General features: G+C 46.9%; 1 protein-coding gene across 1 annotated transcript; it reads left to right on the forward strand.

Annotated features, from left to right (window-relative positions):
- Window positions 1-25610: 25610 nt before the first annotated feature.
- On the forward strand, window positions 25611-42920 carry LOC138262333 (olfactory receptor 1468-like). The gene is made up of 2 exons (XM_069212232.1): window positions 25611-26189; window positions 41952-42920. Exons 1-2 carry the CDS (start codon window positions 25611-25613, stop codon window positions 42918-42920), a joined length of 1548 nt encoding a protein of 515 aa, XP_069068333.1.
- The last annotated feature ends 29169 nt before the right edge of the window (window positions 42921-72089 follow it).

A 72089-nucleotide genomic window follows, 5' to 3' on the forward strand; every position in this document is an offset into this window, starting at 1 on the left:
TTTTAAAAATCCTAAACTTTTTAGTTATTTTATCAAGTATTATATTTTCTCTCACTGAGTACTCCTACCAATCCATACTCCTCTCCCTTTCCAATACCCCTTAGGCCCTTCTCCTGCACACTGTCTGCAGCATAATGCATTTGAACGTTATGTGCCAGTGTGATTGTTGAAAAATCCGAAGCTCAATCCCCACAATCTTACTGATCAAGCTACGCCCTTTCTAGTAGCATTTAATTTACAGGCCCTGAGCATATGTAGTATTACTTTGCTAATGACCTATGGGTAAAGTGAATATGCTAATTAGGGATAAGCCAATGTTACCATGTTTAAGGGATAAAGCACACATACCTTAGCAGTGGTCATCAGCAGTAAAGTGCATAGAGCCCTAATACCAGCAAAAACAGGGTCAGAAATGAGGTGGAGACTGTCAGAAAGTTGGGGGGAAGACCAACATAAGACTGTCAGGTCTAAAAATGTGTAACAGGATCCCTTACCCAACCAGGTCCTTGGCAAGTGCATGACACAAAGCAGGTTTAAGCATTCACACACACACACACACACACACACACAGGTTTTGTTTGATGGTTTTGCAATACAGTCCAAAAGGTTTGAGGGCAGATACTTACAATTGTGAGTGTGTGGCATGGGTTAGGACTCTACACCTTGCAGGAGATGTTTCTGCTACTAAACAAAAAAAAGTTAATGTAACATTTTGTCTTATGTGCCATAATTTTAGTTTGACAGATGGCCTAGTCCATTCCAAATTTGGCAGATCTCCTGTCCACTATATTACAAGTACAGTAGAGTAAGCCTGGGGTACTTACATTTGCGACAGAGTATTCCTACTGTCAAAAAATAAAGGTGATCTGCAGTGTTTTGGGTCCAGAAATCTGTGCTTGAATTGGCAATGTTAGCTTGAAATCAAACAAGTGAATTTACAATAAAGTGGTTATTGTGAGTTTGGCCATCCCCGGACCACCAAGCTGGCAGTGGCGGTCACGGTTGCTCCGCCGCCAGACCGGTGGAGAAGACCGTCATATTCTGACCATAGCGGTGATCAGAATGGAACACAAACAATTCACAACCAGTGCAGATGGACCGCCGCGGACGGCAGTAGGCATTGGCAGTCTATGGGGACCATGTTTCTGCTCAACATATTAGGAGGTTGCACACTGCCAGAATTTCTGGGGCAGTCACACCTCCACTAAAAGCCTTGGGGAAAACAAACAATAGAAAAGGAGACAGTTACCTGCAGGAACACAGACAAGTCCACAGCAACCATGGAACATGAACTTGAAGTCTTCCCACTGCTCCTGCTGGCCATACAGCACCAGAACCAGTGATAGCAATGAAGAAAACAACCGTAAAGACACACACCTAGCACACACTGGAGGGAAGGCCATTAGTACACACCCACACACAACACACACACCGGGCACGGATAGCGACGGCCACACACACGCGGAGACAACCATACTAACACACACACACCTACATACACACATGCACACACAAACTACACACAAGCACAACCAAACTACACACATCACTTCCAACATACATGTGCCACACACACACCACACCACACACACATACCACTGCCACTGTCAATCACATTCATACACAACACCATCCGGTCAAACAACGACATCGCCATCGTAACCACACAAACGCATTGGCATAAAGGCACACCGCACTCCTCCACATTACAACACATACTGCCTGCAACACATAACAACAGCACACAACACATCAAAACCAAAACACTGCCAAACAACATCTAAGGTCACATCCCACATCACCCCAACACACAAAGTACATCATAGATGCATCACTACACGCACGCATGTACACACCACTACCACACATTGCCACGAAACACAATTATAACGCATCACAAGAAGTTCATTGCACAAGTCACCTACACAACTCATGCTGCTACACAAATAGATCACATACACATAACACACACTCACCAAATCATACAAATACTCCACATACATGCGGAAGGAAAGGCAGGACACGTTTGTTACCCTCAACACCAACGCCTCCATGATGCAGATATATTAAACTTAAGAGATTCTGTGTGAAATAAACTATGTACAACATAGGCCTACTGGCCAGTCCAAAAGTCTATAGTGCCCCAGGAACACTGGGCAAAGTCTCTGGCCCCAACTTGACTCCAGACTGCAAAGTGGCCTCCACATGGCAGGGGCATCAATGGGGCAGGCAGACACATCAGGGGTGGGGGGCGGAGGTGGGGGCTTGGGTTTGGGAGGAGGGTCTTCTGGCTTGGGTTTTAGTTTGGGGGTTTGGGTTTTGTTTTAGGCTTTGGGGGAGGGTCCTTGGCTTTGGTTTGGGAGAGGTGACCTTGGGTTTGGGGGGGTGGTCTTTTTTGCACGGGGAGAGGCATGGGCAGTACCGAGAGGGCATGTAAGGACTTTGAGGTGGAAGGGCTGGGCTTGCGAAGGGAAACAGGGCACTTGGGGGAACCACGGGCTTTGACAGTGGGAGGGAACAGGGAAAACTGATAAAGGTACCTTTTTTAGGGGCACAAGTGTGGTCATGGGAAAAACGTTTAGCAGTGGAGGGAGAGGGAGCGGTTGAGAGGTGTGTCTTGGTAGGTGCCTTGTCTGCCAGTGCATGGGTGGAAGCTATGTGTGTGCTGGGTGTCTGTTGGATGGGTGAGTGGGGGCGTTTAGGTGTCTTGGGAGGAGGGGGAGGGAAATGAAGGGAGATGCCAGGGTGAATGTGTGAGTGTATGTTGGGGTGGTGTCTGAAGGTAAGGTGGATGTGCTGCTTTTGAGGGTCTTGGTAGTGATGGTGAGTGCGCAAGTGTAGTATGGGGTGGATGTCTGCCGGTCTGCTATTATGGTGAAGGTGGATATGAGGTGACTTGTGGCTGGATCTGGGAGTATTGATGCACTGATAGCAGGTTTGAGTGGTGTAGTTTCTGTGAGGGAGGAGGTGGCGGGGAGTCTGTGTAGGGAGTGGATGTTGTTGTGTTTGCATGTGTGTGTTGTCTGTGTGCATGCCAGTGGTGGGTCTAGTAGTGCCTGTGTTTGTCTTTGCGAACTGTGTCTGTTGAAGTGGATAAATGCTGGTCTGACTGTGTGCTCTGGATGGGTGTGGGGAGATGGGTGAGGTATTGGGCACAGGTAGCTGGAGAGGGGATGGAAGACGAAGGGACACTGGCTGCCAACAATGAGGATGTAAGAGCCTGAAAGGATCTCTGCAGGCCAGTGAGGGCACCGTGAATGCCTTCCAGGTAGGCATTTATTTGCTGCATCTGTGATGCCAGTCCCTGGATGACATTCACAATGGTTGACTGTCCCACAGAGATGGATCTCAGGAGGTCAAGAGCATCCTAATTGAGGGTAGCAGGGCTAACTGGGGCAGGGGCATAGGTGCCTGCAGCAAAGGAGATGCCCACCCTTCTGAGTGAGTGGGCACAGGCAACTGGGTAGGGAGCTACAGAGAGGGCAGTGCTGTTAAGGGTGTTGGCAGACATGGTGTTGATGCTGGGATGGTCCCAGATGGGTCTGCCATCGCCAGGCAGCGTCCATTGGAGGAAGAATGCGAAGAGGGTGTTGAACATCAGGTCTCCCCCATGGCACTCCCCTTGCCCTCCATCCCACTGGTCCCCTCGGCTCCGCTGCTCTCAGCCTCCTGGGTCCCATGGGCTGCTGCTTCCCCACTCACCGGTGCCCCTTTGCCTGATGATGCTGATGCACATAAAGACACAGGAGGAGAGGGAGGGAGGGTGGGAGAGAAAGACAGGGTAGAATGGGTCAATACCTACCCATCATTTACACAAAATAACAACTTATTACTGCTCTTATGCCATGGCAGGGCATGCCATTACATAGACATGCATACCTGTGGGAAGATATAGGGGAAACAAAAGCTATGCAGAAAAAACCTACTAATGTGAGACTATTGTCACTCATTGACTTGATGAAGGCTGTAACAATGCATAGTAGCATAGTAGTTAGCATATTCCCATGATCTTTACATATACATATCCTACAATCTTAATCCAGCTGACTTCTGCATGGTAAGGTAGCATGCCCACATATCCATTAACAATGTGGTCTTTCATTCCTTGGCCCCCTGCAGCCATCTACATATTCTGTAAATGGCAGTTGATCGAGAGCTTACACATTACCTCTGTCATAGTGGCAGACTAATACAGATGGCAATGCCCTAACACCTCTGGTACACTGATGGAAGGAGCTGAGCTCTCAAAATATGTGAACGGTGTCCAGACAAACCCAAACATAGAGTGAGTCACCTCATAAGTCACTGTCAGAATGGCATTTGCACACATAATCAATGTAAATCCTGCCAGGGTGGCTGATAACCATGGTCGATGTGCATCTACTAATGAAATACACTACTTCTTCCCACTAGTAGCCTACCCAAACCCATACAAGGCCCAACTTTAGTGAAGTTAGAGTCTGTACTTACCCCCTTGTGTCTGCTGTGCTGCACTCAAATGCCCATCCACCTCAGGGTAGGCCACCGCAAAAATGCGGGCCATTGGGGGGGTCAGGGTCTGATGGGCACCCCTCCCTTATTGGGAGGAAGTCCCCTCCTGGGCCTCAGCAGTCTACAGGGCCCAGCGTCTCAGGTCCTCCTACCACTTTCTGTAGTGCGTGCTCCACTGGCTATGGACTCCCAGGGTCCACACTTGCTTGGGAATGGCACACCAGATCCCTTTCTTCTTATGGGCGCTGACCTGCATGGGACACACAGACAGAAGGACAGAGTTATGTAGAGAAGCATCACAGCTGCACCAGCGAAGTTTACACATCTGACACATCTTATGCCCATACTAGCATGTCTTAATGGCACTAACGCACTAACTCCTTTGCCCCCTGCATGCATCCACTCTGTGTGCAGCGTCACAACACCTTTCAGCCTCACCTGCTGCGTTGGTGCCCCATACAACTGTCCATACAGGGGTAGGACCCCATCCACAAGCTTCTCCAACTCCTACTGGGTAAAGGCAGGGGCCCTATATCCTGCAGGACATGGCATGATGGCTCCCAGAGACAGTACACAGCAGCTCACACAGTGGAGGTCTTGCTTGCACGAGTGTCAGGAGTCAGGCGAGCTATGCAGCAGAAAATAGCGGTCACAGCTCCCGCATACATGACCGTCACCGCCGCCGGTGATTATCATTGGCCCCAGTCTCCTATAGGCAACAATGTTATCCAATGAGGAGTTGCACGGTGGTTGCGACTGCCTACCGCCATAACAACTAACCCCGGCAGAATGAGGTCACTTCCATCTGTCCTGTGCATGCAGGACAGGTGGCTGCCTTTTTACATGTAGTTAATGTATTGTAGGGGAACAAAAAGTGTGTCATGAATGATTTGTAGTGACATGTGTATAGATGAACTATGTTCTCCATCAAAGCTGGGTTCACACATGTGCCATACATGGACAGTGTAGTTAGATGTACTGATGACTATGACAGGACATGTGCAGTCACTTGCAGCCTCCTAGATGGCATAACCATATCTGTGTGTGAAAATGGTACATACACCTTATTACCTGGGGGAATAAGGTGTTGTTAAATGAATGTCTCACATGTTTCATGTGTGGCAAGCTGTTTGTCTGGGACGAAACAGGCAGCTAAAATGGCATACACATTTAACCTACGTGCCTCAGATGGTTTGTGTATACTTCAGCTTTGTGTCCACGGTACTATTGTGTGCTATAAGTATGGTTTTAGGTGGCATGTGAACAGTGGACATCAACTTGTGGCTTTTTCTCTCTCCTATTCCTAGATACCACGCAATGGGGAGAATGTGACATGCACCGGTGTACTGGCCCCCCCATTCAACTTGCTACCCTGGAAGAGAGACACTTAATCCAGACCTATCATCTGAACTGTCAGTCCATCATGAACTGTGTACCCAGTTGGAGCCAGATCTATTTCCTGCCATATGTAATCCCTATGCCATCCCTCCCACAGTACAGTTCTTATCAGTGCTACACTTCCTTGCCTCAGGCTCCTTTCAGATTACAGTGGGCTTGGCCGCAGGGATGTCACAGCCCATGTTCTGTCTTGTGTTGAAGGATGTACTGTGTGCTTTTCTGAAAACCTGGACAGCCAATCAGGTTCCCCCAACGTGCGTATTTGCCCACTGTTAAGGCTGGCTTCTATGATATGGGACACATCCCTCATGTGATAGGGGCCAAAGATGGCACCCACATTGCTTTGGTTCCATCCAGGGCCAATTAGCGATTGTACAGGAACAAGAAAAACTTTGACTCCATCAATGTCCAGGTGGTGTGTATCGCTAAACAGTATATTTACCAAGTGACGGCCAAGATACCTGGATCTGTGCATGACTCCTATTTTCTGAGGAACAGCAATGTCCTACACATGATGGCACAACTACAGAGAGAGAGGACCTGGCTAATTGGTATGTTTTCCATTGTATATGTGCAACTGTGATGTCATCTCTCTTCCCAATCTGCCATGTGTCTCTACCGATATTGTGACAGGTCCAACTTTTGTGCACACAGGTGACTTTGGCTATCCTAACCTTCCCTGGCTGCTGACACCGGTGAGATGGGGGAAAATCGTTTAAATGAGGCCCACGGCAGAATGAGGCATGTCATCGAGAGGACCTTTAGCCTACTGAAGGCCAGATTCAGGTGTCTGCACATCTCTGAATGTGCCCTGCTCTACACACAACAAAAGGTGTGCCAGATGGCTGCCTGCTACACAATCTGTCCCTGAGACGTCACCTACCATTAGGGTATGATGAGGAGGTGGCAGCTGGACCTGTGGCTGATGATGGTGACATATAAAGTGATGATGAGACAGATGATGATGATGCAGCTGACTCTACAACAGAGCTGATCCACCAATACTTCCAATGATATTCAGGTATGTGTTACCTATATTGTATGTTAACAGTACTCTTGTCCGCCTTGTGACATTGCTCCTCCTGGTGTGTCGTAACAGTGGAGGTGTTAAGTGCAGCTATCACTCTGTGTGGGTTTAAGGGGAAACATTAACCATCAGGGGAAGTGTTACTGTTCAAATGTCAGAGATATATTAACTAGGCAGTCGGCTAGCATCACATCTCCTAAGGATTTTGTGTGGTCTCAGTACTTCAAAGTGAACTGCAAAAGGACTACCAAACAGTTTATTTTTTTCAGTAGTACTCCTTATCCTCACTGTACACAATGGACTAATAATGACAGTGGAACTTGCCTTTTGCTGGGTAATGTCAGATGTGAGGTATCGACCATAGGGTATGTATGTTTTGAAAATGTGGAGCTGTCATGGTAATATGTGTTCAACTTACCAATTCACACTAGGGGGGATGACACTGTACTGTACTACATGTGTGTTGAGTTGCAAACACTGACTCCTATTGTGATGGTTGTCCATGTCTTGGTTTAATTGCAGGTCAGTTAGTTGGTGCTACTCAGGTTCCTGGCTTGTCTGGTGGCTCCCTTAACACAGGATTTCAGAACATGTCTATTGTACTTTCATACTTGCTGTACAACCCTCCCTATTCTGTCCATCTTACAGGCTTTTGATGGTCAATGGGTTAACTGAAATTACATTTTGTACTACAGAAATTGGTACTTGTTACAACAAAGACAGATAAGCAGTAGCTGTGCTCAATGGTGTTTATTGTGATTCTCAAGTGCAATGGGTGTTAAGTGGGGTCATGGTGGTTGAAATCATCAGAGTAGTTGGCCCAGCTGTAGGTAGTACAGGTCCAGTATTCAAGGGCCATGGGAAAATGGAGATTTGACAGTGGAGAGTCAACAGGGTTTTTAAGTGGCACAGAAGGGAGAATGTTCTGGAGAGAGTCACTCCCTGGCAGTGGTTTTGGTCTTGGCATCAGGTCCTGCAGGATGTCTGAATGGATGACCTTGTTTGCATGGGGGTTCCTTGGCTACAGAGGGAGGGGTGCTAGTGTCCTGTGGGTCCTCTGACAGGGTCTCCATACCACTAGCTGTGGCAGATGTTGAAGGCTCTGTTAGTATCTGGCTAGTGGAAGAGGCCTGCTGATGGGTGGAGGAAGATTGCAGGATGGTTGTTAGTTCCCTGAGCATCCCTGCAATGGAATCAATGGTGACATTGTGAGCCTGCCATTGCTTCATGGCCTCCTGGTGGTATTCCCTCTGCAGCCTCTGGTTCTCCTGCAAGATGTAGAGTATCCAGCCCATCTTGTCCTGGGATTGGTGGTATGCTCCCAGGACTTGGCAGATGGCCTTGTGGCCAGTCATTTCCCTTTGGGACCCCATCCCTTGGCCCACGGGTTCCCTCCCACTGCCCCTGGCCCCCTGTGCCTGTCCCCCTGGCACGGTGTGCCCACTCCAAGTTACACCAGGACCTTCATCCTCTTTGGTGTGAGGGGTAGACTCTGGTCCCTGTAATGTGAGGCACACTGCTGATTGGACAGTCCTTGGGATACAGGTCAGGAGACGAGGGTTTGGCTGTCCTGTTGTTTCGACAGGGGTGAGGGGCTTAGATGTGAGCAGGGTGAGGCTGGTGGTGGTGGTGGACTGACCAATTGTCCCAGGTGGGCCAGGTAAGTCGTCACTGTTCAGACATCCAGAGTTGTAGTCCTCACTGGGGCCTTCATCTTGGGAAGGGTTGGCTGTCTCTGGCATCCTCTCCACAGTGGCAGGGGCACCTGTGGATGGAGAGGGAGTGTGTTACATTGGAGGGTGTACTTGTTTGTATCATAGTCTGATGCATACAGTGGCTTGACCCATTGATGGCAATGACAGATACAGCATTGCAGACATTGTTTGTAGATGATGGATTGTGGCATGGGTTCCATGTTCCATTGAGGGTTGTGGAGAGTTGTCTGCATTACTGTCATTGTCATGTCGTAGTATGCAGTTGAAACATGCAGTTGGTGTAGCAGGTGCGATGGTTATAAATGCAAGTGTTCCACTGTGAAGTGGGATTAGCATCTTTTTATGTGTGGGGAGTAATGCATTGTGGGAGTTGTAGTGCTTGCCATTGTCAGTGCCAGTGATATCATGCACTAGGGAGGGACTGTGTGGGGATAGTGGCATTGGGGTGGTGTGCCATGCCAGGGAGGGGCATTAGGTGATTGGGGGGGAGAAGTGTAAGATAGGGTGACTTGGGGATTGATATGGTGGTGGGGATGCATGCTGTACAGGAATACTTGGTGCTAGGGGAGTGTTAGTGACTTAACAGAGTCAAGTCCTCCGGTTATTCCATTCAGGCCCTCAGGATGCAGGATGGCCAAGACCTTCACCTCCCACAATGTAAACTCTGGGGGAGGAGGTGGTGGCCCGTCGCCAGTCTTGTTGATGGCAATCCGGTGTCTGGATGGCATGGAACGCACCTTTACCCGTAGGTCATTGCACCTCTTCCTGATGTCCTCCCTTGTGCGTGGATGGTTATCAAGTGAGTTTACCCTGTCGATGATCCTCCGCCAAAACTCAATTTTTCTGTGTTCCAAATAGCTGTGGCTCTACCCTGATGATTTCATCGCCCATGACCCTCAACTCTTCGTCAGTGAATCGTGGGTGCTTTTGACGTGACATGGTAGTAGTGAAGTCGTTAGTGGGGGGTGTTGTGCAAAAGGGTGGGGTGTTTGGTGCTTGATGGGGTGTGTGGGGTGCTTAGTTGTGTGTGGTGGTGTGTTGTGGTGCTTGTGCACAGTAGTGATGTGTGTATGTTGCTGATGGTGGAGTTGTGTGGTGTGTGCAGAGTGTTGTGTATGAAATGCCAATGGTGTCCAACTGCAAGGTGTTTGGTCGTTGTGCTCCTTGGTTTCTGTGTTCGTAGTTGTGTGGGTGGTGTGGGGGGAGTTTTATAGTGGTGTGTGTAGGTGTGTGTGGTGTGTGTATGTGTGTCAGGTGTGGGGTATTCAGACTGTCCAATGTGGGGTTGTGTTATGGTGGAGGTGAATTTCTGACCGCTGCGGTTCACACAGCCAATGTTTTTCCACCATGCAATGACCACTGTGCTGATTTGTGGGTTGTAATCTGAAGGACGTAATGTTGTCAACATGACGGTGAGGGTGGTGAGGCCGCCTCTCTCCCTCCGTCGAGCGCCCTGGCGGTCTTGGATCTGTGGCTGTTTTTTGGCAGTCTTCAGTATGTGGCTCATAATACTGCAGTCGGATTACCGCCTCCATTGTGGTCTTTTGGCAGCCGCCAACACAGCGGTCTTCCGAAAAGACTCATAATGAGGGCCTAAGTGTCTTAGCTTCAGAATATTCACAATGAGTTGTTGTGCAAAAGACTCACAACATCTTCGTTATGTGTACATTTTGATGATTTCACTCTGTGCTGAGTGACTGATGCATGTCTGCTTTCCGTTCATTCTGGAGCAGATAAGGGAGATGCTGACCACACTTTGAGGGAACAGTATGAAGGCAACTGTGAGTCTGAAGGTAGAGCAATTGACGCAGATGGACCCAGTGGACTGAGGGGGCTGGCAGAATGCAACATCTCCATCTAACTCTGAGGCCACTTATTCTAGCCAGCCACTCCTGGTGGTAGCAGAAACATCTGAATCTGAGCCAAAAAACATCTGCTCCTGCAGCTGTCAGAACCACTGCACCTAGCATCGCACTCATTTCCTCCACCCTCTACCTGTAACCAAGCAACCACCCAGTTTGAAAACAGACTGGAGTCTCCTTTGCCTAACCGCCTCTTACCCTGCTCCCATCCCACCAACTCTGTGCCAGAGGTGACACTAGAGGTCCTTAAACCCTCACTGTGCCCAACGACCTTTAACCTCAGAACACCAACCTGCCCCTTCTGCAAAAATCCTTACACTCCCACCTGCCCAAAGAATAAGTGCTCTGATTCTCATCTGCTTTGAGAGGATGAGGAGCCCCATAAGCCAGAGTATACACAGAATGGAAGGGAAGGACAGTGGCTAGAGTCTATTCATAAATTTTGAACTGTGATAGGACACTACTCCCTTTCATGGACTTTTATTTTTTTCCTGGATATAACTTATACTGTACTCTATTTGCCAGATGATGAAGACTTGAGCTGTTATTTTTTTGTATTTTAAATAAAAAAAGCATTTCCAATGCAATGGGTCTCGCGTTTACTTGAGTTAAAGCCATTAGGTTGTAAACTCCTAACCAGACTTTTCTTTCCACATAAACTGAAAAGTAAAACAGTTTCACTTAAGTGAGCCAATGGCTGCCACGAGCAAAAATCAAACACACAAAAGGAAACAGAAGTTCGCTCACAGTGAAACGTTTCGGCAAAAGTCCAATTATCCATGTATCCGCAAAAGTGCAATTATCCATGTAACCGGCAAAAATGCAAAAATCCATGTAACAGAGTCAATGTCATGCAAAGCGCTCTACTACTGCCCAGCAAGATTGCACTGCCTACGAAATAGAGAGAGAAAATAGTGCAGAAACCATACGGAAAACATGGAGCCTTGTATGTTTTCAGTAGTTGGCCGGTGCGCTCGAGGCGGGCTAAACACTGGAAAAGGCATGACGTATGCATGCCTTTCACTAATTAAATCAAGCTATTTTCAAAAGGCAAGCCCACAAACCAACCAAATGAATGGGCTTGACATGGGTGTGGTTGAAAACCCAAAGAGAGATTACAACAGGGACGGAGCTTGTTGCGCCAAACCCTAACAATGCTAAATTGGATGGGTTGTACTGTTGCATTTTGATTGTTGTAGGTATTAGAGCGCATTACATGCACAAAAGTCTCAGCAGAGGTAATCCCTGCACTGGTAATCTCGGAGGTAGTAATCATAGTAGTGGTAACCTCAGCAGTGCCAACCCTTGCAGGGTTAATCTCAGAGGTAGTAATCACAGTAGTGGTTATAACAGCAGTAGTAATCTCAAAGTTGGTAATCACAGCAGTAGTAATATCAGTAGTGGTAATCACAGTGTTAATAATCACAGCAGTGGTAATTTCAGCAGTGGTAATTCCTACAATGGTAATCTCAGAGGTAGTGATCACAGTGAAGGTCATCTCAGCAGTGGTTATCCCTGCAGTGTTAATTTCAACAGTGGTAATCTCAGCAGAGGTAATCCCTGTACATGGTAATCTTGGAGGTAATAATCACAGTAGTGGTAACCTCAGCAGTGGTAACCCCTGTAGGGGTAATCTTAGAGGTAGTAATCACAGTAGTGATAATATCAGCAGTGGTAATCTCAGAGTTAATAATCACAGTAGAGGTAATCTCAGCAGTGGTAATCCCTGCAGTGGTAATCTCAGAGGTAGTAATCACACTAGTGGTAATATCAGTAGTGGTAACCTCAGTGGTAGTGTTGGAAAATGGGTTATTGGTAGGGCAGGTAGGTACCTACACCTAGCAACAAGCCACTAACCTCCACATAGGTACAGTTAGGTCTCAGTAAATTAATCCCAGCTCTACCCTTGGTAGCTTGGCATCGAGCGTCAAGGCTTAACTTAGGAGACAAAGTGTAAAGCATTCAAATATCACAAAACAGTAATTAAATAAAACACAGGAAACAGTTTAAAAATCCAAAACCAATTTATAAAAATAGCTTATATTTTTATCTTTAAAATGACACAAAAACGATTAAAATCGGTTCAGGGGAACCGGAGATATGAATTTTTAAAGTATTATTATTTTCTAGCGCTTAGAAACAAAAAGCGCCAATCGGGTCATCTGGTTGCACCAAGACCGGGGCAAAGTCAAACTTTCAGGCCGACCGCGATGGAGCCCTGCTCGGCTACAAGTCGCGGGAGGCCTCGGTTAAAATGTTACCTTCTGACTTAGTCTCTTTTTTGATGTTTTTCTTCCCCGGGACGAACCTGCCAGTTGGATCCGACCTCCTGGAGCCCTTGTCCGGATACGCGAAGTCGGTTTCCTCGGTGGTGATTTTTACCTTCGGACTTAGTCGTTTTTTCGAGATGAAAATCCTTCGACCGGGGTAAACCTGGATCTTGATCCGACGTCCGTGGAGCCCTTCTCGGATACGATGGCTGGAAGGTCCCGGTCAACTTTTTACGTTCGGACTTAGTCTCTTTTTCGGATGTTTTTCTTTACCGGGACGAACCACGAAGTCAGGCCGGGTCGCGGTTGAGGCAAGCCGGCTAGAATTTCCGCGTCGGGTCGGTCACTTTATGGAGCTTTTTTCCAAAATTTCTCCAATCTTTTCCAAACTTCTGGGGCTTCACCCAGATGTTCTTTTAAGGTTCTTTTGGGGTCCACAGCTCACCCCAAGGGTCCAGAAGTTCTGTGATGGTCCTTGGGAAGTGCGGACTTCAACTCCCAGAATACACCTGGCGCAAACTCCTTTTTGGCCACTGGACAGTGGTCAGCTGGTCACTTTTTCAGGAGTTGGTGCAGGGGACTCTGGATAGCAATTTTTCACCTGTAGCAAACAGGGAGTCCCTCCTTGAACCAGTGGAAGCCAGGCAAAGTCCTTCTTGTGGTGAAGCCCAAGTGTGCAGCTGGTGCAGTCTTTCTGAGTGCAGGGTCCAGGTGCAGGCCAGGGGTCCAGCAGGGCAGTCCTTCTTCTCCTTGTAGTTCTTTCTTCTTGAAATTTGGTGGGGATCTAAGGCGTGGGTGCAGGTTTGCCAGTTTTATCCTTGTTCCTGGGTGAAAAGCAGGGGGGCCCTGGTTCTCCAATCAGGGACAGGGTCGTCCCCCTGTGATGACCACTTCCTGGGAAGTGTGGCAAAAATCCATCCCAGAAGGCAACAGTCTCTAAAAATCCAAAATGGATGAATCTGATTTTTGGAGGAGAGATCTGGCTGAGCCCACCCACTGGTGTGGCTAAAAATCATAAACACACCCCTCTCCTGCCCTCTCCTAATCTAATCAAGGGGGCACCTAGCTGTCTGGGGTTGCAGGATGTGGGGGTGTTGCTGGGTGCTCCAGATGTCCTTCTCTGCCTTTGAAGACCAGTTTGGCAGCCCTCCCCCTTCCTGCCTCACCATCTGCTGAGGGGAGATTCTCTCCCCCAAGCACATTCCTTTGTGTGAAGTCAGGCCACTTCACACCTCATTAAAGTAGCCTGGCAGAAGCTGCTGCAGGCTGGCCAATCAGAGCACAGCAGCAAAAACAATGCAGAGCTGAAATTGGCAACTTTTTAGGTAAAGTCTAAACTTTTTACCTGCACTAGTTATATTAAATCCAACAACTGGAAGTTGTGGGATTTATTATAACAATCAATTTGATACCAAATTCTTGGTATGTAACATTTAAGGAGACTTTAAAATTTAAAATAAAGTCTGCCCATTCTAGCCTATGAAGGCCATTTACTTCAATGAGGTAAAAACAAATTTGGCTGTTTTTACCTCACCAGGGCTTATAAATCTATTTTTATAAAGTCCCTGCTTATAGTTACATGGCACCCAGCCCTAGGGGCACATAGGGCACACCTTAGGGGTGACTTATATGTAAAAATAAGGTAGTTTAAAACTTTGGAAGTACCTTTAATTCCAAAGTCGAATTTGCATATAACTTTAATTTAAAAGCAGCCAGCAAGGCAGGCTTGCTTTTAAAATGACACTGGGCACCTCAGCAATGCACCTAGGTGTGCACCACCTATGCTGTGATCCCTAAACCTACATGACCTACCATATACTAGGGACTTATAGGTAGGTTAACTTAGCCAATTATAATTAGCCTAATTTGCATATCCATTTTATACAGAGCACAGGCCCTGGGACTGGTTAGCAGTACCCAGGGCACCATCAGAGTCAGGAAAACACCAGCATAAAGTGGAAAATGGGGGCAAAAAGTTAGGGGGCCTCTGCAATCAGCCCCAGTTTCTCACAGGTATTAATCACAGCAGTGGTAATTTCAGCAGTGGTAATCCCTGCAGTGGTAATCTCAGAGGTAGTAATCCCAGTAGTGGTAATCTCAGCAGTGGTTATCCCTGCAGTGATAATTTCAACAGTGGTGATCTCAGCAGAGGTAATCCCTGCACTGGTAATCACGGAGGTAGTAATCACAGTAGTGGTAACTTCAGCAGTGGTAACCCATGCAGTGGTACTCTCAGAGGTAGCAATCACAATTGTTGTAATTCAGCAGTGGTAATCCCTGCAATGTTGATATCAGAGATAGTAATCACAGTAGTGGTAATCTCAGCAGTGGTAATCACTGCAGTGGTAATTTCAAAGGTGGTAATCTCAGCACAGGTAATCTTTGCACTGCTAATCTCAGAGGTAGTATTCACAGTAGTTGTAACCTCAGGAGTGGTAATCCCTCCTGTGGTAATCTCAGAGGGGCTCCTTTCAATCCAGTAGGTTCTATGTAGCGGTCTATGGACGACTTTGTGTTTTAGGTGGTGACATACAACCCTTCGTGCTCACGCACGGTGGGTGCTGGGCCCTCGGCCTGATGTGTTCATTGCATTTGTGTGTGAATAACGCCCACACATTTTCTGTTTATAACGCGCTTACCTGAAGAAAATGTTTAAACCACTTCGTCCTCAGCGAAAAAAAGGACCTCTGAACTGAGTACAGCACAGTGCCTTCCTGAGGGGCACCATCCTCATCTAAAGGTAAACATCTTCATTTGTTTAGTTTTTACTCAGCAGACTAGGGCTTTATAAAACAATGGGACTCGGATAGAATCTATTTCACAAGCATTTGTAATGCAATGGGTATCGCGTTTACTCGAGTTAAAGCTATTAGCGTTGTGAACTCCTAAACGGACTTTTCTTGCCACATAAACTGAAAAGTAAAACAGTTTCACTTAAGCGAGCCGATGACCGCCATGAGCGCAAAGCTAACACACAAAAGGAAACAGAAGTTCACTTGCAGTGAAACGTTTCGACAAAAGTCCAATTATCCATGTAACTGCAAAAGTGCAATTATCCATGTAACTGGCAAAAGTGCAAATATCAATGTAACAGGGTTGATGTCATGCAAAGTGCTTTACTACTGCCCAGCGAGATTGCGCGGCTTACGAAATAAAGAGGAAAAATAGTGCAGAAACCATACAGAAAACGTGGAGCCTCGTATGTTTTCAGTAGTTGGCCGGTGCGTATGCATGCCTTTCACTAATTAAATCAAGCTAACTTTAAAAGGCAAGCCCACAAACCAACCAAAGGGATGAGCTTGACGTGGACGTGGTTAAAAGCCCAAAGAGAGGATACAACAAGAATGGAGAGCGTTGCTCTCTACCCTAGAAATGTGAACTAAAAATGTTGTGTCTTTTTATTGAGCTCTTGGTTTTTGACAAAAATGTTAATATTTGTTTCCATATGTGATTGAATATGTAAAAAATGTTGCTTATGTTAACCAAGTTGTTCAAATATTTCCCAGGTGATGCATTGTTGGAGATATAGTTGATTCACATCCCATGTCCATTAATACAACTGGGAGTGGAGCCTTGAAGGGATGGTAGGTATGGCATACTGAGTGGAAAAGTGTATCCCATATATTTTATGCTGTTACCTGGGTAACAAAATGTTAGAATAACTTCTGGTGTTGGGAATCACATAAAGTCCATGCGGTATATCCAATGTGCATGCACCTAGGTAGCCTAAATTAGTGAAGTGTCTTGCATCTGATTGTGTATTCTGCTATTGATACAATGTCTAAGATTTAACAATGTAAAGAAACAGTGATGGGGTTTACGAACATCTTTTTGTTGTTTATGTTTTTTTTCATGTTTTTCTGTAGAGCGAGGCTAGGGCGAACATACGGTTCAAGGGTCGTCTTATATTAAGTGCGTTTTTAAATTAAACCATTTCTGTTTAGGGCCATTGCAAATCTATAGATACTTCAGTAAAAATATAAACAGGTTACTTTTAGGTGTTTGCATTAAATGTTTATTTTCCCATGTACATTTTCTAAAAAAATGTACATTCACTTACAGATTTGAGGTGGGATAGCTAAATTGGTTTACATGAGTATTTTATACGAGGAGGTGTGTGTGAAACTGCAAGGATACCCTGACACTCACGTGGGAGCAGACTGCAACTTCTCAACATCCTCCCTTGTGACAGCAGCGATGGATGGATCACACGGCAAACTGATTCAAAGTGTGGTCGAGGGCGGTTAGGGCTGGGTACTATTGATTTGATCCTGTAGAAGGCAGGAATGTGTTATATTTTTGTGGAGTAGTTTCAGCTTTATTTAAAAACGGCACAATCAAACTCACCGTTCCACTTCCTAGAGGTTACTTTGGCTTGGGGCAGAGACAGAGCATTCCAATTCCTTCCTGCGTCAGGTAGTGCGAAAAACTCAGGGAGTCAAATAATGATGGTTAAACTCACGCCTATTGGCCTGTCCAACATACATAAGTATTAATTCCCTTACCCAGAAGATCATCATTTCTGTACTTTCATGCAAGTTATTCAAAACAATGAAGTAATACATTTTCTTTCTACACACCTGGTAAACAACAGTACTAAAGAAACAAACAGCATCCTTATAAGAGTTTTTGAATTGCCTTTGCGATCTTTTGGCAAACCCCTCTTCTTCGCTTTATCATACACATTTTGTTCTGCTTTAATTTAAAAGTGTTCTTTGCGTCTTCTGAGGACGCTTTCTATATTGCAAGTCTTTTTACAAACTGTTCATCTCTAAAATTCTAGGTCCAACATCAACTCCCATACTCTCTCTTGATTCTGTGTTCCAGTTCATCACACAGATGATGATGATTTGTCAAAATATATCATTATAGTTTATTTATTTGTTACATGCCAAGGGGATTTAGACCGGATGTTTACACAGTGCTTCCAGAACTTGTTTTATAGCTTTTATTGTGTTTTAGAATATTTATTGATTCATAATATGTGTTTTTTGCATGCACTTTTATGGCAGTTGCCGAATAAAGTTCTTTGACTGACTGACTGATTTGTCAAAAACCCTTTCCTAAAACTCGTATTGACTGACCTTAGGATTTTTTGACTAAACAGCATTCTTTTTGGAATCTAGGATAATCACTAATGAACATCTCTTACCTTGCAAGACCTGTGGTAATATATCTCCGTTATTAGCTTCTATAAAACTCCTTCTCAATGTGAAGAGCTGCTGCTTCTTCCAAGGTTCTGCATTACCTGGTGGTTAGTCTTCTGCATGGCTTGCTTTTGTAGTCACCTCACCTGGCCATATCTAACTCCTGCTATACCAAACAGGATCTAAGCTGCCGTCCCAGTCCCAAATCAGGATGTTTTACTAGCTAGTTTTGGGAAATCTGATGTGTTTGAGGCAACAGAGTTTCCTGGCACAGCGCCACTTTGTGCCCTTTTGCACAATCACTACAACTGGATGAGAATGGGGCTAGGGAAGGGTCAGAAGTGGATACCCTCTCATCTGGTGCAGCAAACGTTGTAGAGCCATTGGCCCAGAAGAACCTACTGTGATGGGACCTCCATGCTGTCAGAAAAAGAGTTATTTGTCATAAGATATAATATGATATGGTGTATAGTTAAGCTCAATAACATTAGCAGTTAACATAGAGCACTTAACAAAAGTTTAAAAAGTTGTACTTGTTTTCTAATTTGGTTGTGTACAGGTTTTGGCTATTTATGCTCCCCCTGTGAGAGTTGTGGATGATGAACTGTAATGTTTATGTTGATGCAAAATAGTCTCTGATCATGGCAGGCAGGGTATTAACTTTCTATCAGTATGTCTGCCATGTTTAGGGTACACCACTAAGTCGATTTACAATGATTAGGGTACACCACTATTGATGAAGTAAGGCAAATGAGATGGAGATGGCAGATGGATGATGGACTTTTGTCTGTCAAACCACTTAAATCTAAATAGGAGGAACGGACCTCCCCTTGAGACAGGAGATTGAATAGCCAGGTTTTGACAACTCAACTACCTCCGCCAAGCTCTTGTTTAGGCTGTAAGTATGAAGGTAAACGTTTTGACAGGGTCGACCCACTGAGCTTAGTCAGCATTTGAGGCTTCACTTTTGGCCTCAACTTGCATCTAGGATGTGTTCTACCACAATCGTAGATGCTGTTCAATTTTTAAATGTTTTTAATCTTACAACCACAACACTCATTCCCCTTCTTAGATTTTAATAATTCTTATGTAATTTTTCAGTATTTTTGATTTTTAGAAATTGGCTGTGGGATTTGTATTGTGTTATTCTTTGACTTATTGTTTTTGTTCTGCTAAATAATTAACGCTTTTTCCAAAAGTTAAACATGCCTGCTTTATGCTATATGTACCGGGGGGATGAGCATAGGTTTATTTATTGCAACTGTATGTTAACCTGACAGGACTCGCATCATTCCCAACTAATAACTTGTTTTCTAACAATGTCAGATTCTGATTTTATGGAAAGAGATGCTGGATGCTGGTTTTGAGAAAGTGCCTCTTTTTTGCATGTGACCCCCATTTTTTGTAGTCTGATGAGGTTGGTTGGTGTCAGTTTTTTGACTAGCACCTAAAAGCTATTTTCACTGTAGCAAGGCTGGCTAGTCCATAGCGAAAACAGTGGGAAACAGGATGAAACATTAATTGAAGGACGTAGACTTTGACGTCTTCCGAGCGCAACTGTGAGTTTTGGTGCTAGAGGAGATCAGCGAGGAGGACGCAGAGGCCCGGTTCTCTGCTCCCCGTATCGGGCAGTTCCGGGCAGTGCCACACTGAGCCTCCAGGGGCAGCCGGGCCATGCAGTGTCAAATCAGGCAGTGCCACAGTAAGCCCTCAGCTGCACCTGCAAGCCGGACCGTGCAGTAACCGCAACCCATCACACATAGCTGAGCTCTTCCCGATTCTTGCTCGCTCAGCTGCAAGTGGGTCCAAAGTGGTCAGCGTGCGGCTTCTGCAACGGGACCAGGAGGCCCGCCGACTTGATCCGAGCTGAAGGAACTGCCTGCTACTTGTGGTGCTCGAAGCTGCACCACGGGGGCGGGTGGGTCAGCCACTGTCGGCACGGGCTCTTGTGAAGAGCCATGTGAGGAGAGGTGAGGTAAGGCTTCTCTGTGTCTGGCATTTGGAGGTGTTCTGCGTGGTGTAGCCCAGACATTGGAGCTGGGTGCTACAACGCTGGAGGCCAGAAGCTAGTAGAGGTGCTAAGGCACCGGACGCACCCTTGCTGGCAGGGAGGCTTCTGACAGGTAGACTCCAGCTTGGTTCCAGCTCAGAAGCAAGTTTTCCTAGTCGCCAGCACTAGCAGTAGATCGAGCCTCAACAGGTACAACCAGTGACAAAAGCTTGTGGCCAAGAGGCAGATAAAGATGAAGTACTCAAGTTAATGGACCTCAGGAGGTGAAAAAGGGGCTCCCTTCTGCAAAAATCCTGCAGTGGTTTACAATGGCCACAACAGGGATTTCAGCAGTGTTTGGGGAAAATCAGCTGGGTGAGATAGTTTTACCAAGGGTCAACGTGGGAGGTGACCTCTCCATCAGAGCTCAGAATCCAGCAGAACGCAGGGCAACTGCATGCTCGTACCCCTCCCCACCACCAGGGGACATCCAGAGTCACCCAGGGACACCCAGGGATACCCAGAGAGGAGAGGCGGCGCAGCTCCATTAGCACCATCCAGACGCAGAACTCAACACAAGTTGCACGCTTGTGCCCCACCCAGCCGGGGATATTCAGGGGGAGATGAGGCGGCACAACTTCCGCACAAAGATGAGCTCACTCAAGAGGCACGCAAGTCCACAAACCCGTCCTCAATCTGGTCCTAAGCCAGTTCAACAAAACCTTCACATTTCTGCACCCCCAAGGTCTCTCGAACCCTAGCCTGCCTAATCTTCAGATGCCCAGTATCTCACCAATAATATCCTCCATGCTCCAGGCCATGCCTGGCCGCATTCCCCTCCAACACTCTACCTGCACAGTGGTAGACCAGCTGGTCAGGAGGCGTTAGGGCGTGGCAGCGATTCGAACTGACTGGATACAGCGCCTGAGCCCCAGAGCCCGACGCCTGACGTTTAGTGCACAAACCACAGAGTAGACGGGAACAATAGCTCTCTAGCCGGCTCCCGAAATCCCAGCAGGAGATGCCAAAAAGGAAATACAACACACCATTCAAGGGAAGGAAGATTGCTCAACCACGCAACCTAAAAGCATGAGGGGAAACTCTTCTCCCCAATTGGCTGCTAGGTCGCTTGATGCAGCAGCAGAGTCCCCCCAGACCACACAGCAATGCAGGCTCGGCCAGAAGAAAAGGATTCCATAACCCGATTCCTCTTGAAACCAGCAGGAGAGGGTACAGCAGAGGGTTCAGAGGTGGGACAAGCCCTTGCAGGGTCAAAGGCACTCAAGGCTTCAGTCGTTCAACCCTACATCTGGGGACCGTACCTAGAACTCTGCACAGCCTCAGCAGAGACGCACACTTGCGGTCCTAAAGTGCAAAGCCCTATCACAAGCCTCGAGCTAACTGTCAGACATAATGAGCTCTACAACTTTTGTGACCCCTCCTACTCAAGCAGGGACCCTTCCACCCCTACCTTCGAACACAGAGCTTCACAGACCAGGAGCTGGGAGTACTATTCGATTAGTCCCCCAACAATATCGAGGAGAGGATTGACAGAACATTCAGCCGCACTGCAACAGCAATGATGCACTTGGGAGAGGAAGGGAGTGGATCAAATCCCCGGTGCATCACAGGCATACAAGAGCTGGCAGCGATCAGAGCATCAAAGGACACTATGACTAGGGCACTTCACTGGTAGTCAAACAAGATAGATTTGCACCTGGAACTGATCCAGTCCCTGGCTATGCACCTCATTGAAATCAGAGCAAACATTACGCACATGGAGAGCCACCTCATAGCAACTCAGAAGGGACCACAATGTCCCTACTCCCCACTGATCGACAAGCTAAGCTCCCTACCTCACATATTAAGGGCCTGATTTATTAAATGTTTGCACTGCGTTAGCATCATTTTCTTAAGTAAAAGCAGCACAAATTTACAAAATATAATTGTATTTTGTAAGCTTGTGCCGCTTTTGCGTCAAAAAATGACGCAAAGGTGGTGCAAACCTTTCATAAATCAGGCCCTAAATCATTTAGTTGGAGCAGTCAAGGTGACATCAAGAAGAGTCAAATCCACAGTAGTAACATCTTTCCCTCAAATATGCCAATTAGACCAATCAGCGCAAAGCCAAGGTTCAGATACAGTAAACCATTGGCAACATCAAGCAGCCCTTCACAAACAACTGCCATGACAAAGTGCTTAAACACAGACATTCCCCCCCTCCCAAGCAGGGACTCAAAGTCCCGTAAGTATGGAAAATTGGAACCACATGTCGAAGCAGTCACCACCCTTCAGGGCCACACAATACAATCATGTAACTCCTTCTTAACGATTCCTCAAGTGGCAACCATGGGCCTAGCTAGAAGAGCGAAGAAAAAACTAAAAAAACAAGCCCAGAAACAAAGAAATCAAATGAGACTGGACAAAAGGCACAAGATAAACTTCGCTCCCGAAGTACTGGAAGCACGTAGTACTGCAAAACTGTTTCCAATTTTTCAGACACACACAATACAAAAAGGCTTGCCAAGGACCAACTGGCAGAATTAATGTCAGCCCCCTCACAAAGGGAATGGGAACTTATACACAAAGCTCAAACACTGACACCTGGCACACTCAGGTTATCCCAATCAGAGGACCCTCAAAATGGCACACGAGCAACAAAGCTGGTACCCCACACAGAGCAGGATGCAGCAGAAACTACTGGCTCAGCCCATCAACACAAAAAGGAAAAAGAGGCCAATCAGATGACCCAGGGAGTCTGGGGGTCAGGAAACCCTCCCAGTTCACAGAACCCAAGATTCAAGGGCTTGACCAAAAACCAATCCAGTAAGGATGACACCAGCCCGTTCCCACATTGAGGGTGCAAGGGAGTACTCCAGCCCACACTGCAAACAGCGAAAACTTCCAGATCTGCAAAGTGGTACAAGGAAAGCACAACAATCACAGCTCACGGATATAGCCGGCACAACCACCTACCCGAGCAGCAGAGAGATGGCCCACTACCTGTCGGAAAACATATCTCATCAAGTCCCTTCTGACATGTACACACCTCACTGGGATAGAGACCCAAGCACTCAGCAGGGAGGCAGACTGACCCCGCTGCCCGCTGGATATGCTACATCAGAACCAACAGAACAGGACTCTATGAAACTCATATTTATCCCCCACTACACATCAAAAGGTCTCTTAGATACCTTAAACAGAAGGAACTTACTGCGGCTATTTTCTCAGGTGCCAGCACTCAGGCACATCACCTTGGAATACATAGACTGGGTTGGGTTCGAGCCACCCTTCCTTTACACAAGCTGGGAGGTCAAAAAAGCAACTTGGAAAAGCGGAGTTCAGAGGGCAGCAGTTTGGGACGCAAGAGACTCCTTCGCAGATCGGGGCATTGAACTATACATTTCTCCCCCTGACAAATACCTGTTCATCCTCCCAATCATTGACCCCTAACACATGTCGAAAACTGCCTTAAGGGGCTCAAGTGGGGGGAGGAATCACTGGACCCCTCAACAGAAGCTCAGTAGACTTCAACCATAGTCTGCGCGCAAAACAGAAGAGAGGTCCGCACGGTTACACATCTGCTCCAACAAAACCAGCAGAGGGACCGGGCAGAAATAATGATTAGGACCTAGCACTAAATGGAGCACAGAGCACAACCACTTGTGCTCACTCAAAACCCTGTCAATCCTGTCTTGGAACATGGCAGGTCTTCAGAGCACAACCAGATCCAGTGAAGCAAGGGCCTTTTTAAACTCTAATGACAAAGGCCCTCATTCTGACCTTGGCGGGCGGCGGAGGCCGACCGCCAAAGTCCCGCCGTCAGGTTACCGTTCCGCGGTCGAAAGACCGCGGCGGTAATTCTGACTTTCCCGCTGGGCTGGCGGGCGGTCGCCTTCAGACCGCCAGCCAGCCCAGCGGGAAAGAGGCTTCCACGATGAAGCCGGCTCGGAATCGAGCCGGCGGAGTGGAAGCTGTGCGACGGGTGCAGTTGCATCCGTCGCGTATTTCACTGTCTGCGCAGCAGACAGTGAAATACATTTAGGGGCCCTCTTACGGGGGCCCCTGCAATGCCCATGCCAGTGGCATGGGCACTGCAGGGGCCCCCAGGGGCCCTGCGACCCCCCCTACCGCCATCCGGATCTCGGCGGTCCGACCGCCGGGATCTGGATGGCGGTAGGGGGGGTCGGAATCCCCGCGGCGGTGCAGCAAGCTGCGCCGCCGCGGAGGATTCAATGGGGCCGCGGTACACTGGCAGGACACCGCCAGTGGTGCCGGTCCGACCGCGGCTTTACCGCCGCGGTCGGAATCCCCATTGGAGCACCGCCGGCCTGTCGGCGGTGCTCCCGCGGTCCTCCGCCCTGGCGGTCAAAGACCGCCAGGGTCAGAATGACCACCATAATCTGCATGCAAGAAACTTGGGAGTGTGCACCATCTCACTTGTCAGGCTATTATGAGATCTTTCAACCAGCCACTCGCCCAAGTATTTTTGGCCAGCCCTCTGGGGGGCCTATCGACCTTCATCAAGCACGCAGTTAGTTTGGCAGCCTCTGAGTTGACTATCAACAGCAAAATGGCCCAAGTAATCACCATTAGCAGTGCAAATATCGACAGAGAAAAGGTTGATCTGATACTAATCAACTGCTATATAAACGCCCCAAGGAAATCACAGACAGTGACAATCCTTGAACTCCTGGGGAACCTGGAAACTATTATCTTCAGTCACCTGGGCTACGAAATAGTCATGCTGGGAGACTGCAATGTAAGAGGGTTAGATGCACAATCACAGGAGTCCCCCGAGGATAGAGACCGCCAATTACTTCAAAACTTTTTTACAACTTTCAGACTCAGTTCAACCAGCCTGGGGCACATGAACAACCTGAAGGGGTGCCTCTTTCCCCATCCTTTAAAGGAGGCTCAACAATTGACTATGTGTGTCTCTGAGAAACTCATGCAAAGACTTAGGCACTTTCAAGTCACAGAGAAGGTGGAGAGCGATCACAATCCCTTGAAATGTATCATTATTCTACTCGCTCATGGAGCAGAGAAGTACACAGTGATAGGAGCTTCAACGGGCACAGAGAAATTACACTTGGCGAGAAGAGTCAGATGGAGACCAGAGCATGCATCTAAAATATCCTCATGGTTAAAATCTCAGCCTCAGGAGCCCAATCTGAGTATCGAATGGTGGGAGAAGTCAGTGGACGACCTGATGACCCTCCTGCACAGCAAGCACAGAGGTGCTGACCAACCTCGCCTTGCCCGGGGAAACACAACACTACAACTAGACAAAGACATTATCAAGGCAAGGCGGTCACTACGTAGTGTCCTACGTAAGCATAAACAACAGGGCACACAGGGCTCGGTGGCTCAGGTAAAAAAAACAGAAGATCCATTAAGAAGCAAATGTGGAAATTTAAGATGGAAAAAGATCAGAAATAATGGGAAACCATTTTCCAGCTGCTAAAGGATCCAAATCATGCTTGCTTCTGGGAGCATGTAAATAAGTTAAAGATTGGCCCTAAGACAAGGGACAACGGGGTATCAGAGACTACATGGGTCTCTCAAGTCTCCTTCTTGCACATGACCTCCATATCAAAATCAGACTTGACCATCACCAGGCTGGACAAGACTCAGCAACCTGCTCGACCATCACCAGGCTGGACAAGACTCAGCAACCTGCTCTACCTCACAGTACAGGGACCCCCCAATGGATGAAGAACAACAAGAAGACAAATCAGACCAGCCAATTGTACCTGAGGTGGCTCAGGGCATGGAGCTGAATCAGTTTTCCATTAGAAAGATAGAGTACGCAATAAAGAGTACCAGGAACGATGGTGTCCCAGGGCCAAATGGTCTTCCATCTTTTCTGTTCAAACGCTCTCCAGCAGACTGGACAGAGAAGCTATCTCACCTCTTTAATAGTGCATATCAGCTGACCATCATCCCAGACTCCTGGAGAGGGCCCACACTCTGTCCAGTTCACAAAAGAGGAGATCGCTCAGTAGCCTCAAACTATGGTCTAGTCGCTCTCCTGTATGTGAATGCAAAAATGTATGCTCAATCGCCATTGGGCCAACTAGAAGCCTGGGTACAGGAACATCAAATCCGAAGGTTTTTTCCTTCTGGCTTCAGATCTCGGGACTCAACAGTGGACAACATTGTGGTTCTCGCATACCTGCAGCGTCAAGCAGTTACCACTAATCATTTGCCACTATTTTGCTGCTTCGTGGACTACAGTGCGGCCTTTGAGAGGGTTGACCGCGATACCCTATGGAGGAAGCTGTCAGTATGGGGCATTCCCACACCACTCCCAAGGGCCATCATCTTCTTGTACACCCATACTTGGGTCCGTGCACTAACAGGTCCAAGAACACTATCACGGAAAATAGAAACCAACAGAGGCCTAAAGCAGGGCTGTGTTCTCTACTACTGTTTAATTTGTGCACTACATGCCTAGAGAAATATCTGAAGGCCAGCAGCCTAGTCCTACCAAAGATTGGCCCTACAAAGCTCCAAATCATCCAATACATTGATGACATTATGATAATGGACTGCACAAAAACTGACCTACAGTGGCGCTAAATGCCCGGAACACTTTTAACACGGATAACCATCTTCAAGTAAACCAGGCAAAAACAGAAGTCCTCAAATTTGGAAGATATAAGAACAAAAAGACCGCAACCTGGCATCTGGGAAGCCAGTCCATCAGTACACCCAGGAAAATAAAATTACCTTGGGGTGTGGTTCGCAGAGAACAACATTGCCGGGAAACAGAAAGGTGTGATCAGACAGAGAGCTGCAGCCATCACATAGGGAATCGCTCAATTGAATAATTAACTGAGAAGTGCTTCTGCAGCCCCAATATTGAGGGTAATAAAGGTGACTCTACTTCCTGCTCAGCAATATGGTTGCCTGACATTTCCTGGGTCCTTAGAATCCACCATAGAGCTAGCTCATTGCAGAGCATATCTAAACATCTTCCAACAACTGAGGTACACTTGTTGCTCTAGGCTCAGAATGGAATTAGGCCTAGTGTCGCAGCAGATAGATTGTCAAGCCACCATCCTGAAATATTATATCAGGCTCAGGAAGGCCAAAATGCCCACACTAAAACAACACTTGAAAATTATCTTTGAGGCTCCGGGCAATCCGTGGTTCAGGCAGATAAGTAAGGTTCTCAAGACCTTTGAAACGGGCAGCCCCATTCAGCTGGCAGATACTGTGCCACTCAGCTCTTGGAAAAAATCAATTCACAGAAGAGCAAAGGAAATCTCCTGGGAGTGCGACCTCCTCTTTGCCAAATCTCCATCAACAGTGCCAGCGCTAAACGATTCCTAATTGATTGGCACCCCTCAACCATACTTCCAAAAAGCAATAAATGCAGGAATTAGAAATTAGACCTTGTATATGCGAACACTAGTCCTGCCAATCAAGGACTTTCATCGCGTCTGGCCTGCAAACATCGACAAAAGACTTTGCAGGCTCTTCTTTTAGCACCAATAAAGTTGTTTACACCTCCTGTGCTGCGGCCCCACTTTAGCAGCCGATAGGAGACAGTTAATGATTCCAGCTGCTCTGGCACTGGGGACGCGGACTTGCAAGGAGACATCTAATCTCTGCTTTTCACATTCTGCCACCTGGTCCTTGGCTAGATGTGCAAAGTACATGACAACTCTAAGGCGGCAGCTTGCTCTGTCAGTGGGGATGGACAGCAAGGCTCCTACAGGGCCAAAGGAAACCTAAGTGCTTTGTTTGAAACGGAGACAAACACTAACTCCTGCTTTAAGGATTTAAAAAAAATCATTTTTGTATTTTTTTCTCTCAAGTTGTACGCAAATTTTATGTAAATATTAACAATTGTGCACTCTGTAATGGTTTTAATTTAGCAAACATTAAAGTGATACATACACATATACACTAATTCTGATATCTCTGGATTGGGAGAAGCTTGGAGCCAGGTACCTTTAGTATTTATTAAAAGCTCAACTCAATAGTGAGGTCTGATTCTTACTAAATACTAGGGTAAAGTACACTCTATATGGGGGTGAATGTTTGACATTGTTCAGCATTCCGTCCATCGCTTGTTCTTTTTGTATTTGTAGTGGGAAGAGTATGCCCAGACGTGGGTCCCGTGCTTCCCATGCCACTGGATTCAAGCTAGCCTGGCTGATGAGGGATGAAACCCCGAAACCGGTCCCAGGATGCTTGTTTCCAGTCCAGGGAAGACCTGGCCTGGCAGTTCGGGCTGGACTGTTCCCATGGGGAACAGGGTCAAAACTGATTTGCTTATTGCTGGGTCCAAACTGGAATGGCATGGGCAGCAAAAAAAAGATGGATTTAGGCCCAGATCTTTGTACTGGGGGTGAATGTTTGACATTGTTCAGCATTCCGTCCATCGCTTGTTCTTTTTGTATTTGTCACTCTATAAAATGGCCTTTTCTCTGGGTGGCACTGATGGAGGCCAATTTGCATGAGCTGTCTAGTAGTTGTCACGGGAGTGCTTAGCCTTGATGAGGTGTGAAAACTGCTCTCAGAGCAAAAACAATGGTTTGTGTGTGGGGAGGTGTTTCTCTTTCCCTGACTGGAAGACTAGTTGAGGTGTACCCGGGAATTTAAATTACTTAAAATGGGCCTTCCATGACACAAATAGATGTTAGATGGCACCTGGAAATGCCCTTGAGTGTATCCTTGTAAGGCATGCACATGGCCCAGTGAGCTGCTCCCAGAACTGGTTTGAAATGACCAAAGAAGAAAGCAATGCTCATTATCCTGACCAAGCCCCTGGGTGGGAACTCAGGCACCGCACAAGGAGAGAAGGATTTCCTCATCTTAGATTTTAGAAGTAAGGTACACTTTGGGGTTGTTACCTAGGGCAAACAGGAATTAATGAAAATGTGGGTAGGGTTACCCTTAGGAACTTATACCCACTTTTGTTACTGAGGGGCCAGAAATCATCCCTATCTACTAGCTAGTGATAGGCATAAATCTTAAATTCCGAGGCAAATTCTTTAGAATGCTTTCTGGATCCATGGACGAACAGAAGGAGACTAGACCTGTTGTCTATGACTGAAGGGGAACCCTGAAGGACTGGACCTGCTCTCCCCTGTACCTAGGACACAGAAAAGGACTTCAAAAATCAGTTAGCTGACCTCCTGTGCAGCTACAGGGCCACCAAAAGCTGCAAGAGACATTTTCCTGGGAGTTCCCAGCTGACCATTACCAACTGGCCCTGATCTGAACCCTGGTGGTTGAAGCTGCTGAAATGAGACTTGAACCTAATTGCTGTTCCTGGGGTCATGGGATCCATGGCTACCCGTACTACCTGTACTTCCCCCACCACTCCTGATAACTGGGACTTGAAAAGTGTTTGGACTTCCAGACCTCCAGGGGCCTGCGACAAACTGCCCTACTATATCTGACCAAGGCCTGACCTCGCTGGCCGCAGAAATTAGGTTTCTCCCACTCTGTGCTTCTCTGCAGCAGCAAACCTGATTCAGCAGGCCCTCAGCACATGTAGATGGCGTATGCTTACGGCCAGCATAATGATATGGACCTTTGGTTTAATCATGGCAGAGACTACGCTCTCTCTGCCATGATTCAACTCTTCCGACGGCCCTCTGGAGTAAGGGTTGTCAGAGGTAGACCTTTATTTCTACCCACCCTATTTAGATGGGTGGAATTACAGGTCTGTTTTCACTACCCACAGTGAAAGGGGAAGTGAAAACCTATGGTGAGGGGAGTATTTTCTTTTATTTTCAAAAAGAAAGTCCCATTTCTTAATTTTCCTTTTGGAAATAAAAAAGAAAACCTATTGGTGCAGGGCTCCATCATGTTGACGGAGCCCTGCACCAAACTGCAGAAGCATTGACCGGAATCACCATGACAGCAGTCGCTGGCAATGCTTAAAGAAATGATTGCCCCCTTAGTGATCATTTCAAAATCTGGCATACACTACCTCCATTAGGGTGACTAAATAATTTACTGTGTCACTCTGGAGAAGATAGTAGCAGTCCATCGGATTATAAATATGGCTCTAAGTCTGAAGGTAAAAATCTTAGAGGGATGAACCCGTCAAAAGTATCTGGCTGTTGAGATGGGCTCCAAATTTGAATTTCCCCTACTTGGCGGTTTTTCCAGCCAAGACCAATGGGTTCAGCAGTACCTCACCCAATGTCTAGGTGACTTTATGACAACTTCCTCTGATCCATCAAATTCGAACTCAGGCCCAAAGTCTCAAGTTAAAGCCTCCAACCTGGTTGAACCTGGTTGGTGTACCCAACCCACGCTGCTGTGGGCCTGAAATTCTGCCTTGATTACAGTCTACTGCAACCATTATCTACCACTGACACTTTGTGCTTTTTGGTGCTTTTCCCTTTAAATTTTGAAAAATTAATATCTCCCATTCTCTTAATGGATTTTTGTCATGTTAGTGTCATTTTGTTAATGAAATTTTACTCTATGTTTTATAAATTGGAGTGGGAATTTCATTGAGTTCTGTTAAGTTTAATGCCTTTCTAACTGCACTAATATCCAGTAAGTATCATGAGATAGGTGAAAGTGAGAGCAGTAGACCAAGCGTACATTAGGGGAGCAGTGCCTGGAAGCAAGAAGAGAGATTTGCAGATAAAAAAGGGGTGCATTGGAGATTTGCCTCTCCCTGTACCGGCAAGAGAGAGAGGGAGAGAGAGAGAAACAGAGAAGAAAGGAAAGGAAAAAAAGGCATATGATCAGGTGTGGTAGTGTGGAAAAGAGTGGTAAAAAGAGGGAAGAGTAAAAGCTGAAAGTTGAACAAATACTATGAAACCTAATAGTGTCCTCTGTTTAGCGTGCTCTGCAAAATGTGATCAGAGAGACCCACTGCTTATATCCAAGCCCTATGTAGATTTATGACAGTCATGTGTAGATGATGTTTGATGGTGTTCCACATGAGGATGGTGGGCATGGTGGTGTGAACTTTAGGGAATCTGCGTACCATTTTGTGCTAAGTGAAGAACGTTGTTAAGTGTGTTGTGTGCTGACATTGCCTTAATATCAATGTCAAGTTGGAGGAAGCAGGTCCTGAACTATTACTTGCTGTTTTGAGTAAGTTTCTCATTTTGCATAAGTGTATTACTTTTTAATAGTCACAAACATCACTTTTGTAGTAGCTTACACTTTTGTAGTAAGTCCAGCACTACACATGACCAACCACTAGGACACCCTTCCATTGAAAATAAGGGAGGTGGAGCCTTAAAATAAAACCCCAAAGGAATTAATGCTAAACTAAAGTATTTAAATAGTTAAAACTATTAATAAATATGATTTAATGTTACGAAGTGAACACAATAGTAGGTATTATTAAATTATACAGTATTTATTACCCTAGTTTGAATTTTAAAAAGAATGTAACAATAGTTACAAAATAAATACACATAAATGAATTTAAAAAAGTATAATAATAGTATCTTTATTAATTAAAAAATATTTAATAACCTATTTAGATTTGCAAAATACTGTAACAAAAGAGTTACATTATTTACTACACTTAAAATAAGTTAAGAAATATTTTATAAATTAATAATTCAGCTGTACTATTCTTGCAGATTTATAGTCCTTCTACACATGTAACATAATGATTGAATTCTTTTTGAAATTCAAACTAGGTTTTGAAATATTTATAATTAAATAATACATATGTACTATTATTATATTTCTTACATTCATTTATATTTATTTATATTTCTGACTCATTTTTTAAATCTTTGTTTTATTGATTTTCATATGAAACTACAAAACAGGCAGTGTGAAAAGTCCCCACATCAGCATGGTATGATTTTTCAATAATGAACAGTCTTGAACATTGCAAAATGGCTACCAGAAGAATGTGTTATTGTGATTAATGTTTTACATGATCCAAGTCATCGAGCTAGGGTCAAAACAGGAAAGACATCCATATCAATCTTGGCTGCCACATCCATTGTATAATGTCCCACACATTGTGCAGAAGTCACACCCCACCATCTGAGCTATCATTCAAGCTGGAATTCCACTCATCAATATATTTGTCAAGAAGAAGTGCCATGTCACAATCGTCTCCGCAGCCCTTTTATGATTGTGAGAGAGACACATATGTCTTTCCTTCACTGCGCCCCATTTGAGTAAATCTCTTTGCCATAAGGATGCCAGCGGCATTCTGGTTCCCAACCAACCAATGACTATTCGCCATTTAGGCAGCAGCGCAAGCTGGGTAAGTTTATACAAAATCTTTTACCCCCTAGGTCTTATTACACTCAAGAAGCAGGCCGGTGGGGTCAGAGGGACCGCTAAGCCTGTAGCCCCCACAATCCTAGACACCCCCTCCTCCAGAACCCTTGGACACCATTGCAGGCCCAGGCCAGATGGAAAAAAGGTGGCCGCAGCTCCATGCCTTCCATGCATCTTGCTATTCTTAAGTGGTCCATTCTGTTCAGCTGACTAGGAGTCACAAAGGTGCGATGAAGACAATGAAAATGTAGTAACTTGAATCTCTGGTTACAAGAAACCCTTCTCCCAATTTACATGCACGTGCCCCGTCCCCCTCTGTAATGGGCTCCTCCAGCTCCTTCTCCCAGGCCCATCATGCTACATAGGAGTTGCTCAGCATGTCCCCCAGGAGCGCTTTACAGAAAATGGTGATAAAATGTCTCTGGTCCCCCCATTGGAGTAAACCACCAAGAACCCAGGAGGGCTGTAGTGCTGCTGAAAAGCCAGTCCACACCTCCCTCTCCATGTGTTCTAGCATAGCATAATGAAGAAAGTGACCCGGTCCTACACCAAGGGTCTCCTGCATATCCTGAAAGGTGAGAAACGTCTTGCCACGATGTAAGTTGCCGGCCACTTGACAACATCCCACCCTCCATTGGTCAATGGACATATCCTCATCAATCACCCAGGATGGTGCAAGATCCCGGAGTTGTAACTCCCTATCCAAAGGGCCCTGCAAAGTACCTTCCCAACTACAGCCTCCCAAATTGCAGCCGTATGCCTCACAAGGCATGGGATCGGGAGCCCTGGCCTACCCACTCACATCAGTATGCACACTAAAGTGTCCTCCCCAACATGTCCTTGAACAACCTTTTCTCCCAGCTGTCAGGGTCCTCCAGCAACCATGAATCATGCTGTAAATGTGCTGCATAACAGTAAAGTTGCATGTCTGGTAGAGCAAGACCTCTCCATGTCATGTTGAAGGACCGACAGGGCTACCCTTCTAAGCTGCCCAGCCCAAGCCCGTCACAAACCAACGGAATTAGTAAACTATCCAGTTTGGGGAACAAAACTGCAGACTCAGCAGAAACATTGAACTCTGGACAAGGTAAAGGCATTGAGGAAGAAAAAACATTTTGGCTACTGCCACCCTACCAATTACAGACAGGGAGAGCCTGTACCAAAACCCTATTGAGCCCTCCAAACCTTCTATGACTCTATCCACGTTCAAATGCCTATGCACTGCTTCAGTATGTGTAACCTGGATGCCATGATATCAGAATCCCTCTGTCTCCCAACAGAAGCCCAAAAAGGGAACCGGTACCCCCACAAAACCCCCAAGGGGGAATAACAGTGACTTTAAACATTATCCTGGAGACTGGATACTGCACCAAAGCAGCCAATAAGCCCATCAGGATCGGTACTGCTCTTCTGGGGGAGTAGACATAAATCAGAGCATCATCTACGTAGATGACATGCATAGAGCAACCCACTTGAATCCCCCACAGCTCCAGCTTCCCTGCACAACAATAAGGCCAGTGGCTCAATCGCTATCGCAATAAGGAGGGGCAAGAGGGCAGCCCTGCCTTGTGCCCCTTCCAATAGACCACACCTCCAAAAGTTCACCCCACCTTGATGCAGACCAAGTGGTCAGTAGAAAGTAACCACACCCAGCTACAAAAGACTGGTCCAATTACCATCCTCCTCAGTACTCCCAACGAATATGCCTACTCCACAGTGTCAAATGCTTTTTCTAAATCCAGGGAGACGAGGGCCAACTCACAATCTAATGACTCCATCATTCCCACAGGACCCACCTCATCGCTGCAACACTCCCCTTGAAATGCTCCACAAAGGATACAGAATATCTTGCCGGCTGCTCACCAGAATGCCATCAGGAGCAGAAGGATGCAGTATAGGGGAACTCCTCCTGGAGGATCCACACTAGGAGCCGACCAGACTTGTCCCCCTCCCTGTGCAGGTGCTGACTTCTCCAAACCATGCAGGTCTACTAAGCTCCTCTCCTGCACCCCAAGCTCTGCCTACATTTCTTGCATTACGCCACAAGTGGTCCCTATTCATGCTCGTCTCATGACTGCCTTAAGGGCTTCCCAGTCAGTGACCCTGGAGGCTGCAATTCCGCAGTATATGGCTAAATAATTTGTGAGGGATGTTTCTAGTTCTTCCTGACACACTATGGGGGTCATTCCGACCCCGGCGGGCGGCGGGTGCCGCCCGCCGGGCGGAAACCGCCCAAAGACCGCACCGCGGTCAAATGACCGCGGGGGTCATTACAACTGTCCCCCTGGGCCGGCGGGCGATCTCCAAAAGATCGCCTGCCGGCCCAGCGGGAAAGCCCCTGCAAATAGGAAGCCGGCTCCGAATGGAGCCGGCGGATTTGCAGGGGTGCGACGGGTGCAGTGGCACCCGTCGCGATTTTCACTGTCTGCTAAGCAGACACTGAAAATCTTTGTGGGGCCCTGTTAGGGGGCCCCTGCACTGCACATGCCAGTGGCATGGGCAGTGCAGGGGCCCCCAGGGGCCCCACGACACCCGTTCCCGCCAGCCTCTTCCTGGCGGTCTAAACCGCCAGGAACAGGCTGGCGGGAAAGGGGTCGGAATCCCCATGGCTCCCTGGGCCAGGGGAAAACCGGGGGGAAACCGCTGGTTCCCCTTTTCTGACCGCGGCGGTCAGAATAGCCCAGGAAGCACCGACAGCCTGTTGGCGGTGCTTCCGTTGTCCTCCACCCTGGCGGTTTGAAACCGCCAGGGTCGGAATGAGGCCCTATGTCCATTAGGAGTTCAAAAGGCATCTTCCAGCTCCTCAACCGGTGTTCAGGAACAGAGATGAAAGGTCTACTGCTTGACAGCAAGACCTGCTTAACAGGTCCAGCAGTCAAACAGTGGACTGTTTTCTGTGGCTTGGCTGCAGCCTCAGAGCTGCAGCCAAGCCACAGCAAACAACTGTATTTGAGGGGTGGACACCCAGGGACACAGCAGGAGCTGGCTCTGGAGATCCCCAGATTCATTATTGGCTCCATGTGGGGGGCCGCGCAGTCCCTTTCAGACGTGCAGCTAGCCCCGGGGAGGTGGTGGTCCTCAGGGCTAAGGGGTCCAAAATGTACCCACTTTTTCATATTTTTTTTGTTTGCTCAGGGAGGTGGTGAGCCTTGGGCTGCGGCGGGGCCGTTAGGCCCCCCGTACTAGATTTAGACATTGTCCCGAAGAGGTGGTGGTCTTCAGGGCTCAGGGGCTGTCCCCCCACCTTGCATTCATTATAATTAAAGCCCCGGGGAGGTGGTGGTCCCTGGGGCTGTGGTGGAAGCCGACAGGCCTCCCCCAGAAACTTAAACCAATTTGCCCTGGGAGGTGGACGTCCCTGGGCGATGCATATATCGGGAGAGGTTGCTCTGGGGAGGTGGTGGTCCCTGAGGCCCTGGAGGGGCCAGGAGGCCTCCCCCCCACCACAGTATTAATGCCCCCAGGACCAGGCCCGCCGGTGCTTGTTTTAAAAAAAGAATTTGCCGGGAATTGGCAAACATTGCGATTTCGTGAAAGAAGAATACATTTTAAAAAATGCTTTTTTGCTTGGGGGATGCCCCTGGGACATCACCACCAGAGCTAAGTGGTCAGGGTGTCCCTACCGTAGCCCCTTTTCTTTTTTAAAATGTCTTTTTAACTGGGACGTGGCTGAAGCCGAGTCCCAAGATGGCTGCCAACAGTTCCTGGTTTGAAGTGTTGCATGCCAATCACAGCTGTGCATTTCCCTGCATGAGCTTGTCTTTTTTCGTTAATAATCACGAAGAATCCGCGTCCCTAGATATACAGATTTATTTTCCCTTTAATGTTTCCAAAACTACTGAATGGATTTACACCAAATAAGCGAAAGTGCAATCTGCGTACTGACAGCTAGCTTTCTGCCAAATTTGGTGTAATTCCATCCAGTGGTTGGGGCTGTTGTCATGTCTAAAGGTTCTATGGGAATTAACATAGGAAAAGCAACGTTTTTTTAGCTCCCTTTTTCTCTACCCTGCTTATTGGATCACCCTGAAACTTTCCATGCACAACAAGAATCACAGGCCACTTTTTTTGGAAAATTTCGGGAAGATTCGTCAAACGGTGCCAAAGATATAGGCAAGTCAAAAAAAGCTTTTTCTTTGGAAACATGGTCCTAATTCTCTCTCTCTCTCTCTCTCTCTATATATATATATATATATATATATATATATATATATATATAAAAAACACACAAACATGTCTGGTGTCATGGGTCAGCCTGGCAGTGGTCTGAGTGGGGCTCTGGTACCCCTCAAATCCAAACAAATTCCTTGTAGTTCCCCAAGGAAGATTCAGGCTCCTCAGTGGAGTGCTTAGTGTAGTTTATTGAAACTGTTTCACCAATGCTTCTCAGCCGAAGCTGTGAAGGCTACAGCAGAAAAGCATTGGTGGAGCGGTTTCAATTAATTAAACTCTGCACTGAGGAGTCTGAGGTGCTCATTCCGAGTGTAGCGGTCTTGAGGCCGCCAGACTCGGTTCGGCCATTAGACCGCCGCGGTAGTGGTGGTCTGATCCGCCAAATTCTGACCGTGGACGAAACTCTGCAGTAATACCGGTGACACCACCATGCTGGAGACGGCCTCCATCCTGGCGGTCCCGCCGGATTACGAGTTCTATTCCGCCAGCCTTTCCATGGCTGTTCACACCGCCCTGTAAAAGCTGGCAGAATGGGGGTCCCGGGGCCCCCCCTGGGGGCATGGGTAGTGCAGTGACCCCATGCACAGCCCATGCACTTGGCATGGGCAGTGCAGGGACCCCATGCACAGCCCCGTCACTCACTTCACTGCCCCGAATTATGGCCAGTGAAATGCACAACAGGTGCTGCTTCACCCACTGCACCGCCACATTGGCACCGGCTCAATTCCGAGCCGGCGTCAATGTTAAGGCCCTCTTCACCATAGGGCTGGTGGGCAGAAGCCCTGTTTCCGCCCGCCAGCCCTGCGGTGAAGTCGTAATACGGCCGGCAGTGCCCTGACGGCACCAGCTGTTAGGTGGCGGTTGAGTTTGGCAGGCAGCCTCTGCCGCCCGCCAAACTCAGAATGAGGACCTGATTATTCCTTGGGCAACTATAGTAGTACATTTAGAAAATATATATTTTTTTAATTTATTTCATTTTCATTAATTTAAAGTTATACCTTAAAATATTTCAGATTTACTGTTTTAAACTACATGATATTAGTGTAAAAAGATATTTGTTTTTGATATTTTTGTACTACCATAAAACGTATAGGGGAATGACATTTTTGTAATTGATATTTTTGACACGATTTTTTTTTTGTTCCTCAATATTGTTGGTTCCGATATTAAGTCAGTGATGCCACTTTCACGCAACGCAGCGCAGAAACTTTGCTTGCTGCCCTGTGTTGTGTGAAATATTAGTAAATATGCCCTTTGCCGTATTTGGTGCTGTTTTGTATATTCCAGGTAGGCATGCCTCATAGTGATTGCGAGTCAAGAATGTATGCAATGCATCTGTGTTTCTGCTTGCATTATATTCGCTTGATGTGTTATAGGGGTTTGGACTAGGCGTGCTCAATGTGCTGATAGATGCACTTTTATTTTTTGTAACAGACTAGTATACCGCTCCTTCTCCAAAAGTGTGTTAGGGCATTGTCTTGATGTGGAACTGCATAAGTTTGCCTAATTTTTTGGCATTTCACATAATATCCAGGAAGGAAATTACATTAATTTCGCCAAGGCCTACTTGCAAGTTCAACTCCACCAAAGACCTCAGAGAAAAGACAAGAGACACCTGTATCAAGTAATTTTTTCGTACTGTTCTTAATGGTGCACAACTTGTACTTGGAAAAAAACATTAATAGCTGGCTAGTAGATGTTCTTTGTTGAAGTGTCCAAGTATTTACTGCCCTGTGTGCTTCCTTTTTTAAACTAGAGTTGCAAGTTGCATGTTCACATAACGCACAGCACAATGCCACTATAGTTTTTCGAATATATATGTAAGATTGGCGAAACCATTAAGGCCACGACTGCTGTTGCTTCAATTCTGATACTAGGACAGCTATTAGCCTACAGGATACCTATAGAACACCTAAGTTAACCTAGACATTTTGGGCCAGATTTATGGGAAAATTACAGTGTGCATCGCTGTGCTACATTTGCCAGCTTTGCACATTTTCACAACGCAGGGATGCACCAAATTAAATAGAATACAGTGCACCCCTGTGTTGCCCCTTGTGCCGGCGCTGAATTTGCTGCTGTGTGCCAATGCAGCAACCCTTGTACAATTGTGCAAGGATGGCTGTGATGAGGAGGCAGGCTCACAGCAACACCCATTGCACCCCCCCTTTCACACAAAGAGCTGCGTGTGAAGGGGCCGTATTTACAAGGTGGTGTTAAGCCACAAAATGTGGGTTATTGCTACCTTGTAAATATGGTTCAGTGCATTGCGCAACCGGAGCATCACTAAAAGTGACGCTTGGCTTTTTGTTGGGCTCTTGATATTGTGGCGGTCAAGACTGTGCCATCGCACATTTTCTAGATGAGGTATTTTTTCCCCATTTGGTACGAGAAGCAGTCATGCCTTTAAAGACACTGAAATTTGGGATGTGGCCAATTGTCTGGCACCCACATGATGGGGAGTTCACGCCAGTTTTAACCGCTTGGGTGCTTGGGACGAGCTGGGCTCGCCCTCGGCCACGGTTCGCGTGTGCTGAGGATGAGCCCAGCTCATCCTGCACCCGGCCCACGGGGAGCTGTAGCGCTCCCCCATGGACATGCCACCCACCCCCCCATCAGGGATGGAAGTGGAATCGCTTCTCCTTCCACCCCCGAACCCCTCCAATCGCCTCCAGTGATGTCTGATGATGTCAGAAAGCGATGGCGTGCTGACCTCATCAAAGGTCCCCTCCCATTGCGCTGGAAGAGAAATGCTTAGAAATTCTAAGCATTTCTCTTCCGCTCAGGAGGAGGGGGAAGCCAGAGGCATGAAAGGAAAGGAAAGGCCTTTCCTTTCATGTCTCTGTAAGCATTTCTGCAGCCCGATTGCGATGCGATCGGGCTGCAGAAATGCCCACTAGACACCAGTGAGTTTTGTCTGTATGTTTGGACATAAGGGGAGCGGCCGATCCCCAGGGTGGCAAATAATTATTAGGCCTTTTCTGCCCCCCCAGGGGCAGATTGGCCTTCATTGAATAGGTCGATCTGCCCCCGGGGGGGGGGGCAGAAGCCACTAGACACCAGGGATTGTTTTTTTTTTGTTGTTTTTTTTTTGTTTCATAAGGGGAGCATGGGTCGCTTCCCAGGGCGCAATAATTTTATTAGGCCTATTCTGCCCCCCGGGGGGCAGATTGGTCTATATTGATTAGGCCGATCTGTCAGAAGCCACTAGACACCAGGGTTTTAAAAAAACATTTAATTGGAAGAAGGAGAGCGACCCCTTTGGCAAGGATCGATCCCCAAGGGGCAATTTTTTTCTTAGGCCTTTTCTGCCCCCCCAAGGGCATATCGGCCTATATTGATTAGGCTGATCTGCCTTTGGAGGGGCAGAAACCACAAGATACCAGGGACTTTTTTTTATTTGTTTACATTGATTAGGGGAGCTACCCCTTAGGCAAGGGTTGCTCCCCTGGCGGGGGGGGGGGGCAAATTGTTTTTAGGCCATTTCTGCCCCTCTTAGGGACAGATTGGCCTATTGTTATTAGGCCAATCTGCCCCCAAGAGGGGCAGAAACCACTATACACCAGGGATTTGTTTTACGTCAGTTTCACCAAGGGTAGCGATTCCTTAGGCAAGGGTCGCTCCCCTGGGGCAGAGCAATTTATTTTAGGCCATTTCTGCCCCCCTTGGGGGCTGGTCGGCCTATTTTAATTAGGCCGATCTGCCCCCCAGGGGGCAGAAACTACTAGACACCGGGGATTTATTTTATTTTTTTAACAGATGGGGAGCGACCCCTTAGGCAAGGGTCATTCCCCTGGGGGGCAAATTTATCTTAGGCCATCTCTGCCCACCTTGGGGGCAGATCGGCCAATTTTTCTTAGGCCAATCTGCCCCCAAGAGGGACAGACACCTCTAGAAAGCAGGGATTTTTTTTGCCCTAAATTCAGGCAATGGGAGAGACCCCTTAGGCAAGGGTCACTCCTCCGGGGCCAAAATTATTTTAGGTCATTCATGCCCCCCTTGGGGGCAGATTGGCCTATTTTTGTAAGGCACATCTGCCCCCCAAAGGGGGGCAAAACCCCACCAGACGCCAGGGAAGATTTTTTTTTCAAAAAAAGAGGATGGGGGTATGACCACCCCCCCACCCCAAATAAATGGGGACAAAGTTGTTCTCCCCACCGGTGGACAGAGGGGGCAATTACCCCTGATCCACTCTTCTGGGGGGCAGAAAGCCTACTAGATGCCAGGTAATAAAAAAAAATAGTGGGCTGGTGGCTACTAACCAGTATGGGCATGGTTACGCCCCCACGCCAACTGAAGAGGGTAACAGTCTTTCAGCTCTCCCCTGCACACTAAAACATGTTATCCCACGGCAAGCAAGAGGACGTTTGATTATTTTGGGTTTTAGTTTTACATTTGGGCCATGAAAGCTTGGCACTTTTGGGACTTTGGGACACTGCCATGTAGAAAAATCCACAAGACCTAGACACATCTGAAAACTAAACAACTGGGTGAGTCCAGGGTGGTGTGCTTCACATGCACTCACACCATTTTCTTAACCACAGTGCCCTGCAAACCTCCAATTATGCTGAAAATCACACATTTTCCCCACATTTTTGTGAACCTTCCGGAATCTGCAGGAAGGTTCCACAAAATTCCTACCACCCAGCATTGTCGCATCTACACCGATAAAAATTCTGCCCCACTTGTCAGCCTAAAAATATATTTTTTCAAACAGTTCTTTTGGATCTGCTTTGGTTCCCCCTCAATTTCAACATGTTTTTGGCTCTTCCCTGTTACAGGCACTTGGCCCACCTACACAAGTGAGGTATCATTTTTACCGGGAGACTGAGGGGAACGTTAGGTGGTAGTAAATTTGTCCCGGTGCAGTGATCCCACACAGAAATGTGGGAAAATGGCATTTTTTTGCTAAATTTGAGCTTTGCTGAGGATTCTCGATAAGAAAACACTGGGGGATCCACGCAAGTCACAACACCCTGGACTCCCTCAGGTGTCTGCTTTTCAGAAATGTTTGGGTTTGGTCGGTTTCCCTATATGGCTGCTGGAGCCCAGGACCAAAAACATAAGTGCCCCCCCTGCAAAAACAGGTAGTTTTGTATTCGATAATTTTGACGTGTCCAGATAGTGTTTTGGGGCATTTCCTTTCATCGGGCACTAGGCCTACCTACACAAGTGAAGTAACATTTTTATCGGGAGACTTGGGGGAATGCTGGGTGGAAGGAAATTTGTGGCTCCTCTCAGATTCCAGAACTTTCTGTCACCGAAATGTGAGGAAAAAGCTTTTTTGTTACCAAATTTTGAGGTTTGAACAGTATTCCGGGTAACAGAACCTGGTGGGAGCCCCACAAGCCACCCCATCTTGGATTCACCTAGGTGGCTAGTTTAAAAAAATGAACAGGTTTGGAAAGTTTCCCTAGGTGCCAGCTGAGCTAGAGGCTCACCGCTCAAACTTAGGACGGGGGAAAGTTGAAGGTACGTCCACATTTACCCATGACGAATCTCCACCTGGCAACACTAGTAACAGCATAAAGTGGCACATGTGGGTTATTGATAAAAGCTAAAAAAAAGACAGTGTAACATAATATAAAACTCTATCCATGTTTGTAATGAAATTATGTTTTCTCTTCCACAGAGATTCATGAATAACTCAAAGCAGGGAGTTCAGCCAAGTGAGTTCATTCTCTTGGGTCTGTCAAATGTCCCAGAAGTCCAAACATACCTCTTCGTGGTGTTCCTGGTGTGCTACATAACAACCATAATGGGTGATACCTACATAATGACCCTGGTAGCATTGGATCCTAGACTTCACAACCCCATGTATTTTTTTCTAGTCAACTTCTCCTGTGCCAACATCTTCTTGACAACAGTGGTTATGCCTCAGTTCTTGATCAACCTCTGCTCCAGAAAACAAGCAATTACTTTGGCTAGATGTTTTACCCAGTTGTTTTTTTACATATTAACTGCAAATTTGGAATGTCTCCTCCTGGCTGTGATGGCTTACGACCGATATGCAGCAATTTGCAATCCCTTGCGCTACTCTTTGGTGATCACCAGGCAAGTCTGCTGTAAGCTGGTAATTGCTTCCTGGGTGATCACTCTCCTCCATGCATTGCTGTTCACGGGGCTGATGACACAGCTATCCTTCTGTGCATCAAACCAGCTACACCATTTCTTCTGTGACATTCCTCCACTGCTTGAACTTTCCTGCTCCGACACCTCCACCTATGAATTGTGGGAATACACAGAGGGAACAACAATGGTTGCTTGTCCCTTACTGTTCATCATTACATCGTACTGTCAGGTTATTGCAACTATCTTGAAGATCAGGTCTGTTGAGGGCCGGCACAAAGCCTTCTCCACCTGCTCTTCCCACCTCACTCTGGTGTCTTTGTTCTACGGCAGCATTTTCTTCATGTATTTCAGGCCCACTGCAAGTTTTGCTTTGGATTACGACAGAGTGTTGAGTGTGGTCTACTCAGTCATCATTCCAATGCTCAACCCTTTCATTTACAGTCTGAGGAACCAGGATATGAAGAAGGCTTTTCAGAAGGTCCGAGGACAGATCAACACTGAGATTAGGCAAAAATTGCAAGCCAAGTAACCTATAACTATGAAGAATAAAGGAAGCATACAAAACAAAACAGCAAAGTAGAACATTCTAAAGAGTGTGCGTAAACCGCAGGAGGTACAAGAGAATCTTTTCTATAACTAAATAAAGGCGGGATTATCATCCATGAATAAAGTTTAAAATACAAAATATGAATAGTTATGCAGGGCAATATGAATATATATGTAGTCTACATAATAAAAAAACACAATAATAATAGCCTCAATAATAACACTATGGGGGTCATTACGACCTTGGCGGGCGGCTACCGCCGCCCGCAAGGCGGGAAACGCTGTGCGGCCGCCAATGCGGCCACACTCACGCGGCCCCCATTATGACATTCCCGCTGGGCCGGCGGGGATGAGGCCGCAACATAGGAGTCGGCTCCTAATGGAGCCGGCGGTGTTGCGGCCGTGTGACGGGTGCAGTTGCACCCGTCGCGCTTTTCACTGTCTGCTATGCAGACAGTGAAAAGCTGGCCGGGGCCCTGTTTGGGGGCCCCTGCACTGCCCATGCCAGTGGCATGGGAAGTGCAGGGGCCCCCAGGGGCCCCAGGACACCCCTTACCGCCAGCCTCTTCCTGGTGGTGCAAACCACCAGAAACAGGCTGGCGGTAGGGGTGTCATAATCCCCAGGGCAGCGCTGCTTGCAGCGCTGCCCTGGCGGATTATCACCGCCGGGGCTAAAACGGCGAGAAACCGCCGGCCCCGGCGGTGCGACCGCGGCGCTTCCGCCGCAGTCGTAATAGGGCTGGAAGCACCGCCAGCCTGTTGGCGGTGCTTCCGTCCTTTTAGCCCTGGCGGTCTCGGACCGCCAGGGTCAAAATGACCCCCTATGTGTCTGCTTTTTTAGGTGTAGCCATCCCCAGGGTGAGCCTGGTAATAGCATTTGGTATGGCTCGGCAATCGAAAGCCATTTGTAATAGTAATTCACGTGCTAACTAAATGGCAATGTAATACCAATGTATTCTATTTTTGCTTTTAAGTTTGGATGCAGTTCGTATTACAACTGGTTTGCTAAATGACGTTTAAGATGCAAAATAAACATTTTTTTCATGATTACTATTATTGTTATTAGTTATATATTTGATGTTATTGTAGTAGTAGTTGTAGTAGCAGCCACAGACGTAGTAGTAATAATAATGGAATTAATGATGTAGTAATAAAAATACCAAAAATAAAAAAACAACAAACAGAGGGAGAGAACGAGAGAGAGTGAGAATTTATCAGTCTTTTTCTGCTGAGTTGCAGACAGAAAAATCACATTAAGAACTCCACCCCCGCTGTAGTCACTGAAGCGGGTGGTTGATGACGACCCGTTTGTGAATCATCAGCAAGCCTGATCACTCACAACACGAAGGGCTTTCACCTCAATGGGAAGATCTAAACTGAAAACCCCTAAGAGGAATATTTATGCGTCAGATCAGTATTTCTCCCCTAACTGTACAGTCACTACATGACATGAATGGATGACTATTAAAAACAATAGTCAGGCATAGCCTGATTTACTACTCTAGTAATATTACTCTTTGCACAAGCAGCAAAGGGACAACTCTTTATTATTATAAAAAACGTAGTGAAAAAATATTTTGGAGAGCAGTGTCTGATGGGAGAATTTTCAAGATAGTGAAGCAAAGTCTAGGCTAATAAATAGCATTTTATTAAAAAGGCATGTTTGTGAGCGATACGGAAATTTAACTCACTGCAGGAAGCAAATTGCAACTGGTCACTAGTGGTTTCTGACTTCAGTAGCATTCTATCAATCAGTAAGTCCTACGGGGATTTGTCCCTATCGGTGGAAATTTCATTCTAGTGTTATACGACATGGTGGTCATTCATACTTGTTCCTATTCTTGGATCAGTAACCCAACTTAGGAAATATACAAAACTCTTGGTGTGTTTCACCAATGGTCCTATATTTAAGAATGGTGACTCTAGTCTTCGATTGGTTATGCTTAGTCAATCAAACAAGGTACCGCCAAAAATATTACTCACAAACTTACTATTTCCTACCATTCCACTACAACGAACTGTCTGTTCTTAAGAGATGTGGTGAAACAACTACACACCAGAATGTTGCCCAGTTTACTGTGGGGCTAGAGGTCTATAACCAGCCTTTGATGAAACTGATAGATACTTTATTAAATAAAATGTTTAGGAGGATTCAAGGGCCATATGTATGAACACTTTTTCCCATAGACACAGAATGGGTAAAAACCTTTGCTACATCTGGCCTCAAGTTCTTAAATACCAAAACAAGGATTAAGGTTTGCTTAGAGACCGTAAATAAGTACACTGCTAACATTAATCCAACAAAAGGGGTTAAACAGTTAGTTGGTTGACTCCCTCCATTTTAACTTTTTTATGGATCATTTCTGTACTGTACTATGCTCTGTAATATGTTGAGATCTTAATATGGGAAGGGATCAGTTTTTAACACTCCTTTATGCTGATAATAAGGTTTTCAAGTCATAGTTTTATTTCAGGCCATAGCATCTTATTATGACCTTGGCTGAGGGGGTTTCCTCCATCACAAATGTGGCGGATATCCCGTCCGCCGTATTATGATCTCATTATATTAAATGGAGCTCGTGATACTGCGCATGGGATATCCGTCACATTTGTGATGGAGAAAACTCCTCCGTCAAGGTCGTAATAAGGCCCATAGTATTATGGATCTCCAATGATTTGATAGTTAGGATATATTTTACAGAAAAATTGTTGTCAAGAAACCTAAATATATCTATAAAAAGCATGTTCACTACTGAAATGTAATGTCTTAATGAGTGCATTTTGAAAGCATACATATTATTACTAAGAATGTGTGGAAATGGCGGAGTTTCATTCCATGGAATTACATAAAAATGGAATCCTGCCAAGGGGCAGAGTGGGCACCATAATGTGCAGTGCCCACCCCTCAGTGCCCTTACATAAATACGTAAGGACACCAAGGGTATGCAGTGCACTCCAGTGCAGTGCTACCCATCCATGCCCTTACATACTTATGCAAGAAGGAGAACCTGGAGCAGGAATAGCATTTTGTACACATTTCACTGTTTTCTATGTTCATATCACAGTGTGTCTAGGGGAAAGGATTGGAGGGGGTGCTTTCCTCTCTCTATCAGCAGCTGAGAACGTTGGTGCTCTAGTCACTCAAAAAAGTGGTTATCTTCTTGCGATATATAATCAAGGATCTGAACTTTTACAAGATGCATTCAGATCTCCAGAACAGGTGCATTAAGCCTCCACGCTGCACTACTAGCCACACCCTCCAGGTCACTTTACTTCTGTCGCGTTCTTTATCTCCTAGCAAACTCCAATCCTGTATGAAAACTATGAAAGAGAGTTGCAGACACTTCTGGGCATGTGAAATTTGCAGCTATCCTGCCTAGGCTTTACTGAGCATATTTCTGTAGCAGGGGCCCCTTCCTGGGGCAGTCCCACTGCCTGGGGATGAACTTAAAGAAAAAAGAGAAAACTAATTCTGCTTTCAAGTGCTATCCTGCAGATAGCTATCACCATAATGCATAAAGTGGGCCAGCTACCCGGCACTATCACTGTTTCCATGAAGGGACCACTCAATCTACACTGCATGCAGTGGCTTTGCCATCTTTACTTGTATTGTTTTATATTGCATGCAGTGACCTTATTCCTTTAAGCACTGTCCTGCAGACACAATCAGTCTTCACTTCACTAGTGCCATGCCCCCCTGAGTTTCATGTCCCCATACTGCTGTTTAGTTCAAACCCAAGCATTGTATGTTGGCTGCTACCATTCTTAATAGTTTGGTGACTAAATCCAGTCCTGTATACATACACCTGCTCAAATATTTATCATTCACTCAAACAAGTGATGCACTCTCTCACTCACATCTGTTTACTCACTTACTTTCCCTATACTCTTTAATCCCAACAGTTAAATCGATAAATCGTCCACTCCTTTCAATGATGAAATCATAGACTCCATCTGTTTATGCATTCATTTATCTACGTTTTAACAACCATCTTCCACTCACTCATTCTACACTCACTGAATTATTACTTAATGTTGGGAAATGGGTTATTGGTAAGCACAGGTAAGTACCTACACTTAGCAATAGGCCACTAACCTCCACTTAGGGCCAGTTAGGTCTCAATAAATTAAACTCACCTCAACCCTTGTTAGCTTGGCAACGAGCGGCAAGGCTTAACTTAGGAGACAAGTGTGTCAAGCATTTAAAAATCACCAAACAGTAAATAAGTGAAACCAAAAACACAATAAAAATCCAACATCAATTTACCACAATAGGTTATATTCTTATCTTTAAAATGAAACCAAAACGATTAAAATCGGATGAGGGGAACTGGAGATATGAATTCTTAAGGAATTAATGCGTTTTAGCTCTTAGAAACGAATCTGGTCATTTGGTTGCACCTTGACCAGATCATAGTCAAAGGTTATGGCTGACTGCGATGGAGTCCTGCTCGGCTACAGCCCACGGGAGGCCTCAGTCAAAATTTTATCTTTGGACTTAGTCATTTTCTTGAAGACTTTCTTCAGAGGGACCAAGTCGACCTCCTGGAACTCTTCCTCGGATACGAGTCACGGGAGTCCTCCTTTGAGATTTCTACTTTCGGATGATTTTTCGAGAAGAAAATCCCTTGACCGGGGCAAACCAGAATCTTCATTCGACGTCCCTGAAGCCCTCTTCGGATACACTGCCTGGGAGGTCCCTGTCAACTTCCTACATTTGGACTTAGTCAGTTTTTCACAGATTTCCTTCACCGGGACAAACCTGCAAGTCAGGCTGGGTCGCGGTTCAGGCAAGCCGGCTAGAGTTGCCATGGTGGGTCGGTTCCTTTATGGCGCTTTTTTCTAAAGTTCTCCAAACTTCTTTTACCACATGTTCCTTTAGGGTTCTTTTGAGGTCCACACCCCACACTAAGGTCCCAAAACCTCCAAGATGCTTCGTGAGGGTGACAACTACAACTCCCAGAATGCACCTGGCGGAAACTCCTTTTTGGCCACTGGACAGTGGTCAGCTGGGCAGCTTCTTCAGGAATTGGTTCAGGGGACTCTGGTTAGCAATTTTGCACCTGTAGCAAACAGGAAGTCCCTTCTTGAACCAGTTGAGGTAAAGTCCTTCTTGTGGTGAAGCCCAAGTGTGCAGCTGGTGCAGTCCTTCAGGGTGCAGTGTCCATGTGCAGTCCTTCTTCTTCTATAGTTCTTCCTTGTTGGAATCTGGTAGGGATCTGAGGTGTGGGTGCAGGTCTGCCAGTTGTATCCTTGCTCCTGGGTGAAAACAAGGGGGTCCTGGTTCACCAATCAGGTGCAGGGTCCTTCTCCCTGTGATGACCACTTGCTGGGAAGTGTGGCAAAAATCAATCCCAGGGAGCAACATTCCTCAAAAATCCATCATGGCTGAAACTGATTTTTGGAGGTTACATCTGGCTGAGCCCACCCACTGGTGTGGCTAAAAATCTTAAACACACCCCTCACCTGCCCTCTCCTAATCTAATCAAGAGGGCACCTAATTGTCTGGGGTTGCAGGATGTGAGAGTGGTGCTGGGCTACTCCAAATGTCCTTCCCTGCCTTTGAAGACCAGTTTGGCAGCCCTCTCCCCGTCCTGCTTCTCCATCTGCGGAGGTGAGTTCTCCTCCCACAGGCACATTCCTTTGTGTTCAGCCCAGGCTACTTAACACCTCATCAAGCAGCCTGGCCAGGCTGCCAGAGGCTGGCCAATCAAAGTAGAGCACTACAGGGCTGAAGTTGGCAAATGTTTAGGTAGAGTTTAAAACTCTTTACCTGAACAAGTTATATTAAATCCAAAAACTGAAAGTTGTGAGATTTATCATAACAATTATTTTAATACCAAACCAGAGGTATCTGACACTTAAGGGGTCTTTGTAAATTAAAATAAAGTCTCCCCATTCTAGCCTATGGAGGCCATTCACTACAATGAGGGAAAAATGAATTTGTCTGTTTTACCTTACCCGGCCTTATAAAACTATTTGTATTAGGTCCCTGCTCATAGTTACATGGCACCCAACCATAGGGGCACATAGGGTACACCTTAGGGGTGACATATATGTAAAAATAAGGTAGTTTAAGACTTTGGAAGTACTTTTAGTTCCAAAGTCGAATTTGCATTTAACTTTAATTTAAAAGCAGCCAACAAGACAGGCCTGCCTTTAAAATGAGCCTGGGCACCTCAGCAGTGCCCCTATGGTTGCACTACCTATGCTGGGGTTCCTAAGCTTACATGCCCTACTATATACTAGGGACCTATAGGTAGGTTCACATAGCCAATTAGATTTAGCCTAATTTGCATATTTCTTTTATACAGAACACAGGTCCTGGAACTGGTTAGCAGTGCCCAGGGCACCATCAGAGTCCACTTACTGAAATGCTTGCCTATGCTTTCTGCTAGCCACTCTTTTACCCATCAGTTTACTCATGCACCCATCTTCAACTCTCATGCCCATCTTTTCACCAGTTAATCTGTCTTCCCATGCACACACATTTCCTCCCATATAAGCTCGCTGATTCATTAATCCTTCAAAACTCCACTCAAGCATCTACCAATTTATACATTTCACTGTCATTTACTTAACAATTCATCCATTCACCCTCCACCTTACCCCCTGTTTAACTCTCTGAACCATACATGCAAAACCTTGTGCATCAATAAACAGTTTCACCATTTAATAAAAATACCTATATTGCTGGTGTGTTGGTGCTGATCTTCCAGTGTAATTTAGGTCAGGACTGCTGCTGCTGTGGTGGTCTGACTGCCACTTAAAGACCCGCCAGCATGGCCGGGATCCATGATCCTGATTGCCTGGCGGTGGCGGATATCGTAATCTGCCAGAGCTGCACTGCCCTTTGGATTATAATCTCGTTCTCCGCCAACCTTTTCATGGCGATTTCACTACCATTAAAAGGCTGGCGGAGAACAGGTGCAGGGGTCCCATTGCAGACAGTGAACATTGTGACAGTGCTGGGCAATGGACCCCTGCACCTGTTCTCCGCCAGCCTTTTAATGGTAGTGAAATCGCCATGAAAAGGCTGGCGGAGAACGAGATCATAATCCAAAGGGCAGTGCAGCTCTGGCAGATTACGATCTCCGCCACCGCCAGGCAATCAGGATCATGGATCCCGGCCATGCTGGCGGGTCTTTAAGTGGCAGTCAGACCACCACAGCAGCAGCAGTCCTGACCCCCACTGCTGGGCTTGTGGTCTGAAGACCACCAGTCTTGTAATGGGGCCCCAAGTTAACAGAGGCCGATCGCAGGTTTCTTCAGAGTTTATAATGTTTGAAGAGCCTTTGAAGTTGTAGCAGGCTATTTTCATTCACAGCTTTGTAGACTATCACCATGGCCTCAAACATTATCCTTTCCTTCACTGGGAGCCAATGTAGCTCTCTTAAGGCATCACTTGTTGAATCAAATCTAGATTTATCTAAAGCCAACATTCATGCCAATTGATTGCATCCACTGAATCCTCTTAATTAGATAGTCATGTACCCCTACTAGCAGGGCATTACAGTAATCAATTCTGCTCAAAATGGTACTCTGGACAACTACTTTCCCCACTGACTAAGGTAACAGAGGCACAATTTTCCAGATAATCCAGAGCAGGGTGAAACACATGGCAGCTATCTCATTAATATGAGCTTCAATTGATAATTTGTCTCATATATATATTTCTCACTATCTGTGCTGCTTCCAAGCTATCCAGACGAATCCAAGGCCAATGTGATCTTGCGGTCCACTGGGAGATACGTAACATAAAAACTCAGTTTTCCCTCCATTAAATTTAAGGGAATTTTGTTTCAGCCAGCTGGCCACTTCCTTTAAACTTTTGTGTAGGTCCTCTACTGTGGTATGGTTGTCTTTATCTGCTTCCAGAATTAATTGCGTGTCAGATCTATAATTCATGAATCCACTCCCGTGAGATCTAATTAGTGTCAGCAGGGGACGCAGCTAAATGTTAAAAAGAATGAGGCTTAAAGCTGATTGATTAAAATAATTACATCTCGGCACACATGCGGATATGATTAAAAGTATTGTATCAAACAAGTCTGAACATGTGAGAACTAATAAGTGTCAGCAGTGGGTGCAGATAAATGTTAAAAAGAATGAGGCTTAAATCTGTTTAATTAAAATCATTACATCTTGGCACACATGCGGATATGATTAAAAATATTGTATCAAACAAGTCTACACGTGACACTAGGTACGCATTAATTTACCTATAGAGTCCTAAAATTCATTGCTTGCCTGGACCTCCCATCATGGTTTGTCCACTTCGCCACCTCCTGGTCTCCCTTTCACCCAAGGTAAATCACAATGTAAAAAACCTACATTATAATGAAATGGAACTTCTGGCAATGTTTATCTGTCCTCCAATCAAGCTTTTCCTTTGGCTTTATCTTCTGTCACAGGGGTAGGGCACAGTTCTGCAGCTTAGCTGTACAATTTAAATCTCAATTTATGGAATTTGAATGACATTTAATGACTGCATTCAGTCTATCACCAGAGGCTGGGGGTGTCATTCTTGCTGCCAGGTGTCTGTCAACAAAGTCCATTTATGCCAGGCACTGAGACAAATACTTAGCTTACTGTGGAGTCCTCAACATAGACCCATTACAAACCAAACTCTCATAGGTTTTGCTGTTTATTTTGTTTTTGGCCCAGCAAGACCATGCACTGAGCACTATTAAAGGGTATTTATAATCCCTCTTGGCCTTTCTGCAATTACTAGACAAATTATTCTTTTTTAAATCACTTGTGTTTTCTCAAAGGGTTTACACATATGTCCCCTCCCAAGCCATTTGTGATGCCACAGTGTAACCTTAAATTGGTCCTGACAGTTCTCATGTGTTCTCTGAGCTAATGCTCTGCTGGTTGCATCTATTGACTCTAAAACTGTCTTTATTTTCATGGTCACTTCAGCTTATTGCATAAGTGAGCTGCAGGCCCTCTCAGTGCATATTGCTTTTACCACCGTTTTTTCCATGCTGAGAACCAGGGAAGCTTTTTTGCCAAAAGACATGACTTCTTTTCATGTTGGGCATTCATCACTCTACCAATGTTTTTTGCTTTGCCGCACCCATTGAAAGAAAAGAAGAAACACCATTGGCTCAAAACCAAGAGAGCTTTAGGATTCTACACTGTTCACACAAAAGACCATTCTGTGGACACTCAGGACCGTATTTATACTTTTTTTGCGCCGCATTTGCGTCGTTTTTTGACGCAAAAACGGCGCAAACTTGCAAAATACCATTGTATTGGGTACGTTTGCGCCGTTTTGCGTCAAAAAACGGCACAAATGCGGCGCTAAAAAAAGTATAAATACGGGCCTCAGATTTTTGTGGGGTTTCTCTGGGGCAAAGAAAGGTCAGGCTCTTGAGAAATGGCCTCCCTCAAAGTGGATAGTCCTTTGCATTAAGATCTGCTACACATAGGCAACAATTAAGCCCCTGGAAGGACTGGGGGCCCCTTACACCAGGGCCTAAGCTTCCATCAAGGTGTAGGCGTGCCTTTCTTTGACATCAGTCAGACCGTGACGTGGGCATCAGTGCACAAGTTCATTAAGCACTAATGCCTTAGAACATGTTCCAGGTATGCTATTGTAGACTGTATGCAGTTTTTAACTTCTGATTCTACTTCGCAAAATAAACTCCTTGTCAGACCTAAAACTCCATTTTTATTACATATGTCACCCCTAAGGTAGGCCTCTGAAGCCCATAGGGCTGTGTGCATTGTAATTAAAAAATGGGACATGTACATTTGGGTTTTACATCTCACAAATGTGTTCTTTACGACTGTGAGGCCTACCTTTCCAATGGGATAATATTAGGCTATCTTACATTACATTTAATATGTGATAACATTTGCTTGGGAGCAGGTAGAAATGTAATATTTAGGCCCTCATTACAACCCTCATTACATACAACAATGCCCAAAAACTCTTTTTTTTTGCATCGCAAACGCTCAGTTTTTCGAAGGCTCACAGATGAATGAAGGGTGCTTTGGAATTGACTGGTGACCTGATATATGGGTGAAATGGCATTTTAGAATCAGATTTGATCCCTTCATAAATAGACAAATAAAAAAAGTGGAGGAATCAGAGGACATATTAAGGGACTCCCATCATACTAGTCCTGATGAAGACCCAGTCTGGAGCTGTGATGTGGCCCATGATACAGAGGGGTCAAAACGTCGACGGGTATATCATAGTTTGGATTGGTTTCTGCATAGGATCTTTGGAGGATTGAAGGAATTGATTTAGACTCTCCGAGGATCTGGAATGGAGTCAATGCAGCAAAAAAGAACCAACCGACTGTTTTTAATGTCTTTTGTATAGGTTTTTTGATCTATTTGAATATGTATTATTCTTCTTTCTATTTATCACGAGCACTTTTTGTCACACTATCTTTCCCTCAGCCTGTTGTTTTTTAGATGGGTTGTCCATAAAATATATTAAATTGATATTTATGTATAAGTAAATGAATGAATATATTTATATATATGAATAAACAGTGTGTCTGTTTTCACCTTTGTTGTTCTATGATGTATAAATAACTTGTTGGTCTTTCCCAGTTTGGACATTGTTGTATGTAATGATTATTCTCTACCCAGCCCAGTCGGGTTTTTGGGTTACCCTCTGTGGTGTAAAAGTACTCATTACAACCCTGGCGGTCGGTGTTAAAGTGGCGGTAATACCGCCAACAGGCCGGCAGTAAAAAAAATGGAATCACGACCATGGCGGAAACCGCCAACATAGACAGCCACTTAAACACTCAGACCGACACAGCGGTAGAAACAAACACCGCGGCGGTAACCACCAACAGACAGGCGGAAGACAAAGTACCGCCCACAGTATTTCAACACGCCTATCCTCCACCTTTTCAGGGGCGGAATCAACGCTATCAAAAGCTCGGAGGAAACAGTACACAGAAGGGAAAACACTCACCTCTCGACACCCAACGAGGAACCAGGACGCCATGGAGCCCGAACTACAGGTGTTACCTACGCTGCTCTTCCTCCTGCTCTATCAGGAGCAGGACAGATGCCATCGACGACCACTGTGAGTACTGCACCTACAACACAGGGGGGGAAGAGCGTGACACACACACGCAACACGCAATACCCCCACCCCCACCCTCACCCAAACACCATACACACAAATACATGCAGCAACATTACATATACACCCCCCCACCCACTGGAAGAACGCAAGGACAAAAGGAAATGATTGTAACCAGTGTAATCATGAAAAATCTGATAGTCAAAAATTCTAAATTCATTATATACAAATATGTACACCAACTACACAAGTCCGGATAGTGGACCAATCATTGTCCGTGGAGCACTGGTCCCAAAATGCATGGGCGAAGCCCACACTAGATACCTGACTGGAAATGGAGAGAACACTGCTGGGGCATCAGATCGAAAATATACAGGCACCTTAGGGGGAGGTGGAGGGGGGCACCTCAGCCAGATAAATGCACGACTCCACTGCAGCACGAGGGGGCTCCATGCCCATTGCTGTATCCTGGGGAGTGCAAAGCCACAGTCTCTCAAGTCTCTCCAGTGGGTGGTTTGCCCACTGCTTTATCCTGGGGAGTGCAAAGCCACAGTCTCTCAAGTCTCTCCAGTGGGTGGTTTGCCCACTGCTTTATCCTGGGGAGTGCAAAGCGAAAGTCTCTCAAGTCTCTCCAGTGGGGGGTTTCCCTACTGCTTTATCCTGGGGAGTGCAAAGCCACAGTCTCTCAAGTCTCTCCTGTGGGTGGTTTGCCCACTGCTTTATCCTGGGGAGTACAAAGCCACAGTCTCTCAAGTCTCTCCAGTGGGTGGTTTGCCCACTGCTTTATCCTGGGGTGTACAAAGCCACAGTCTCTCAAGTCTTTCCATTGGGTTGTTTGCCCACTACTCTATCCTGGGGAGTGCAAAGCCACAGTCTCTCAAGTCTCTCCAGTGGGTGGATTGACCACTGCTTTATCCAGGGGCGTGCAAAGCCACATTCTCTCAAGTGGATGTCATTCACCACTGGTTCTGGAGGGGGCCTGGTGTCCAGGGTGCTTCATCCTGCCAAGGACTGAGGTAGTGGATGTATCTCGCCACTGGTTCTGGAGGGGGCATGGTGCCCAGAGTGCTTCATCCTGCCAAGGATTGAGGTAGTGGATGTATCTCTCCACTGGTTCTGGAGGGGGCCTGGTGCCCAGAGTGCTTCATCCTGCCAAGGACTGAGGTAGTGGATGTATCTCTCCACTGGTTCTGGAGGGGGCATGGTGCCCAGAGTGCTTTATCCTGCCAAGTACTGAGTTAGTGGATGTATCTCTCTACTGGTTCTGGAGGGGGCCTGGTGCCCAGAGTGCTTCATCCTGCCAAGGACTGAGGTAGTGGATGTATCTCTCCACTGGTTCTGGAGGTAGCATGGTGCCCAGAGTGCTCCACGTGCAGTGTGGCCGGTACAATTCCCTCACCTGGGTGTGTGTGCCACGACATTGGTGAGGTACAGGTAGCATGATACGCCATGGAGGCAGCGACATGCCCCACACTGCTATGGCTTCGCCTTCCACCTGCAGGTGCAAACAGTGATGGAAGTCATGCCTCATGGAAGCTGTCCAGGGTCCAGGAACTCTCCTCCAGCCTCAGACGACTGACCACTGGGGATGGTAGCCATGTCAGCGGTGGTGCCACTGTCCGAGTACGTCGCAGGGCCGGCTTGCAGCGGTGTCTGTGGTGGCGGTGCTGGCAGCGGTGCATGGATCAGCACCTGCTGAGGGACACAGCAGGACGTCTCCTGTAGCCTCGGACGGCTGCCCACTGGTGGTGGTGCAGGTGGCGGTTGTGGTGGCGGGGCAGCTAGCAGTGTTTGCCACCGTACAGGTTGGTTTGGTCATGAACAGAAGGTGTGACACTGGTCCCTCAGTCGGTGCCACCATGCCCTCTCCCGGCCTGCTCTTCTGCTATTGGCCCTTCCCCACTTTTGATGGTGCCGCAGTTGTCTTGTCACTATCCCCTTTTGTTTTTGCTGAGCCCTTGGTGGCTGGTAGTTTTGGCTTCTCCCTCCGGATATGGGCACCTTTTTCACCTTGGCAGGTCGCGGAATGCCCTTGCCCTCGCTACATGGCACACTGAGAGCCCTGATGGGTGGCACACTCGATGACCCCACAGTTTCTGGCACCACTGTGTCTGGGGATTTGGTGGCTGAGGTGCTGGGCTGGGACCTGGAAAGCCTAGTCCTAGGGGAAGGACGGGGGGAGTTGAAGGGAAGAGGTCAATGTTAGCCAAGAAAACTTTTTTAGACACACTGGAACAGGAAGATGGAGGGAATTTGGGAGTGGAGGAAGAGGTAGTGGTTGTAGGAGGTGTGCGTCTGCTGAATTTGGGGTTGGAGAGGAGGACGTGGAGGAAGGGGGCACAGTGGAGGCAGTGGATGTTTCTGTGTCTGCATGGGTATGGTGCTTGAGTGAGTGCCGGTGGGATGTGTGGTGCTTATGTTTGCCATGTCCACTTTTGTGTGTTGATGTGTGTGCATGCTGGTCTGATGGTGTGCTTGGGATAGGCTGAGGTACAGGGGATTGGGTCTGGGTGGAGGGGGGAGGCTGGACACAGGGACAATGGCTGCCATCAGTGCTGAGGTCAGAGCCTGAAATGCTCTCTGTTGGACCGCCTGCCCAGAATGAATTCCCTCCAGGTATGCATTTGTTTGTTGCAAATGCCTCTCAACACCCTGGATTGCATTCAAATGGAGTTTTCCCAACAGAGAGGGATCGCAGGAGGTCAATAGCCTCCTCACTGAGGGCAGCAGGGCTGACTGGGGCAGGACCTGAAGTGCCTGGGGCGAATGAGATGCCCACCATCCTGGGTGAGCGGGCACGGAACACACGCTGAGGGGCTGCTGGGAGGGCGGTGCTGGTAGGGAGGGTGGCGGCTGTACCTGTTGATGCGGTGGGCACAGAGGTGGAGTCACTGTCACTGGTGTCTGCTCCTTTCCCCGCCATGGAGCTCCCCTCGCCCTCCGTCCCACTGGTGGCTTCAGACTCCATTGCTTCACCCTCCAGGGCCAAGTGGGTTGCAGCTCCCTCCTGCTCCGGTGCCAATGCTCCTCCGCCTGATTATGCTATTGCACACAAGAACAGGGAGACCACAAAAGGGGGGGGGGGAAGACAGAAGAAAAACATGTTCAGTGCATGCAACACAACTACTGTTGGCGGACACAACACACAGGGAGCAGCCCTCTGCACTACGCCATGCACTAACAGTTCCTAGAAAATTCACCTGACTATGGGGTACGAGGCCTAAGCCCAATTGCTGCACACCTGGAAGTCACAGGAGCCTGACTAGGTGTAGATGGCTCTTACTACTAGTGGGGTTGGGGTGCCTCATAGCCTGCCTCGCAAGGGACCTTGCCTACCAAGTTTGCCCTGGTCTAGGGGAACCCACTGCCCACCTACCCGACCCAGACACCTCGTAATGGGCACAGAGTCAGCTGAATGAGAGTGTATTCACCCCCTTGTGGCTGCTGTGATGCCCTCAAGTGCCGATCCAACTCCGCATACGCCACAGCCAGGATCCGGGACATCAGGGGGGTCATGGTGCGACAGGCACCCCTTCCCCTTAGGGAGGCCATCCCCAGCTGGGCCTCCGCCGTCTTCTTGCTCCAGCAGCGCAGGCCTTCTCATCTTTTACGGCAGTAGGTGCTCTGTCTGTGGTAGACCCGAGGGTCCGGACGTCCTTGGCGATGGCACGCCAAATACCCTTCTTCTGGTGGGCGCTGACCTAGAGGAATGGTACAGAGGGAAAGGAAATGACTCACCCATCCGGACCGTCATACTCATTGACCACCAGTTCCCTGACGCACATACACTCACCATCCGCACATGCAGGCCTCAGCCCCCCCCATGTATCTTCCATCCACACCACTCAAAGCAGGCATTGCCAATGCAGCATGCTGACAGTGTACTCACCTGTTTGGAGGACCCTACAGTTGCGTGTACTGGGGGAGGACCCCATCCACTAGTTTCTCCAACTCCTCCAAAGTGAAGGCAGGGGCCCTTTCCCCAGACACTGTAGCCATCGTCGCTTCCAGACACAGTTCACAGCAGCACTTGCAGTGTAGGTCCTCTCCTGTTGAAGGTCACGTATCAAGTGAGTGAACAGACAGAAAATGGTGGTCACGTCCGCGGCGGTGCGTACCGTCACCACCGGCGTACATCATAATTGGCTCCTGGGACCTATAGGGCCCAATGTTAACCAATGCAGAATTGCACCGCAGTCTTTGACCGCCCACCGCGACTGTGTACAACACCAGCGCAGTTACCTCAGATCCCCTTGTCCCACTTTACAGGTCAGGCAGCCACCATTTCAGGAGCCCACATGGGATGGATAAAAACTGCATCACACCTATCTAGGCTGGGAACACAGACAGATACCGGCACATTGCGGGTTAATAACATTTCTGCAAATAACACATTGTGATACATCAGTGTTGGAGGACTCTCTGCTCGCTGTTCTCCTCCATAGGGCATGTCTGCTGGGGCAGGTGATGAGATGGCGGCATCCTCCGGTGTACAGACCCCTGGTGGACCTGTCGACAATGGAAGAGAGACACATCATAATCACATACAGACTTGATCGTGCAACAATCATGGAACTGTGTGCCCAGTTAAAGCCAGACGAGATGTCAGCTATCCCCCATCCCACAGGAATCCCCCTCTAGTGCAGGTCCTGTCTGTACTCCATTTCCTGGCCAGTGGGTCTTTTCAAACAACAGTGGCCATGGCATCAGGGATGTCCCAGCCTATGCTCTCTAACGTGTTGTCCAGAGTGTTATCTGCCCTGCTAAAACACATGCGCAGCTACATTGTTTTCCCTCAGGTGGGGGATTTGCCCACAGTGAAAGGTAACTTCTATGCCCTGGGACATATCCCCAACATCATTGGTGCCATTGATGGTACATATGTGACATTTGTCCCCCCCCCCGCAGGAATGAAGAGGTGTACAGAAACCGGAAAAGCTACCATTCGATGAATGTGTAGAAGGTGTGTTTGGCAGACCAGTACATCTCCCATGTGAATGCCAAGTATCCTGGCTCTGTGCATGATGCTTACATTTTGAGAAATAGCAGCACCCCTTATGTGATGGGGCAACTCCTGAGGCACTGTGTGTGGCTAATAGGTGAGCCCAAGGTCCCAATACAGTTGACATAGGTGTCTGGGTATTGGGTTGTCCCCAAGGGTTAGTGTGTGTCTAACAGTTGTTGGCCGACATTTGCGGGTGACTCTGGTTACCCCAAACTGTCATGGCTACTGACCCCAGTGAGGAATCCCAGGACAAGGGCAGAGGAACGCTACAATGAGGCACATGGGTAAACTAGGAGGATAATCGAGCGCACCTTCGGCCTCCTGAAGGACAAATTCCGGTGCCTCCATCTGACAAGTAGTTCCCTATACTACTCACCGAAGAAGGTGTGCCAGATAATCGTGGCCTGCTGTACGCTGCAGAACCTGGCTTTTTGATGCCAGGTGCCTTTTCTGCAGGAGGATGGGCCAGATAGTGGTGTTGTGGAAGCTGTGGAGCCTGTGGACAGTGAAGAAGAGGAGGCAGAAAAAGAGGATATCGACAACCGAAACAACATCATCATGCAATACTTCCAGTGAGACACAGGTAAGAAGATGTCACTGCTTCCCTCATCTCATACTATTGTTGGAGCTAGCATGAGTCTGTCATTTTCACTCAGTGTATGTACCCTGACTTGTCACTTTCACTTTCCATTTCACGGATCTGGGTCCCACATTCTGCCCTCTTCTATGTTTACTCCTGGCCTACAGCTGTGTTACATTGGTATGTGAACAAGCAAACTGACATTGCTATATTTCATAGATATTGCAATTACACATTTGTGAAAGCACAGACTGACTCCAGATTGTTTTGTGATTGAAGTGTGTTTATTTCTGTGCAAATAAGTGGAGGGGGTTGTAAAATGGGCTGGGGTGATGGTGGAGGTATGTCCATGGCAGAGTCCAGTCTATTTGTTTCACAGGTTCATTGACCAAAGGGGCATAGAAAGTGGAGCGATGGCAGTTTAAGGATGGACAGGGTGACATAGTGGGACAGAAGGGTGACATTCAGGGGGGTCTTATTTCCTGGCGGGGTTCTTGGAAATCGTTCTCTGTCTTGTTCCTGGATCTCAGGGACTGTTTGCGGGGTGGTTCTCCATCTGCAGGGGGTGGGGTGCTGGTGGGCTGTTGTTCCTGTGGCGGTGCCATCCTGTCCACTAGCGCCTGCGGAGGTGGAGGGCTGTTCATCGTCCAGGCTAGTGTCAGGAGCCCGTTTGGTGTGCCACTTTGTCCCTCCTGGTGTTGACAAGTTCTGCCAGCACCCCTGCAATGGTGACCAGGGTGGTGTTGATGGACTTCAAGTCCTCCCTGGTCCCCAGGTAGTGTTCCTCCTGCAGCCGCTGGGTCTCATGAAACTTGGCCAGTACCGTGCACATGGTCTCCTGGGAATGGTGGTAAGCTCCCATGATGTAGGAGAGTGCCTCATGGAGAGTGGGTTCCCTGCTCCTGTCCTCCCCCTGTCGCACAGCAGTCCTTCCAGCTTCCCTGTTATCCTGTGCCTCTGACCCCTGAACCGTGTGCCCACTGCCACTGCCCCCAGGTCCCTGATTGTCCTGTGTTTGTGGGGTTGCCTGGGTTCCCTGTAGTGTTGGACACACTGCTGATTGACGTGTCCTGGGGACAGAGGGATGGGCCCGCTGGGTGGTTGCTGTGCTGGTGTTTCCTGAGGTGAGAGGCTCTGTCGTGGTTTGTGACTGTGTCAGGGGAACTGACTGTCCCAAGATCCCTGATGGGCCTGGCTGGTCATCTTGATCCAGGTGTGCAGAGCTGCTGTCATCACTGTGGGTCTCTTCTGTGGGGGGACTGGATATGTCTGGCACCTCCTGTCCGGTGACAGTGGGAATGGGTCCTATTGGGGTGTAAATGCATAGTTATTGTATGTGTGTGTGCCATCTTGTGCAATGGGTGAGTGACCCTCTACTCCTGTGCTTGCATTATTGGCTTGGTCCTTGTGTGATTGGTGGTTTTGGGGCATGAGTGAGTCTCTGTACTGGACATCCTTTGGTGATGGGTGTCCATGCATTGGTGTTACATGCAGGGCTTGGTTTTGGGGTGTGTGGGTTGTGTTAGTGGGGTATCTGTGGGTTGTTGGGGTGCTGGGTGTAAGGGTAAGGGTGGCGGTATGTGATGGCATGCAGGTGGGGTGTGGGGGATAAAGTAGTAAAGATTTGCCTTACCAGAGTCCAGTCCTCCTGCTACTCCTGCGAGGCCCTCAGGATGCAGTATTGCCAAGACTTTCTCCTACCATGTTGTTAGCTGTGGGGGAGGAGGTGGGGGTCCACCGCCAGTCCTCTGTACAGCAATCTGGTGTCTGAATACCACAGAACGTACCTTCCCCCGTAGGTCATTCCACCTCTTCCTGAAGTCATCCCGTGTGCTGGATTCTGTACCACTGCATTGAACCTGTCGACAATTCTGCGCCATAGCTCCATCTTCCTTGCATTGGAATGAACCTGGGGTTTCTTGAGGTGCCATGATGTGGTGTGGGTGATGTGTGAGGTGGTGTCTGTTGTAATGTATGAGGGGATGTGTTGGTGTGTGTTATTTGAGGTGCGTGGATGTTGTGTAAGTGATTGTGTTGTGTGTCTGTGGATGCTGGTGTCGTTTTAGGTAGTCTCTCTCTCTGGTCTTCTTTCAAAATTTTGGTAGTAAGAGTTTGTGGGTGATGTGGGTGTGTGCTTTATATTGGATTGGGTGTGTGGGTGTGGTGTGTGTATGTGTATCAGGTGGGTGTATTTCGAATTGTCCAATGTGGTTGTGTTTTTTAAGTGTGTGTGTATTTTGAGCGCGGCGGTGTGTAACCGCCAATGGATTACTGCGGTTGAATGACCGCCGCGTTGATTCATGGGTCGTGATACTGTGAGCGTATTCCTGTTGGAGTGACGGTGTTGGTTTTGGTATTGCCAGTTTATCACTGACCTTTGGTGTGGCGGACTTGTGTGGATGTCTATATTGTGGCGGATTCCGAGCTGTGGGTCGTAATACCTGTAGCAGAATTCCACGGCCGCAGCGGTATGTTGGCGGTCTTCTGACACAGCAGAAAGCAGGATTTACCGCCAGGGTTGGAATGAGGGCCTTATTGTCTAAGGAATTGTAATTTTAAATCCTCTTTAATAGGAATGTCATATTATGAGTCACAATTCTGAAAATGCCATTTTCAGAAAGTTTGCATTTTCTTGTCCTAGCCATTTGGTGCCTGCAACCTGTTTCCTTGGTCACATGACAATGTGTAGGTGGCAATTGGTCTTTGAGTATTCCTCCCAGGCAGCTACACAATAGACTGACCTTGTGTTGGGAGGATGGATCATCCAAAGCAAGATGGAAGGGGGGAGGCAGAGCTGTGCACACCCCTACTTGCACTTCAAATGCTGCATCTCAGCTCACACACAAAGAACTTCACACTAGCCTGATGTGTGCCCAGACAGACTGGGTCCAAGGCAGGGAGGCAGGACACTCCAGACACTTCTGTGGGGGGAAAACTCCAGAAGTGTCTTCCACTTCAAATTTGACAGCAGCAATACCAATTGGGCTCTCAGACTCACTTTTAATTTCACTTTTGGACAGGCGGAAGGACTCTCAAATGACTACCCTTCTGCCTTTGGCCAGCTATGCACTTTAGACAACTGCCCTGCTGCACCAGGAGGACTGCCCTGCTGCCTGAACCCTGCCCTGTGCCATTAAAGGACTGCACTCTTGCTTGAGAACTGCTTTACTGCTTGAACCCAAGATTTTCATAGAGACTCCCAGGGCTTGTTGGCTAGCCTCCTGATCAAGGCCTCAGGGACAGAAGGGCTCCAACCATCTTGAACCCACACCTGAAACCAATCTGAGTGAGTCCCGACCCTCCAAGTGGTGTCCCTCCAGTCCTGGATTCTTGAAAGTGGTGCTAGAGGAGCCCAGTAAGCCCAAATCAAAATCTTGGGTTTGAACATTTGCTCCCAAAAAGTGCTCTGAAATCATTTGCTCGCTGATCCACCCAAGGTGAATCACTGGTAGGCCTCACTTTACGGCATCTACCTCTGTGCTATTCTCTGTTGCAGCAAATCCTGTTCAGAGGTTCCTCACCGAAGGGGTATCAGGCTTCATGAAGCCCTTGTTGGCTACAGCCTGCATCTTTGTCCTGCAGGAGATTTTTGACTTCCATAAAAGAGACTTAGGGCCTAGTTATGAGTATGGCAGATGGGAGCACCCAAACTCCCAACAGGGTGGCTGCCACCACAGTGGCAACCACTACGTCGGACCTATTATGAATTTCCTGCTGTTCCGATGTTTCCGCCCGTCAGCCTAGCAGGAAGCTGGTGGCAGAATTGTCTCCGGCACGAAATCAAGCCGGCGACACTGCTGCTGCCGCAGGCGGCCCCAGCACCTTCGCAATGTTTCCTGTCTGTACAGCAGACAGTGAACATTGCGAGGGTGCTGGGCAGGGGGACCCCTGCACTGCCCATGCCAGCTACATGGGCAGTGCAGGGTCTCCCCTGTGTCCTACTGCCCCTGTTCTCCACCAGTCTTTTCATGGTGGTAAAACTACCATGAAAAGACTGGTGGAGAATGAGGTCATAAGAAGCAGAACGGCGCTGCATGCAGCGCGACCCTTGCTGATTGCGACCTCTGCCAGCCGTCAACCCGTCGGGATCACTGATCCGAGTGGAGATGGTGAAATCCTGACGTTCTGACTGCCAGGGTCTTAATGTGGCAGTCGGACCACCACAGCAGCGTCAGTCCTGACTGCCACCTCAAGGCTGGCGGTCTCCAGACTGCCAGCCTCGTAAGGAGGCCCTAAGTCAGAAAGCAGAAACCTTCAATGTGACTTCATCTAGTGGCTCCCTGATAACACCACCTCCTTCGACTCTACCGAAATAGAGATCTGCTCATCGGTACATTCAATTGTTTTCTGCTTCGCACCAGAGTACACAGAAGGAGTCAAGGAAGAAATATCAGTACGCAGGGGTGGCATTTATTTGGAGCTCCGCTCTGTTACTTCTGTGAAGGAATGAAGTCAACTCAGAGCCATGCAGCACCACCTTGTGTGACTCCACAATGACTATAAAAGCTTAAGGATCCAGTTTGGTGACACGGGGTCTTCTAAAGGTGATCAATCTGAAGTTAAATAGATTATTCACAAGAAAGGCTGAAGGTAAGTAACGTGTTTATTTGGTGTTTACTTGTCACTGCCACAACATCACACCCGTTTTAATTGTCAAGAATGTCATGCAGTGGAAAATAAAGCCTCATTCAAATTTGAAGCGTAGCAGCCTTCTTGTCCATCTATATTTGGACAAGTACATGGAAAGGCCACACATAGTTAAACGGTGCATTGATGATAGCACTGTTTGCATTGTGGACCAATTGACACTTCCTCTGCTTTGAGTTCTGACCATGACATCCTACTCAAAGGTCTCATCTTTTTGCTGAGCTAAAGGGTTTACAGTGTTTGACTACTATTTCATCTAAATAGGAGACTGCACTAAAGTGATTTCTGGTACTGGTCCCTTTTTTATGATTTTTTGATGTGTGTGATCAGAGGTATATATCCATATATATCCATGTGTGTGTGTGTGTTTGTGGTGTGCGTGTTTGTGTGCGTGTGTGTGAATGAATATCTGAAAGTCTTTCTGTGGTGTGTGTGTTTGTGTGTGTAATTGTCTTATGTGTCTGTGCATCTGAAAATATTTATGTTATTGTGTATACTTCTGTGTTTGTGTGTGTGTATGTGTAAGTTTGTGCATCTCTGAGGGTCTTTGTGTGTACACCTGTCTTTACATTCAAGTTTGTGTGTGTGCGTTTGACTGCTTCTTTTAGTGTATATATCTTCGTGTGTGAGTGTGCTTACCCATGGCCATAAATCTGCTTATTTCATTTAGTGTATCTGACTATGTGCCTGTATGCATGTATGTGTGCCTGTCTTTTTCCTTTAAAAAAAAAAAACGAGACTTTCTCCCTTTTCTTTTACTCAATGCAAAGGAATAGTCTGGAATAAAAATAAGGTGTTCGGCTCTCTTGTGTTTTATTCCTCAAGGACACCTCCCCAGAGGCTCCTGAAGCCTTTATCTATTGAAGTGGAATCCCAGGATCCATCCATTGTGTGCCAAAGGCGCCCTTCCCCTTTTTCTGCAGCATCGATTCTTCTGAGTGTTGGAACCATCTCACTGATGTCTACCGCAAGGGTAACAGGGCTGCGTGCTGACATTGTGTCGAGTGTTGGTGGCGAGAGTAGATGAGAAATGTTCTGTTACGGATCTTTTCCATTAAATATCAGTTAAATGCACTTATTCTACTTATAAGAATTTTAATTCGAAGCACTTTCAAATGCTTGATTGTTGCTAGACAGTCTTGTGTCTGCTCTGCTGCTGATGCACTTGGGTTTCTTCTGTCGATTTGGAAATGTGTCACCAAAAACGTGAGCTTTAAGGGGGTTTCTTCCAGACTTTAGTGTTTGTGTGTTCTGGAGAGTGCAGAGGCACACCAGTGCTGGTGCAGTGCCGTCCACACTCGGTAGAACTTCAATCTTTGCAGAGAGGTACCATTGCAGTCAGTCCTCCTTGGGTGACCAGAGAAAGACCTCACTCCCACGTGAACTCGGTCAATGTTAGGTAAGTCATAGACGAGACATGAGGTCCAGCGACTGCCAATAAAGTGAGATGACTGGAGAAGCCTCAGCTACTAAACCATCAGCTAGTGTCTCAACTAGTGAAGCCACAGCCTAGGCCATCGATGCCGCCAGTTGCTTGGGAAGCTCATGGTTCAAGTTGCCTTTAACAAAATCAAGTTTTTTAAGACTACCGACGCAGACCCCTTAGTGATAGGCATTAAAATGATAGCGAATTAAACATGACCGCACTGAGACAGAAACAAAGATCACATCATCTGAGATCTCTGAGCTCAGGGGCTCCCTCCCTAACCTAATCCTCCTGTGTTAGTCTGCACACATTCCCTACATTGCCAGCTATTGAGGCTGTGCATGTTTTAGATTTTGCACATTTGCCTAATAGTGGTAACACTGAAAACATTTTGGCGCACAGATGAAGATGGATTTCTTTGCTCTGATCCATGGGCTAGTATGGCAGCGATGGGACTGGGGTTTGTGGAAGTCATGCCTGTTATGTTCTGGCTCCAGTGTCTATTGTAAGCACCCATAATGTGCAGCCTTGTTCAATCTTGTGTTAAGGTTAAGTCACGATGGGTTCCATGATCAGAATGGAACACAGGAATGCTAATATAAGTTATGTGAGATGAAGTACCTGCAGATGTGCCGCATAAAGCTATTATTAGTCGCAGAGAAGTTGTGGAATGAAACTGAACAAATTATCATTGTAAGGTCTCATAACTCCCTGTGACTTGCAACACAATTTTCATTCATGGCCGTGGGTAATTAATTCCATATAACGTATGTTCCTTTTGCCTAGATTGACCACTTCACTCCATTAATTACAGACACTGGGCTTATTTATGAGAGATTTGACCAGCCGGAGCGTCCTCTATGAGGCCACGCAAAGTAATTTTGCTTGGCTTTGAACGGCCTCATAGATATGGAAAAAGGCAAAGCAGCACAAGTCGCTGCGTTGCCTTACTCTGCGCCAGGGAGGCTCCGATGGGCGTTGCGGTGGGGTTTTCCCACATAGCATTCATGGATTTTGATGCAGCCCCAGATATACTTAATCACATAAACCTGGGGAAGTGCCAAACCCTTACACTTCCTGAGGCGAGGCGTAACAATGAGAAATATTTGTATTCTTCTTGTTTGTTCCTCTTTCCATATGTGTTACATTCTGCAGGAAACATACAAAGAGGTAAAGGCCTCAGGATTTCTTTTGTGCAGGAAGTTTCCCCCATGGTACAAGGGTGCTTGCGTTGGTGCTAGGCTGCCACAGCTAGGCTAGTGCAGGGGGTAAGGACAGGAATGCACTGTATTGGATAAATATAGTACATTTTTGCACTTTCACTTTGGCACAGGGCAGCGTTGCAAGATGACTTACAGTGCGCCCCACGCCAAAACCCCATAAATAAGGGCCACCGTTTCCAGTCCTGGTCCTTGGTTTGCCAGCAGAATGCCTTCTGGGTGTTGTAGTGTTGGTTTGCTTCCATTGGACTCATCAGACGGACACACTTGATAGCAGTGATTTATAGGTGCAAAAGATCAGGACTGGAACACTCTCCCATGGCATGGAGTGAGCGGGTCAGAGTACAGCCGCCAGACTTGCTTTCCTGAGGACACTTTTATTCCCCTCTCCAGAGCCATAATTTCATGTAGCCCTTTGTCACGATAACACCTTTGGGCAGTTCTGGGACTTTAGACAAAATACACAAGGATAAAATCCAAAGTATAGATGGTGGAAGGCAACATCCTTGTACTAAATACACGACTGGTCGAAGGTTGGTAACATGACAGCGCACAAGTTAACTAAATCAGCAGAGACAGTGACTAAAGCTGTTTTTGACAAAAAGCGTCCTGTAATTTTTCTCATGAAAAATAGAAGATCTCAGTTTCACCAAGTGCTGCGGCACTAGTGGTTTTACTGTTTTTTACAGAATGACTCTATCTGCTGTTCACAAAAGTGTATTCTTGCCAGTTTGGCTTCTGTTCCCTGGGGTGCTGCCTTGGTCTGCTGAGGCCGTGTAATTCATCCACCCTGCTCTCTGTCAGGAGAAGACACCTCTCTACAGACTGGCGCCTGCACCAGGCAGTTTCTCAGCTTCATTGAGGGTCTGTGAGGGATGTACTGCACAGGCACCTGAAGGGAGCCTGTCTGCTCCTGAAAAGGCAGGTTTATGTTGTACATCATTTTTGGTTACCTTATGAAGTTTCTAAACTGCACTTACACCATCAATATGACCTTGTGGATATCACTACCATTAGTGTATTCTTCACTTTGTTGGTGCTCTAACGCTGAGGTTTGTTTTCAATTTCTGAAAAGTCTGTTTGTGACTTAGAGCCAGTAAATGTTCGTATTGCACATAAATTAGTCGAGAAATCCAGACCGTGATTGAGTGACATGATGTATCCCTTTCACAACAAAGAGCCATATTTTTCAATTTTCATATTTATGTTTATGTAGTCAAATTACATATTTGGAGTTTAGTATAGGAATCGTCGGCATACTGAAACTTGTCCTCATGATATTCTTGCCTTTGATATTTTTGACACAATAATTTGGGCTTGTTATTTTATCCGAAATATCCATTAGAGGGCTTTTTTACTGAACATCTCTGCCAGGTTTGAATGACAGTGACAAACATAGTGACCTCCTTACCCTGGGAGAAAGTTTCCATGGTCTTGGGGGTCATTCGTTTTTCATTTCTTGACAAGAAATTCCTGCATTGGGAGTCTGGTTTTGAAAATGCTTGACAGAGGCGACAATCAGACTTTTACAAGATTGACAGGAAGTGCTGAGACGGCGATTCCTGCTAATGGTAAGAGATACCTGTAGGGCCGATGGATATTTGTAAACGTTGGAGGAGGGGATGTTTGTCAGACGTGGACATACTCCATTCTACAAATTTAAAATCAGCCTCCTAGTATTCCAAAACGTTCTCAGAAACTGTGCATTCTGGCTCGACCTGCAATGTGGCACTGTAGGGAGTAAGTCCGTCACCTTTAACCTTTAGCCTACTGGCAAAAGGTTTCAACTGGGACAAGTCTTCTTTTCACATTAAACAGTGTTCGATTTATTTATGGGAATAAAAGCAACATTTGTGTGGGAACAAGGAATTGTCATTATGAAATTCATGGATATGTAATTTAGTTACAACACTCATTATATGCCTAATGCCTTTAAAATTACATCACAGTAGTTTCTGGTCTTGTTTGTTGAGGCACAATTATTTTTGTTGTTAGAAGCAGGAGAGGCTGCAGCAGTACTAGGTTTCAAAAGCAGAAACTCTCTGCCTAGTGCAACCCGCCTCAGATATGTACTAAGGGGCAGATTTATGAAAAGTAACAAAGCAGCTAGTGCAGCTCCACTTTTCTTACGCCCCTTAGCGCTACCCTAATGGCACTCCATGGCAGTAGTCAGGGGTACTAGCATCATAATCTTTGTCGCCAGCCCTGAGTTTTGCATTTTGAGGCTAATCCTGAGAAGTATCCAGGAGCCCTTTGAAAACAATTGGAGCCTCCCTTTAAAGCCTGCTCTTAGCAGACGTTAAAAGTACTGATAAAGATGATGCATTTGTGCCATTTTTTTGTGGTCCCTCTAGCGCCAGAACGCCCCTTTGCATATATTATGCCTGGAGAAGGCATAATGTGGTGCAAGGGGTTACAAAGTGGCGCTATGGTGCAGGGTTTGTGGCCTTCCAATGTAACATCAGCATAACAAATATGACGCTAATGTGGTTTTGGAATGGCGTTAGGCCCTCTTGAATCTGGGCCCAATTTTCTAGCAAAATGTAAACCTAAACAGTACTTCTGCTGGGTAATCCAAGCTGTGAAAGACACTTAAAAAAAAACCATGGTGGAAGAGGACTGAACCAAAGCCCACATTTAAAGTATTTGTTTTGTTTTGATGACATTAGCTCTGGCTGACCTTACCTAAACATAACAATCAATTATCTGACCAGCATAAGGTGGCAACACATTTCTAACTTTACAAGGTTAACAATTAGGACTTCATTATGAGGATTCTTTGTAATTCCTTTGGGGCAGCCAGCAGCATTCACCAACTCCATCATAGTTACAAGGTCCATGGTAACTCTACCAATCTGTGGTGGCTCATCAGGTTTAGAACTATCAGTTGCTCCTGGTGGCAGAGTTATCTTGGATGTAAAGGGAACCTTGTAATTAGGCCTTAGAAGTTTATAGGGTACCATACCAATGCATACAAACACAACACTTTATAATTTCTTTCACATTGCATGCTGTACAAAACAACTAATAATCACACAACCCAGCATAACACATTTCTCACAGCATTGTTCTTCTCTGCTGAACATTTTGTGGACCCACTTCTGGTTTTACGTCAGTCCTTTTCCCTCAAGACTACCTTCACCCACTACAGCTTGTACTCACTGCTGCAGATGTGTGAGTGCTGTACGTGCTGATGTCTCTTTTCAATATCGAATATATGTTTGGGCTTTTTATGTATTGGAAAGTACTGGTGTCATAGGCCATGCAGGCTTTCAATGTCTTACCCTGCTCTATTCCATTCTATCCCATTTTTGTGAAAGCAGTGATCTATGCCCTGCTACCCAAATAATAAATCCAACCACAATTACCACCTGAGCCAAAACATTTTATTCACTCTTGTGGAATTTTGACTTCTATAAATCGAGACGTCCTGTAAGTTCAGCCATGAACATCAGTATTCATAGTGTTAAAACGTCTTGCACACATGAATAATGCGTATGTTGCCATGTTTTGCACATGCACATTCCGAAATACAAATGTCGTGCACTCCGGGCAGAAAATACAACAGGAAATCCAGGTTTACAATTCATACTTACAACATGATGAATGCCAAAAAATTCATGCACATAAATTATACACAAATGAACTCAAAATGTACAAATTAATCGGCCCACCTCAAATGGTTAGTAACAAGGTGTTAGAAATGGGGTCTTTGGTTGGCAGTCAGGTTGGCCCCTGTCCAAGCAAGGACCCTCACTGTAATCACTGTAAAGTCGAAACACACCTGGTTAAACACCGCTCACCCCGTTGGTAGTTTGGCACGAGCAGAAACGCTTAACCCAGAAGCAATGTGTACCAACACACACAGTAATACAGTGAAGCAACACAAAAGGGACACCCCACAGGTTTAGAAAAATTGTAAATATTTATCTACATAAAACAAGACCAAATACAATATAAATCCACAAACACAATTAAAAATATGACTTAAGCAATTAAAAACATAAAAATAGGACCTGGAGGCACAAATACTGCAATCTGATGTTAAAGTAACATTGTGACGGAGTTGTTTCCCATAATGCTGCGACACTGGTGCCTTTTATGAGGTCACACGGACTGCCAGGTAGAGCACTTTAGCAAAACAGGTGGAAAAAAGGCCAGTTCACGGAGTCGGAGAGCAAGGCGTTGCTGGATCTGATGTGGCATTGGTTCCAATGCTGCGGGGTGAAGGAGTGGAGGTGTCACGAAGAGGCGTTGGGTCCTTGCTGCACAGCGGTGGAGGTGAGGTGTTGTCGGTTTTGAGGAGTCAGTCCCTTGGCACATCCAGCAAAGTCAAAGTCCGTCGACGTCATGATGCTGCGGGTGACCTCACAGGGTCACGATTACATTACAGGGTCACTGCCGTTGTGACAGAGTCGGGTGTCACGAACATCTGGGGTAGGACACTCCAATTCACGAGTTTCTGCAGACATCAGCAGCTGCAGCGACGTTGGGCCTATGTTGATGGTGGGGTAGTCGCACCTTGGCGAGGTCCACAGATCCAGGTGTAGGTGGCGTCGCGGGCTTCATGCAGATGCGTCCTCAGCAAAGTTGCATGGAGTCATCCACTGTTGTTTCACAAGATTTCACCAGAAATTCACTTCCAGGGGCCCAGGAACAGGAGCTAGAGTCCACAGCATGTCAACTCAGAGACTGGTTGGGGGAGCCTTTTCTGTCCCTGTCCCCAAGGCTTCAAAAACAGGAGGCAAGCTAAGTCCAACCCCTTCCAGATATGTCTCAAGCAGGAATGCACAACACCAACAAAGTCCAGTCTTTGTCCCCTTTCACAGGCAGAAGCAGCAACTGCATGATAGCCCAACAAAGCACAGTCACAGGCAGGGGCAGCAATTCTTCTCCAGCTCTTCTTCTGGCAGAGGTTCCTCTTGAACTAATCTAAAGTCTGGGGTTCTGGGTCCAATACTTATATCCCTTTCTGCCTTTGAAGTTGCCCAACTTCAAAGAAAAGTCTCTCTTGTTTACAGGATCCTGCCTTACCCAAGCCTGGCTCCAGGCACTGCAGGGGGCTGGAGACTGCATTGTGTGAGGGCAGGCACAGCCATTTCAGGTGTATGTGACCACTCCTCCCTCCAGCCTAGCCTAGATGGCCCATCAGGATATACAGGTTACACCCCAGCACCCTTTGTGTCACTGTCTGGTGGAGATGCACAAACAG

The sequence above is a fragment of the Pleurodeles waltl genome, chromosome 10 (assembly GCF_031143425.1).
Source record: "Pleurodeles waltl isolate 20211129_DDA chromosome 10, aPleWal1.hap1.20221129, whole genome shotgun sequence".
In the NCBI taxonomy this organism is placed as follows: Eukaryota; Metazoa; Chordata; class Amphibia; order Caudata; family Salamandridae; genus Pleurodeles; species Pleurodeles waltl.

Excerpts from the sequence above, each read along its gene's own strand:
- LOC138262333 (XM_069212232.1), top strand. The coding sequence starts at position 25,611 with ATGGATGAAGAACAACAAGAAGACAAATCAGACCAGCCAATTGTACCT. Across the intron at positions 26,190-41,951 it reads CCCTATGGAGGAAGCTGTCA|AGATTCATGAATAACTCAAA; the intron begins GTATGGGGCATT and ends TCTCTTCCACAG.